The sequence below is a fragment of the Triticum aestivum genome, chromosome 3D (genome assembly GCF_018294505.1).
Source record: "Triticum aestivum cultivar Chinese Spring chromosome 3D, IWGSC CS RefSeq v2.1, whole genome shotgun sequence".
Taxonomy (NCBI): Eukaryota; Viridiplantae; Streptophyta; class Magnoliopsida; order Poales; family Poaceae; genus Triticum; species Triticum aestivum.
The window spans coordinates 11,490,901-11,562,989 of record NC_057802.1 but is presented as its reverse complement, the minus strand read 5'-3'; the positions used below and the strand labels follow the sequence as shown (position 1 = coordinate 11,562,989).

At 44.4% G+C, this 72,089-nt stretch overlaps 2 protein-coding genes and 2 pseudogenes across 2 annotated transcripts; 1 reads left to right on the top strand and 3 right to left on the bottom strand.

The window, feature by feature from the left end:
- Positions 1–1,729: 1,729 nt before the first annotated feature.
- Positions 1,730–3,101, bottom strand: LOC123076040 (acyl-acyl carrier protein thioesterase TE3, chloroplastic-like; annotated as a pseudogene).
- A 7,028-nt stretch (positions 3,102–10,129) lies between these two features.
- Positions 10,130–11,984, bottom strand: LOC123076039 (acyl-acyl carrier protein thioesterase TE3, chloroplastic-like; annotated as a pseudogene).
- Positions 11,985–19,311: 7,327 nt separating this feature from the next.
- Positions 19,312–22,270, top strand: LOC123076866 (uncharacterized). Its single transcript, XM_044499012.1, has 2 exons — positions 19,312–19,564; positions 21,235–22,270. Exons 1-2 carry the CDS (start codon positions 19,417–19,419, stop codon positions 22,023–22,025), a joined length of 939 nt encoding a protein of 312 aa, XP_044354947.1. The 5' UTR covers positions 19,312–19,416; the 3' UTR covers positions 22,026–22,270.
- A 4,129-nt stretch (positions 22,271–26,399) lies between these two features.
- Positions 26,400–28,895, bottom strand: LOC123076865 (heavy metal-associated isoprenylated plant protein 32). The gene is made up of 3 exons (XM_044499011.1): positions 28,602–28,895; positions 28,371–28,446; positions 26,400–27,701 (listed from the first exon to the last, which is right to left on the bottom strand). The coding sequence occupies exons 1-3, from the start codon at positions 28,638–28,640 to the stop codon at positions 26,575–26,577; spliced, it is 1,242 nt and encodes a 413-aa protein (XP_044354946.1). The 5' UTR covers positions 28,641–28,895; the 3' UTR covers positions 26,400–26,574.
- Between the last annotated feature and the right edge of the window lie 43,194 nt (positions 28,896–72,089).

The window sequence follows — 72,089 nt, the reverse complement described above, 5'->3', positions numbered from 1 at the left end:
AACACGGTATAATTTGGATCACAATTTAACATTGTGGTCTTTCTGAAAAGTGAGAAATGATATGATATTCAACCGCACTTCATGGTCTGGCATGCATGATCTATGGAGGAAAACAGCTACTACTCTGTCTTCGTTGTTTTTATTTTTTGAAACGTAGGCAAAAGATTTGTCTCAAGTATTAAATAAGAAGAAGATAGAGTTTGTTACAATAACGCGCCAAAAAAGGCATGACAATTATTCCCGCAATAAGAAAGACACTAATTTCTTCGCCCCGGCCTTGACCCAAAGATTAGTCTCGTCAACGGTGGTGTTGAGAAAAATGTGAGGAGGCCCTATTCTGTCTTTCTGGGAGGTCCTATTCTCAGGCCTTGCAAGGGAACAACTCGAAGCAATCACGGTAAAGCTAGAGCACATGGCGAGAGGACCCCCTTAGCTGATGTGGCCAGACCCGGGCTAGAGCTCGGTCGTTGCTCCACAACGGTTTGAGACAAAACACATGATCAGAAGCTGCGAATGAAAAATGGAGCGCTGGATGAAATATGCTGATGTTTCATGTTTGGGGAGGATGTTGCCCCTCTTCTCTCTCTGTTGGCTCTCTTTGTACTGAGTAGCTTATGTTTTTTTTGTGTAAGTCTATTGCGGCAGCACTGGAATTCCCAGTTTTTACCTTTTCGCGTTTGCACTGTTTTTTTTCCTTTCGTATCCAGCGGGAGCAGGTGTGGTGCTTGTACCCCTGCTTCCGTGTGCCTGTAAGATGTTTGGCTACCTAAGACCTTTGGGTCTTGTTTGGTAATAGAAATGGGGCTGGGGTTTGGCCCTTTTTCTCGAGAAAAAAATTGTTCCACGCATATATGCGTGATTTTATTGATCGGCGGTACTGGTAGTTGTTGGCGTGCTATATTTCCCATCATGGCAAGCATTGATTTATCCGGGAAACTGCCCATGAAGCCATATTTTTCATGCATGGATCACTTAACTGTTGTATCTATTGTACTGTTTCCAGTTGTGAAAACTTAATGCTAGATTTGTACAGATCACTAACAACCGACTAAAACGATTGCAATGGTTGTCCATGTCAGAGTTGTACATGTATCGGTTTCTAAAATAGTTGTTTCAAGCTCTTTGTATAGGTTCATAATTTTGATGTAAATTTTTATCTTGGCAAAATCGACATAAAAACATGGCCATTTTTCAATAATGTCATTTTCAGTAACAAAGTTTACAATGAAAGTTTTGGTCTGGCTATCTTTGGTTCGACCAAGGGACGGATGAGGTGATGGTTTCAGTGATCTTGAAACGTGTTGCTCCATTGTTCAAGCATTATCAGACTTGTTGGTTGTGTGCACTTACTATGTAGAGGTCGGGTGTTCGCTCATTGGGATTGTATTGGCTCGATATGACATTTGGATGAAAATGCTCAAAAATAAGGGAGAATATCTTCTGTTTGGTTTGAAAGATATGGGAGATAGAGGGATACGTTGTGTTTGCTTTGGAGTGTAGGAGGGAGCCAACAAATATATGAACATTACCTCTAGATGCCGGCACAAAAAACCTATTACAAAAAATGGTGAACAAGGGCACCGAGGCACCCTATTTCAAATAAATACTTTGGTAAAAAAATTGTGGGGTAATACTTTGGTAAATTACAAGCTATAAAGTATAATTCACTTATTTTTAATCAACAAACATCCAGAGGGGCGAACATATTTTAATTACAATACAATGCACATTAAATTAACTGCAATAATTTATAGCGAGTATACTGATCTTCATGCTAACTATCCTTGGATGAGAAGAACTGATGCAGTTTAGATGACATCTCTGGGAAGACGCGGGTCGGACGGTAGCCCTTGCTGAGGCAGACGACGGTCGCTGTCGCTTCCAATACAAGCTGCCATTAGAGGAGACCAGCACGAGCGTGCGTGTGGGGTTGATCAATAGTGTGTGTTTGAGATCTATCAGTATAAAGGACACGGCGCGTTCATGTTGAGCAATACCAATTGCTTGTGCATGTACCTTATGATCCGGCAGCGTCTCGATGAAGTGATCAACAAGTATCCTCACGCCCTTTATCTGGACAATCCTAACCTTGACGACAAACTTGGCACCTCGCTGCACATTAATCAAATGTGCGTAGAGAGCGTGGTTATTAAATCTCTTCTATTTGAGAGTTCGGGAACTAAAAAACTTGAGATTTCCGGTCTCAGAGGTTTCGGATGCGACATACTTTATCCATTGCAAATTAATTGGAGTCCTAGCTTTGTCCTCAGTCAAACATGTTACAAACTTTGACCAAAGTCTATAGAACGATATATCAATATCTACGACATATTAGTTTCATCATAATATGTATTTGCATACTATACATATTTTATGTTCAATAAATGTTAGCACATTTTCTTATACACTTGGTAAAATATAGATAAGTTGACCTGGGATAAATCTTGAACTTTAATTAAATTACAATAGAGGGAGTATGTGTGTACATACTCGTAGAGGCTTGAAGTACTTGAGGTTCAGCTCCAGGAGCGCCATCGCGTTGCCGGTGCGTGCTACGGAGGCCATTCTGAAGCCAATGCTCGCAGCCAGCTCCTCTCGAGCTGCAGACGATTTAAAGTAAGAATCAAGATTGTGTACATAAAGGGTAAAGAACCCGAACTCTACTGCAAACAAACATCATTTTGGTGCCAACCGTTGTGGATGTAAGCAACATAAATGGCGTTGTTAACGACTCCATACTCGTCAAGTTCGTTGTCATGGCCGGCCATCTCCACTTCGAAGAACTTGTCCGTCCTAATTGAATTTTATGAAAGAAACCACAAATATATGAAGCTATTTGACGAGATTATTGTTCTACCAAATACCAATGGATGTGAAATAGTTTCATTTACAAGAACCTTAGTTTTGTATGTTGGCTGATGTTGTTGTTGGAGTTGCCTTGGGAGCTGGAAGCCGGAACGGCGAGAACCTTCATATGGTGGGATTGGCCGGAGAGCATGTCGAGGTGGCCGGAGCGAGACCAGTTAGCTCTAGCCCCAACATGGACCAAGCAAGGTGGTGGGTGGTGGGTGTTGGGAGCGATATTAGTAGGAGGGCGGTGCATGATGAACATGGAAGTGTATTGTTAGGTCTCATGGTGCCCATCTATATATAGTGTACATGTGTGTCGTTTCATTCTTGCCACATGGAACAGATGCCCGCTTAGGCCTTGTTCGGTTGAGGTGGATTTTGAAGGAGATTGGCAGGGATTGAGGGGGATTAAATCCTCTACAAGCCAAAATCCCCTCCAATCCTCTTCAATCCCCTTGAGAGGAGGATTAACCGAACAAGGCCTTAATGAAGTCTGTTTTTCTTCTTGGGAGGGGGGGGGGGTTAATGAAGTATGTTATCTTCTTTGGTTTCATCTTCCACTAATCAGGGCTAGTCACATTTAAAAAAATGCCAGTAGAAATATTTCATAATTGGGTATGTTATGTTCTAAATTAAAGGTTAAATTAAACTCCCTCCGTTTCATAATGTAGTGCATATAAATTTTTCGATGCAAACAACAAATAAGTACAGTCATTTGATGGGATTGACTAATTTCATTGAGTTCACCTCGAGTATATGTTGGCTCTGCCCCTATCGCTAATAATAAACTTCTGAAATGAATATATCATACAATTCTAATAGCTTTATTACAAATACACTCTGTTATGCTAATGTAAAATTTGTTTTATGGTAAGTTGTTTCATTTTAGTAATTTAGTTTGCATTATTTAAGATTTTTTTATGATGGGTCTCAGTTCAAATTTAAACAAATATAAACTATCATATTGTGCTAGAGATGAATTTATATCATAATTAATGGTTTATAAGTGTCCATGTATGTAGTAGTCTTACTATATCTACAAAACTTGTAGAGCGTTATGGGTGCATAAATCTAATTAACAAATAGTAGATGACTAGAGTACATAACTATCAAGCTTCGGTGTAAGGCAAATTTTAGCATGCTCCCTCTTACCTCCCATTTTGACATGATCTGAGCCATTGATTTGATTAACTAGTGGTCTGATTAACTCTTACCTTCTTACCTCTTAGGTGAAAAGATGGGATAAGAGGGAGCATGTTACAATTACTTTGGGTGTAATGATGCTGGCCCAGGAAGCACGTTGGGTTAAAGTATATAACATCTTGCATATGGACTTTTGCTATGTTTATCAAACCATAACGTAGAGTTTCTCAATATTGAGGCCAACTGGACGTCAAGCACCGAATAATATCCTTGTTTTTACTGAAAATGTTGATTTGCAAGCCAGTAAAATACACATGAACTCTGAGAAAAAGAACGAGTTGTGATTAACTATGCCGAAACACGAAACACAACTCGCACATGAGGCAAACGACGAAGAAGAGCGCGTGTACCACGACTCTATACTGGTCAAGTTTGTTGTCACGGACGAGTCATTTCCACTGGGAATAACTTGTCCGCCCTAATTGATTTACGACCCCGGAACCGGTATACACGGTACAGATGTGAGCTGAAAGCTTGTCAGAATGTTAGTGAGCTGACAGCCCCGTTGGATTGATTAACAATTTTTTAATAGACCCCGTGAGAAAATCATGATGGAAGTGCTAGCAATATCAATCTCATACTGCTTCAAATGAACAAGGATATCAATGAAAGTAATAACTACTGCAAAAGCATCGGCCAATAAAATGAGGATGAACAGGTTATTAATCGTGTCAAGAGGATGAGACCACGGTGGCAGCATTAGCATCAGAACCGGTGGCCTTCTTTGCGACACCATTGTAGTCGCAATATTGGAGGCTTGCTTTCCCTCACAATCGTGCATGCAATCGCCTGGATGGAGTAGCCGGAAGCAACAACAAAGAGAGGAATGATAGTGGTGTGTGTGCGACAGGCAGAGAGCAGATGCGATCTAATCAGGTGATGGCTATGATTGCCATTCTCGCTAATATAGACATCCGACCTGAGCCTGACTCAACTCGTCCATGAAACATAACGTGCGCGCGAGGCGGATGGCGGAGAAGAGCGTGTGTACAACCTCTCTTCTCATGCTCCAATGAATGTGGAAACGAGTTCCTTATGTTGGGGATCGTAGCAGAATTTTAAAATTTTCTACGCATCACCAAGATCCATCTATGGAGTATACTAGCAACGAGGGGAAAGGAGTGCATCTACATACCCTTATAGATCGCGAGCGGAAGCGTTCCAATGAACGGGGTTGATGGAGTCGTACTCGCCGTGATCCAAATCACCGATGACCGAGTGCCGAACGGACGGCACCTCCGCGTTCCACACACGTACGGAGCAGCGACGTCTCCTCCTTCTTGATCCAGCAAGGGGGAAGGAGAGGTTGATAGAGATCCAGCAGCACGACGGCGTGGTGGTGGAAGTAGCGGGTTCTCGGCAGGGCTTCGCCAAGTTTCTGCGAGAGGGAGAGGTGTTGCAGGGGAGGAGGGAGGCGCCAAAGGCTGTAGTATTGCTGCCCTCCCTCCCCCCCCCTTTATATAGGCCCCCTGGGAGGGGGGGCGCCGGCCAAGAACCCATCTATGGGGGGGGCGGCGGCCAGGGGGGGGGGACTTCCCCCCCAAGTCAAGTGGCCCCCCCCCCCACCCTGGGAGGCCCATGGGGGGCGCCCCAGCCCACTAAGGGCTGGTTCCCTTCCCACTTCAGCCCATGGGGCCCTCCGGGATAGGTGGCCCCACCCGGTGGACCCCCGGGACCCTTCCGGTGGTCCCGGTACAATACCGATAACCCCCGAAACTTTCTCGGTGGCCGAAACTGGACTTCCTATATATAATTCTTCACCTCCGGACCATTTCGGAACTCCTCGTGACGTCCGGGATCTCATCCGGGACTCCGAACAACTTTCGGGTTTCCGCATACTCATATCTCTACAACCCTAGCGTCACCGAACCTTAAGTGTGTAGACCCTACGGGTTCGGGAGACATGCAGACATGACCGAGACGCCTCTCCGGTCAATAACCAATAGCGGGATCTGGATACCCATGTTGGCTCCCACATGTTCCACGATGATCTCATCGGATGAACCACGATGTCGAGGATTCAATCAATCCCGTATACAATTTCCTTTGTCAATCGGTATGCTACTTGCCCGAGATTCGATCGTCGGTATCCCAATACCTTGTTCAATCTCGTTACCGGCAAGTCTCTTTACTTGTACCGCAATGCATGATCCCGTGACTAACTCCTTAGTCACATTGAGCTCATTATGATGATGCATTACCGAGTGGGCCCAGAGATACCTCTCCGTCATACGGAGTGACAAATCCCAGTCTCGATCCGTGCCAACTCAACAGACACTTTCGGAGATACCCGTAGTGTACCTTTATAGTCACACAGTTACGTTGTGACGTTTGGCACACCCAAAGTACTCTTACGGTATCCGGGAGTTGCACGATCTCATGGTCTAAGGAGAAGATACTTGACATTGAAAAAGCTCTAGCAAACGAACTACACGATCATTGAGCTATGCTTAGGATTGGGTCTTGTCCATCACATCATTCTCCTAATGATGTGATCCCGTTATCAATGACATCCAATGTCCATAGTCAGGAAACCATGACTATCTGTTGATCAACGAGCCAGTCAACTAGAGGCTTACTAGGGACACGTTGTAGTCTATGTATTCACACATGTATTACGATTTCCGGATAACACAATTATAGCATGAACAATAGACAATTATCATGAACAAAGAAATATAATAATAACCATTTATTATTGCCTCTAGGGCATATTTCCAACACCTTATATGTTAGTCCAACCCTCCCGCATTTTCTCTATGAGGCTAAATTTCCACCATATCATGACACCACTAAGGGGCATTTGGGATTTTTCAGGAATTGAATTTTTAATGCCCAAAGGCGCGTATTGTTTTAACATGTTTTTGGTCATTTACCTTGACTTGCTTCTTCTAACCTACTCCCTCGTCAACATACATAACTAGCTAATTGCCCGTGCGTTGCACCGGGGGCATAAGCATTTTGATGGTTTAACATCAATTTTGACTAACATATACCTTTAGAATACTCATGTACATTAGGCATAGTTGTTGATTCAATTTATCATTAAATAATTCCTCCTTCTCCACGAACCCTTCGCTCTTGTCTAACAAACAAATTTTGGTTAACTTTGAAGTAAACCCGGTGTATAGAGGGAGTAGAGGGGAGGACAGACATGCGTGTGGGTTGTAGCGGGCCACTTTTCCCCTGGTTTTATTGACGTGCTAAGCATGGAATGGAGGCAGACGAAGGTTGGACAACATTGGAACGTTATATCTTTTTAGGTAGTGTATATAGATGTAGAAAGATAGTTTGATTTGCCGTGTATTCTAGTGAATCCGTTGGGGCTGCTGGAGCCATTTTTCGATTGATGATTGATTTGTTTTTGTGGCAGTGATATGATGGGGGCACACGTGAGTGCATCCTAAGAAAGGAAGGAGCTGTGATTAAATTTTCACTTACCAAATTGGGAGGGGTTCCATTCGGTATAGAGAATCATGGGAAGATCCTTCAAATGATGGGGCCCTGGGGAGGGACGAACGACATACAAACTCTCATTTAATAGTAGACTGATAATTGTCCTTGCGTTGCAACGGGAGTATAACATTCTAGTAGATTAGTATGTGACTGCACATCTATTATTACATTGATGTGGTAAAAGTTTTTATATGCAATCGCCATAATTTACCTGCCATCTTATTGTTAATCACTTATTTGGTAAGAATTGATTAACTTACCCAAGAAATTTTTATTTTTATTTTGGTAAGTTAATAAAACATTGGACAATTGCTTTCATTTTAGGGAAAATCGATGGGAGAAAAATCAGAAATGGGAGGGAAAGATCAAAGAGAAGAAGGAAAGAGCAGGATGTATATAAGGAAGGTTGGACAAAAGAGAGGTGAAATGGAAATCTTACGTTCTTTTTAAGTAGAGATAAGTAGTAGAGATTAAGTACTAGAGAAGATGTCAGACGGAAGTTTTCTGGTTATGGTTATGAGTGGTTTTTCTAAGCCCAAGTGCAGTGTACCCTTTATGTTTACCCTTAAATATTACTTTGAGATCTATGCTAGCAAACTACCTTACTACATGAAAGTATCTCTTTTTTGTTTCTCTAAAATAAAAAAAACAATGTACGGACTTCAAACTTTGCAGGTAATTATCTACCAAATCAGGTACCTACACACAAACACGTTATTTTGCAAGTATACAACCATGTACAAATTGAGTTTTTTAGTAAAAGAACATATGATCACAACCATGTAGTCTAGGAACAATGGGAGGCACTGCAAACTATGTGAATTGGCGATGATAATACTCAAAAATATGTCCTGCAGCTTTCACGGTATAAGATTGAACAAAACAACTCTTTTTTCAATAAAGAGAGCAATTACAGTTTAGAACATGGCCCTACAAGATTTTGTCTGTTCAGGTGCTTTGTGTGTAATTGCTTGGTTAAACTTAGATTCAGCAATGTAGCTAGCACTTATCCTTGCTACTAACACGCACATGGCACACAACCTAGGTTTTCCACTGCCTCCTGTTGTGCAACCGCCAGGCTGCCTCGTCTCCCGTGGCTTTAGGGCCATGGAGGCACGGTGGATCCCGACCCTTGCCGGAGGGAGGGCTTCATTTTTAGTTGTTTTATTAAAATTTGGTAGGGTGTGTGTCCTGCTCAGAAAAACGAGGCGATGGCGGCTCCCTAAAGATGGAATAAGGCTCTCCCCGCCTAGCCCCGTACCGATGATGCTTCTAGCATCGTCGGAGGGCGTGTGGAGGTTTATCTCCTCTGGATCTCGTGGGATTTGGTTGGTTTTTGTCTTTGGTGGATCCGCTTGAATCCAATCTTCATCCATCTATGTTCGTGTGTCTACAGGTAGGATCCTTCCGAGCCACGCCTCTCTTCATTGGCGGTGGTTGCTGTTCTGGTGTGCTTGTCCCTGGGGCCTTAGCACAACGACTTCCAGACATCTACTACAACAAGGTTGGCCCGGCTTCGGTGATAGGGGCGATGAGAGCGACACGCCTTTTGCTTGCTCCAGTGTTTGTAGTCGTCGCTAGGTAGTCTACCGACTTGGATGTAATTTTTACTTTTGGTGTTTGTTGTACTTCTGTGACAGTTGATGAATAGATCGAACGTTTTTCTCGCAAAGAAAAAAAACTTAGATTCAACTTTGTTAGTTCAAGTTGCTAATTACAGTCAAGATATTAGTTTATGAATCATTAGTTGCATTTGTCTTCTTCCATCCAGCACATGTTTTTTCAAGATCGGTTCTTATGTGCGATGCTGGTTAGGATTAACCGACATAGGGTCGTGTCTTGTGTGAAATAGGGTCACTGACATGTGGACCATCAGGTTTGTGACCCCACATGTCAGTGACCCTAAGTCATCTGACGTTACGTTAGCCAATCTAAGCCCGTGCGACTCATATTGTTGTTGTCGGACCATATTACCCATCATTGTCATGCATTGATTTGTCCAAGAAACAAGCCATGCAGCCATATTTTTCAGGCATCGCGACATGTGCTCACTTAAGTTGCTCGCTGTTGTATATTTTCAGAAAAAAAAGGTTGTTCATTGTTGTATCAACTGTATCGATTCCGGTTTGCATAAAGTTAGTGCATGATTTGTGCATATTGCTAACAGCTGACCAACGATGGTGATGGTTGCCCATGGCAAACTTGTGCATATATCGGGCGTTCAAGGAGTTGTTTCAAGCTCGTTGTCTAGTTTCATAACTTGGATATAATATTCCGCCTCCACAAAATGCACATAAATGCATCATCGTTTCTCAATAAGTTGTTTTTGAATATATTTTTTGCAGATGATTTTGAATAATGACTTCGACGGTGAAACTTTTTGTCTGGCTTTTTTTCTTTGGACCTAACGACAACTGAGGTGATGTTTCAGTGATCTTCAGCTTCTACGTAGCTCCATGCATGAGCACGGGTTTAATGAAACTTTGGCCTAGAACCAACAAAGAATTTTCTTTTGGAGAGCCTCTCACACGCCACGTAATGTAAATGCTCTTTTATTCATTTGAGACCCATATAAGCACGCACAAGATAACTTGTTTTATCTTTTAAACTGATCCTCGTGCTAGTCATCCTAGGACGAGAAGAACTGTTGAAGCTTGGACGACATCTCCGGGAAGACGCGGGTCGGACGGTAGTCCTTGTTGAGGCAGACGACGGTCGCCGCCGCTTCCAAAACAAGCTGCAATTAGAGGAGATCAACAAACACGCACGTGTGGCACTGATCAGTATAAGGGACTGATCACTACAAGGGAAACGGCCCTTTCAACATCCATCGTTTCTGCACATACCTCATGATCCGGTAGTGTCTCGATGAAGTGTTCAACAAGTATCCTCGCACCCTTTATCTGGACAACCCTCACCTTGACAACAAATTTGGCGCCTCGCTGGATATTAATCAATGCACGTGGGTGGTCATTAAAACATGAGATTTGGAGGTTTGGAAATAAGAACCTTGAGATTTCCAATCTTATGGGCTGCTTGGAATGACTGTAAAATTAGCATGGTCACCGGTATTTAGTTCAAAATTGAGCTACATACTGATGGCCACACTAATTTTACAACCACTGCGAGCATAGCCTTAGAGATTCCGATGTGACCCTGGCAAAAAGAAGAGATTTTGGATGTGCCATGCACATACCAGTAGAGGCTTGAAGTACTTGAGGTTCAGTTCCAAGAGTGCCATCGCGTTGCCTGTGCGTGCTACGGAGGCCATGCTCGCAGCCAGCTCCTCTCGAGCTGCAGGCGATTTTAAGCAAGAATCAACACCGTGTACAAGAGTAGAACCCAAGCTCTACTCTGCTTAGATATCACTTGGGTGCTAACCATTGTGGATGTAAGCAACATAAATGGCGTTGTTAACGACTCCATACTGGTCAAGATCGACGGTCATCTCCACGTCGAAGAATTTGTCCGCCCTAATTGAACCGCATAACAAAAACACAAATATATGAAGCTATTGGACTATGCAGAGGACGGTTATGAACTCGTTTTGCCTTGATGCGAAATTGTGAGTCAATAAAAACGTCCTTTGCTAGAAAAAACCTATTGGGCTAAATGTTCTTTTAGGGGTGCAAATGGTACCCCGTGGCCTTTTTAGTTCAACTATTTCACTATTGAAATTCAAATTCATTTGGTTGAACTATAATTAAGGGGGGCAGAGGGTACCTCGAATATCACATATTTACATCCTAAGTTCTACCAATTCTCTACTCGTATAAAAGACTCAGTTGATGATGATGGTGTGTCTGTCATCTGTCGTTTCTGACCATTACATCTGCATCTAACGGATGTGAGGTAAGTTGTGGCATTTTTACAACAATAGCCCACTTCTCTGCTCCAATTTGCAGAAAACCCCTTATTATCTTAAAAGCAACTACATCCCTACCTCACCTCATCAAAACAGTCTGAGAAATATATTTTGAGTAAAACGTAATATTTTTTTAATGGTATATACTCCCTCCGTTCCTAAATATAGGTCTTTTTAGACATTTCAAATGGACTACAACATACGGATGTATGTAGACATATATTAGAGTATAGATTCACTTATATTGCTCCGTATGTAGTCATTAGTTAGAATCTCTAAAAAGACTTGCATTTGAGAACGGAGGGAGTATAATATATGTATATCAAAACAAGAATGTTTTCTTTCATATTTGTGAACAAGTACTATTCTAATTTGGACACAGACACATTGCTAGTAATGCAAAGCTAGCTAGTTTAATTAGGAAGAACCTTAGTTTTGTTTCTTGGCCGATGCTGTCGCTGCAGACGTCCCGGTTGCCAGAGGCAGGGACGGCTAGGGCCTTCACACGGCGGGACCGACGTGATTGGCCGGAGATCATGGCAAGGTGGCCGGAGCGGGACGAGTTAGCTCTAGCCCCAGCACAGACCATATTATTAGGAGACTGCTGCATGGTGAAACAGGAAATTGTATTGTTTGATCTCATGGGGCGTGTGCCAGCCCATCTATAATGCGCGTGCGTGCACGCTGTGGCGTTTCATTCTTGACGCGTGGAACATATGCCCGCCTAATGAAGTACTCTCTCCGTCCCCATAATATAAGAGCGTTTTTAATGTTAGAAAAATATTTTTTTAATATAATACAGACGCAAACGCTCATACATACGCGCATACACTCATTCCTATGAACACACACGTACACCTTATCCTTATGAGCACCTCCGAGAGACTGAGCCGGCATATCATAGAGATTTACGAAGTCACCGTATGCGTCTCGTCGTCGACGGGAACGTCTTCTCCCACTGAAAGCGCATCGCCGGAAGAAACGGTGGGAGTAATATAAAAACGTTTTTTTGCACCAGTATAGTGTCAAAAACGCTCTTAAATTATGCGATGGAGGGAGTAATAGTATGTATCTTTTTTATTTATGGAGAGAAATATCATAATCGTACATTCTTTTCCATCTACAGTAGTAGTACTCCAGAAATTAATGGCAGTTTAGGCTTAATATAAAGTGTACTTTTACTCTTTTTTTCAAACACAAAGCGTACTCTTACTGATGGTGCCACGGATGGCTCTAGAATGGCCAATTAACGATGGTGTCGCGTGAAACTATTTTAATGCACGTGGAGATTTCACAGCAATTCAGTGTTTTCTCTCGCCATTGCCCCGGTCCCTGTGGATTCCCTACGTCTCTGATAGTTGTTTGTTGGGTACACCCTGCTTTTAGTCCGTCACGTGTCGGGAAGCTGGATGTTCCCTTTGAATTTTTATTTTATTTTTCTGTACGTGTTTCATGGTTTAGATGAGGTTTTTTTTAATTTGTTTGGCTTTTTGGTTTCATCAGGTTTTTCCTAGATTTTGGAGAGAAAAAAAGTTAAAAATATTTTTGCGCGAAAAGGACGTGTTTTTTTTCTTTCACGAGAGGCATAGATTTGCTTTTGGTGGAGGCACAGATTTGCTTCCGCGAACTGTGACTCTTGGAAAAGGCAAAACAACACGTTTTTTTTCTGGTTCCATGAGATGCACAAATTTGCTTCCACAAGTTGTGCCTCTCGAAAAGGAAAAACCTTTTTTCCGAACCACACAATCCAGATCCAAACGATGGCGGTTATTGACGAAAATTGTACTAAAACAAAGAATTACCATGTTTTCTTTAAACTGCCACCACCCCTACCACTAAAAAGGCCATCTCGCCAGTTCGCAAATGCCATGTTCGACGGTGAACGTTTGCTGGGGATTAGCGTCCTATTACATATGCTTCTTCCGTCTAAACAGATTATTCCTTACTACACTCATCTTTGGTATCTACTTGATGCAAACATGCATCCCCATGTTGATGGAAATCTTAGTTAATTTCTATTTTTCAGTTTTCTATGCTTCAAATTAAGACGAGTTATCCTAAGATAACACATTTTCATGCTTCGCGCTGACCAGGCTTCCAAATTATACTTCATATGCTCCTTTAATTACATAGAATGCTTCTATACTGGCTGCTTCATCTTTATTAAAAATATTATTTTTGTCACTATTATCACCATTGTACTATGCCAAGCCAATATTATAGTAACTATGGTTCTTTGGTATACTTAGTTTTCTTCCATAGTCTATGTCTTAGAAAAAATGTGTATTTCTAATGTTCTATTTTTTTCAATCTCATTTTAATTAAAACACGACCCCAAGTATGTTGCGATAGATCAACTCCTTGCGTCCATTATGTAGTAGCTGGCTTGAAGAAGCCCCCTCTGAAATTTTCCCTGTACTGGTCGATGATGTAACTGTAGTTACTATCTAATAAAGAGGGGTTGTTTTTATCAAAAAAAGCTCCTTGCTTCGTGTAAGCCATGCTTCCTACTTTGTTTCACATATGTTCTCTATAGCAGTGATTTTTCTATGCTTTCACTGCCTATCATGTATGTTTTGATCAATCAAATCACTCCTTCGTGTAAGCCATGCTTCCTACTTTGACGTTTCACATATGCTTCCTGTACTAGTGAACTTTCTATGCTTCCACTGCCTATCATGTATGTTTTGATCTAACGAATCACTCCTTCGTGTAAGTCATGCTTCCTACTTTTATGTTTCACATATATTTCTATAGCAATGAAATTTTCTTCATCTCAATTTTCTTGTAGGCCATGCTTATCTCATTTTTTTACTCTATTTGCCTATCATTTATGTTGTGGCAGATCAAACCATCTCTTATTTCCTCATGCATGTGTGCTTCTTCTGTTCAGATGTTTTGCGCTAGATGATTCCAACCATGCATCATTGGTTTCTCAAATGCCTCACACTAACCTCTCCTAATTAAAGAAGCAATCCAAATACAGCCCACGCGCAGAGATATTAGCAGATCCAATGGCCAACATGCTTCCAATCCCATGGCCATGGACTAGTGTGATGGAAAGCAATGATCAGTAGTGGATCAGTAGTATGTTCCCTAGCAGCTCCCCGAGATTATGGCGAGGTAATGGCTTCATCTCCTTTCCTTTTCAATTAGTAGGAGTGGACTTGCATTCAATTCGCCTTTGATTCTTTTGTTTGGTTCCTCAATATATGATAGTAAATAACACCCCGCGCGTTGCTGCGGAATTTTTTAGCAATGAACTTATCAAAAATAAAACTAAATTATATGAGAAAAGTACTGCACCACATTCAACCTATAGGTAAATGGAGGATGGATGCACGTCTTGTGACAACCAAGCTTCATTACTTATCGTTGAAAAATAAAATAATGTGGAGAACTTTCATGTTATTTGATGATGTGGAGAGATTGCATGTGCACTTGATGTGGAGGGGGTGCATGTGGTGAAAAGTGCAAATTTGATTGATTGCATGTGCTTGATGATGTGGCTGATGGGAGGTGGCATGTGTGAGACGTATATGATGAGGTGGAGCCATTTTCAAGTCTTGATTTAACAACTTCTCCCCATTTGATATCCACATGCACTCCATGACAACATTGAAGATTACAGTTGCAAAATAATCTTTGAGATGTACTATAGAAGGTCTCTTAGTTATTTTTTTTTGTTTCAATGGGATTATACTTCGTGCAAACTTGTTGTTTTTCACAAAAGTTGCACGAAGTTGAGAAGATGGCCATGAATTCAAAAAATGTTGACAAATTGGAAAGATTACGGATCTGGAAAATGTTTTGTTAATCTGTAAAAATGCTCTCAAATCCAAAAAAAATGAGTTTAACAAAATTGTTCATGGATTTAAAAAATGTTCATGCGTTTGAAAAAAATCCCGGATCTAAAACTGTTCTTTAATTTATTTATTTATTACAAATTCAAAAAGTGTTCGAGAATTTGAAAAATGTTGATGAGTTCAACTTTTTTTTGAATTTCAAAAACATTTATAGATTCAAAAACTGTTCATTGGTTTGAAGATATTTGCAAATTCTGAAAATATGCTTGTTCAAAAAATATTCATGAACTCATTTTTTGTGATTTTGAAAAATAACATGAATTTAAAAAATTTGCAAATTTTAAATAAGAAATGCTTGTGATTTTGTGAATACGTTCATAAAATCAAAAGATGTTATTGAATTTAAAAGAAAAATAAAAGAAAGAAAGAAATAAGAAGAAAACTAAAACGAAGGAGAACACGAAAAGAAAAGCAGAAAATGTGGTGGAAGAAAAACCAAATGGAAGCTTCCTGAAACTACCGTGAAACCTTTCGAAAAAAGTTCCGGTGGCTAACAAAGCATAGTCTTTCAAAAGTGATAAGAAGTTGATGAAGCGAGTGAGCGCTTCCTAATGGGCTGGCCACTTTCATATGCCAGTGGGCGATTGAAGGTGTGATACATATCATTTGTGCATTTAGCCTAGTGTAATTGGGCCATACCCAAGAAGACTCAGCTGTCAGCCTAGTATTACCAGACCCAACCCGAGAGGGGCTAGTATGTTGCCCGGTTCAACCGGGTTCGGCCTGATTTATTCCAAAAAATTATATAATCCATGGGGAATTTTTCGGCATTGAGACACCTGAAATAAAAAAATGTTCAACGTGAGAGGATTTTTGTCTCCTCGAAAGGAAGAACTTTGTGTTCGGAATTATTTTCATCCAAGGTCGTCTGCAACCTATAAAGTCATGATAAGACAGATGCATCTCGGAAACATACTTTATTAGAGCGCAACAAAAATCTGCTTCAAGACGGCTTCAAACGAGAAAAACTGTACAATATGAAAGTCCTTCGTCTCATCTGGATGAACAAATTTTATTTTTCGATCATCTCAATCCAAGGTTGTATGCAACATCTACAAAAGACAAGTTTACTTCCTTGTGACCTGCTTGAAATTCTGGACACAATTGTCCGGGTTGTGTTAGATTTAGATATTAAGACAAAAATTCGATTCATTTTCTTGTACGGGAAATCTAGCCGTCTCACATACAGATGAGAGATGATGGCCTTTTGAGCAATACATAACCGTCAACCAAATCTACTACTTTTACCTTTATGTCTTTATCTCCCTCACATTTTCTCTTTCTATTGTTTTTCGTTGTTATTCGTGTTGCAGGACAAAAAACCTTGAGGCCCTGAGGGCGATCAGGTCAATCTACGGTATCTCATAGCCACCACACACTCTCATGGGTCCCTCCCGGGCGTGTGGGGTTTCGGGTTCTCAAAAGATCTCGCCGGCGTGTCTTGTGTATCCCGTTCTCGGCAAAACTCCTTCGGGGTCGTTGTCTAGCGTATCGCGCTCAACGCTAGGGGTACGCGGTGACGTGTTTGTGCACGTACAATTTCTAGATTTGTCAGGGAACTAAGGTGATCAAATAATTGAGCCCGTTCTTAAAAATTTATACTGGACTTTTTTAAATTTGCATTAGTAGTCTTTTCACTGATGTATCGATGGATCATATGTTATGTTATACTAAATTTTTGCTTTGAGTATACTAGTAGAATTAACAATGTAATACTCCCATTATTAAGAAGCATGTTTTCCGTCCATATTTAATGTTTATTATTAACAGAATATTCTATTCCGTGTTAGCATGGAATTGTATTTTGTCACAAAAAGTTTTATTTGGTTAGTTTAGTTGAAGTTGTGCTATAAATATTGTATTGAAACACATTTCTCACTGAACAAACAAAAAATGTGTGGCAAAAAAATTATACATATTAATATTGCTTAGTAAATTTATAGCAATGTTTATTACAAGTCTTTGAAATATCCACAAAACTTGGTAGGGTGTTTATAGAGTGTGTAAAAATCCAAGCAAAAAACTGATAGAAGTTTGTAGAGTACAATACTACCAAGATTGGACAAAGTTAATTGAAGAATTTGTATGGGTATTCGATAAGTAGTTTTTTCTAGAATCTTCTGGTAGAGGATGCTTATTTATTGGTAAACCCGCTTCTTATTTGTGTGTGGCCGGGTGGGGGTCAGTACTCACCAATGGCACTTGCATGCTCTATGATTGGTATCAAACAACATTTGTCACGTGCATGAATTCAAATGTATATTGTGATGTTGTTCATTTGATTATTATTGTACTGATTATTTCTTACAAACAACCGTATAAGCAGCCTAAGCTATGCAAATGATACTAAGATATCAACAACTTAGGCCGGCTCTATTTTGAAAATCATGTTTCACTCCAGAAGTTGTGAAAGTACAAACATTTTTTTTACAGTGTGAAGGAACAAGCCCATTACTTTTTTTTAATTATTATTGCAGTCCTGATGTTTCTGTCTCTTTTGATGTTTTGGTACGTATGGACTAAGGGTTGTGACCTTACCACATAATGAACTTAGTGTGCTATATGTCAAGGATATGATGCATTATCATTTATATTCTCTACCTGATTTTTCTAGAATGACCTGTAACTTTATTCAAATTTAACAAACATTATAGGTACAATGCTTCACATCATTGTTCCAAGAAATTAAAAATTAACTCTTATCAGTAAGAACTACAAGGAAATTTCTCAAAAACATCTTCAATCTCCGCAATAGGAAATACTGCCAAGATTTCAAGGAAGAGAGTGCAATCAGATCGGAGCAACAATGTCGCCACTCTTCATATGTTTCATACATCCATTTAAGTTGCTCATCTAATCTAAAAAGATAAGGGACATGTATCCCTAAAATGTATGGAATTCTCTTTTGCATCAGTCACTTTTACTACCAACCGTCGGACCATGGATGAACATCCAGGTCTCCTTCTTCCTCCTCCATCTGTCACCATTCACCTTCTCCCCTGATCCTGCAGCCCCCATCCAACCCAGCCCTAACCGCCTGCCTCCGTCGCACACGTCCGGCGGCTATCGCCGCCCGCCCTCCCCTCAACCTGCCCCTATTGCCATTGTTGGCCGCCGCACCGACCATCCCTCTAAGCCCCGCTGCATCAGTGAAGAATTCTGGCGACCCCCTGTTCCCCCATCCCTAAAGATAGATAATGGGGCAATGGCTCCCCTTAATAAGATAGACAGTGCGGCAATGGCTTCATCCTAAGATAGATAGTGGGGTTGGCTCTTCTTCGGCGAGTTCGGGATGAACCAAGAAAAATGACTGACACGAGGGAAATGTTCAGGCGACTAAGATATAGCAAAACCGAAAAAGACAAAAAAAACGTAACCGTTGAACTCACTCCCTCCATCTCTTTTTAGTTTGCATATAAAATTTGGTCAAAGTCAAACTTGGTAAAGTTTGACTAACTTTATAGGAAAAAATATCAATATTCACGAGATGAAATCAATATTATAGATGTATCATGAAATTAACTCTCATCTTCAATGCGTCTTCAATGCTGCAACTCCATCGACTAGCATCTTGGTAGCAAGGATCAAGGAAGAAGACGCGCTTTGGGCTACCGCGGGTGCTCGAGGCCTGCGTGTCATCCTTCCACAGACCTGGGACGTCCACTGATGTTTTTGTGTTTTTGCCTGTACCGGAGCCTCCTAGGAGGATGTAACAAACTATCTCTCTTTTCAATATAATGAAACGCAAAAGCCTTTTGTGTTTTCTCGAAAAATTAACTCTCATACCATATAACTTTAGCATTGTAGATGCTGATAATTTTTTGATATAAATTTGGTCAAACTTTGTTTATTTTTTACCTTGACCAAATTTTATATGCGAAGTAAAAAAGAAACGGAGGGATTACCTGTTTTTTTTTAGCGGCACACTTACCTGGTCGTAATGGGACATTTCCATGCCGTCAAAAAAATGGGACATTCCATTAAAAAAAAGGACATTTCCATTTTTTAGGGAGGGGCATTTTCATGAGTTGGGTCGCATTTGAGCAATGCCAGGCCTTGATCCATCACGAAGCAGGCCCATTTCCACCTCCATGCCCACTCTGCTACCGCCTTCTTCTCCCCTTCCGACCTCCATGGGCGCCTCACGGTAGCGCCACCCCACCTCGCGCCCCGCCCATGGCCCGCCGCCTCCTCGCCCGCAACCTCCTCCCGCACCTCCGCCTCGCCGCGCGCTGCCCGGCGCCCCATCCCTCGCTGGCCCTCGTCGCCACGCGCCGCCTGACCCCCGGCCCGGCCCCGCCTCCCCGGCTGTGGGCTCCCCAAGGTGCGTCGACCCCACCTCCCCTCCTCCCTCTGGTTTTAGGATGAATCCGGCGGGCTAGTTGTGGCAGTGGAGCCACCACCTGCAACTGCGAATGCTTTCTGAATTCCCTCTGCCGCGTAGTGACAGACACATATGTGTTGATATGTTCCAGTGTTGTGTAAGCTATCCAGTTAAATCTGTACTGGCTGTTTTAACGAGTTAAACCTATTGATCTGAGCTCTAGGATGTAGGAACTGCGCGACTTACGCCACAAGCGTGCTAAATTTGCCATGTGTGCTTGCTTCTTCTGTATGTTGGGAAGAGATACTGTCAGTGTAGTGTATCTGTATAGGTTTGAAGATAACTCAACACTGTGCTTATTTCCCAAGAAAGGCAGATGAGATAAATATGATTACCAAGTTGCAGATGCGAATTAAGATAGCGCATAACCTGAGAACCTAGTGCTGGAATGGGCATCACATAGATGATCGTTCAGCAATCAAATGTTCTCATAAAATATTTGGCTTCACATCATTTTTAATTTCTGTGTCTGTGAGTTACCTGAGGCACTTCATTTATATCATATTTTCTAATCTATATGCTGAATAGGAGAGTTTTTTTTTATATCGGAAGTAATATGCATCTTGAGGGTGCTATCTTGCCATCCTTCTAATCAATGCTTATGATGTTAATCTGTACAAGTCCAGTGATTTTATATCTTTTTCAGTTGTTGTATGGGAGATATGCCTGCTAATGGTGCTACAGTACCAAGTGGTAGATGATCTAATAGAACGTCTACTCTCCTCCGTCTGGTTATAAGATGAACTCCATGGGCTTATTGTGGCAGTGGAGCCAGCACCTGCAACTGCTAAGCTTTATGAATTCCTGTACCGCTTAGTGACAGTCTGACAGATATGCGTTGATATGTTCTAGTGTCGTGTAAGCTATTTCACTTCATTCACCTGTACTGGTTGGTTCATCTATCTAGTTAAACCTATTGGTCTGAGCTCTAGGCAGTAGAAACTGCATGCCCTACGGCATAGTCGTGCTAAATTTGCTGTGTTGTTGGTTCTGCTGTATAAATAGAGGTTGAAAAGAGATACTGAAAGCTGACACCCTTGCTGTCAGTGTCTCTGTATAAATCTGAAGATAACTCAGTACTGTGCTTATTTCTGAGAAATTTTGATGAGAAAAATATGATGAACAAGTTGCAGATACGAATTGGATAACGCATAACCTGAGAACCTACTGCTGAAATGGACATCACACAGTTGATCTTTCAGCAATCAAGTGTTCTTGACGTATTCTTAAATTTCTGTGTCCAGGATTTACCTGATGCACTTAGTGCATATTATTGCTTCTAAATTATATTCTGACTTGCATCATTTTTATGTGGGAAGTAACATGCATCTTCATCATATAAAGTCATGAGAGTACAATGTTGTCATCCTTTTTAGTCGATGCTTATGATATTACTCTCTACTATTCCAGATTTTATATCTTTTTCACTTGTTGTATGGAAAATATGCCTGTTATGGTGCTACTGTCCATACCAAGTGGTAGATGATTTAATAGAAGGTTCACTCGGTGACATTCATCATATCGATGAATAATTTTTATACCAAATCCTTTCTGAGTACAATTGTTTGCCTGCAAGAGATTTTTTTACTGAAGGCCTTATCTCTGTCCAGGATCACGGTTCTTTGCTGATGATCGATCACACTACGATCTGTTTGGTAAAAGAAGGCCAGGTGATGAAGAGTTCAGGAAAGCATGGCAGGAGAATGTTGACGAGGAGGATTGCCTATGGACTGCCAGTGAGGATGAGGATGAGGAGAAAGAGAATGATACAAAAATGGAACGGGAAATCAAGAAAGTGAAGAAGCAAGCCAAGGAAAATGCTAACCTTATTGATGGTGATGACAGTGATGAGTTAAGAAGCATATGTCCTGAGAGCGATGAAGACGATATGAATCTCTGGAGTGGCAGTGAAGAGGACGATGACAATGATATCCCTACCGAGCCACATCCCAATGAACGCAGTGATTCATATATAGACAAGGTGTTTGAATTTGATGAGACGCCTAAATACCGCACAATCTCTGAGCTGTTGAAAGCTGAGAAGGAACCACCAGAGCTCTCACCAGGAAAGCAAGCAAGAAAACTTGCTGTAGAAAATGCTCTCAAGAAGTTAAAAAAAGGGCCTGATGGACGCTACATTAACGTATTTGATGTTGTCACTGATATAGATATCCTGATTGGAGCATTTGAGAACATTGTTTCAGGACCAGAGTATGCAGAGCTGCGGGAGGGCGGACCAAAGAAGCTCAATATCCAGTTCTTCAAGGATATACAAGCACGCATGAGAGATCCAAATTTCAATTTTTCTCCAGAGTTAAAGTTGAAGCCTAAGAGTAAGTTAGTGCCTAAGAAGAAATGGCAGAAAGCACAATCGAGGAAGAGGAAAAATGACAAACGTTGAGCTGAGAACAGTCGACAGTAATGTATTTCTCTTCCAGGATGCTCTTCAAATGGTGGTCAAGTTATCTGTAGTGTTGTGATCCATGATGAATATCTTCTGTAACATGACAGAATTAGTAAGAAAAGTACCTCTGTCCATATCATTTCAATGTATGTTATGTTTGCCGAACAAATGGGGTCTGTTTTCAGTAGTCTATTTTAATTCAGCAAGCTGGGACGTGATTCTCTCCGTTTACACTGTAAATAGCTTGTAGCTAGATGGAAATGATGTACTCCATCCGATCCATATTACTTGTCGCTGCTTTAGTACAATTTCTACTAAAGCAGCGACAAGTAATATGGATCGGAGGGAGTACTCAAATTGTTGCTCTAGCATACTTCTCATTTAAGGAAACTAACCAACTTTCTTTGAAACACTTGCTCGATGTGCGAGTTGATCAGTAATAATATTAGGGTGCTAATTACTGTTGACAACCTGGTGTTACTGCTAAGGATTACTGAGGTCAGGCTTTGCAACTCAGACTTGTATTCCTACAGCATCAGAAGCTTGAAACACTTGTCTCCCTTCTTATTGCATGACAAGCTAGCAGTTTCCTTTACACAATGGTTCCTATGTATGACATATCTGCTCATTCCGCTGTTTAGGTTGGAGTTCTGCATGATGCATTATTATTATTTTGGCTGCCTTTTCTTCCTTTTTATTTTGTATTATTGAGTAGTGGACATGCTTAGGATGAGGAAATATAGATTTACACTTGCTATTTTCTTATGTGGTACATGTATGCACTTGCTTATTATCTAGGATGTGTTCAAACCCCAAATAATCTGTTTTAGGCGATTAAAGTATGATCGAATGTTACCTCTTTGATTGGAGTACTGCTGGCGCACATTCTAGCGTGCTAATGCTAACCTTGTGAAGACTGTTGTCATTCCACTACACCATGTTGGATAGGCTGGACACTGGAGAGATTCATTTTGCATGTTAAAAAACTTTTGAATTTGTCTCAGAACAGTCCAAAGCTGCTCAACATGGCTTGCTTTTATTTGCTAGCTGGATCTGATTGTCACACTAACAGTGCTCATAAACGCGCTGTCGACTGGTTATAGATGTGCTTAATATTCTGTCGGCAACTGAACTTTCGAGCTTTCAGTATGGCACCCCTTACTCTGTACTGTCTACCCTAATACATAAATATGGTATGAGAAGACAAGAAGTTACCTTCTAAAAAAATGGATTGTTTTGATCTGGAAGATTATTGGGGTTGTCGAAGAGTAACATGCTGAGAGTTTACCTGGATTTGTTTAGTTCCGCCTTTCAGGAAGTGGAATTGAGCAAAAGGAAAGGAAGCTTCGTGTGGAATCATGCAGGTAAGTGCTCGTGCATCCCTCATAGTTAATCTTATTTTATCCATCCATCTGGCCTCAATTATAGCCCTTTCCATATTTAATTGGTTGTACCCAAACAGTATTATAAGCTTCAGCGTGCTAAGCTTCTTATCTGGAAGCACGAGCGAAGAATCAGTTTTTAAATTCTTCAGCCTGCTGTAACTGTTCAAATGCTATTAGTAGGGCCTGAAAAGCATATTGCTCTGAAGCTTCCTGGATGGGTATTATGCTCAGCTGGCTCCACGCCTATTGCTCCTTTGTCTAAAGCTTTCAGGCTTGTTTTGGGTAGAAACCTGGTTTTATCTTTCACTTTTACAAGAGAAAGAAAAGGCAAAACATGCACTGAAGATTCATCTATGAGGTTTAGGTGAGAAAAGACACATTACTTTTAACCAAGGAGGTTTGTTTAATTGGTTTAGTACTAGGATTGCTTTCGGTATGATGGTTGTCCTTAATCAATTGAATAAGTTAAGTACTTCTGCAATCATGACTCAGGATTTTCTTATGGATTCTTATGAAAAGATTTCTATCGTTATAAGCCTTCTGTTTTGGTCCTTAGTTTTTAGAGGTGGTTTCACTGAGCTCCCTTGAAAATTTGAGTTTGTTAGCGAGTTCATTTAGGTCAGATTAATTGAAGCAGAATCTCTTCACCACAGAAAACCGTGCAAAATTCCAGAAATGCAACCACCTCACTACAATGTTGGTGCACAGTAAAATTCCTCAACTTAGTTTTTTCGGGAGAAATATATGAATGCACAGCTACCACCCAATTATCAAAAGCTCTGAAGCAAAGCTCCAGCACGCATGCCTATTCATGAGGTGAGTGCTGCATAGCAGGAAAGAAACGCCATCACTTACCCCAATGGCTCTTTGCCTCCTTTGTCCATGTTGCAGGGGCCAAGTTTTCTTGGTAGCTGCAAGCACCAGTTCACTGTGCTGGGGGCAACCTCGGGTCAAAAAAGACATGCCCCTCTGCAGTCCCGGCTGCCCCAAAGCCTCAGCATTGGTTACTCCTTTTCATGCCGCTGTCATCATAATCCCTTGTACTAAAAGCAAGTGAATAACCTATGCTGCTACTCTAATGACACCACCAAAGCTGCCTGCTAAAGGCTAAAGATGGTCTTTTGCGTTCAAGTTCATTCATTCACTGTGCTGTGCTGGGCTTTCTCCATGCCCTCGCTCAGCCGAGCTCCAGCTTTTGCCCACCGCCCTTTTCTCTTCTGGTCCCTCTTCTCGCTGCTGCCTGGTTGATGAGAGGCCTGCTGTGCCTGGGTCTCACTCTCACATGTGTGTGTGTGCGTGAGCGTGAGGGAATATGTTGACTGAAATGACGAGAAAGCTTTATATCAGCCTCAGCAGCAGCGTGCATGGTGGGTGGTGGCGCCTATCTTTCACGGATCTTTTCTCCGTTCGGGCAAAAAACTTCTTTCCCACAAAGCTAGTGTGTTGGGCACCAATATGGGAAGTGGCTCGTGCCTCTCGCTAGCTCTGTAATGGAAAGGAAAATGGGGCTGTGGGTGATCTGGATTTTGGCTTTGTTTGGTGCCTGCATATGGCTTTGTCCTCTGCCATTTTGATTTTAGGACCATCGGTTTGGTGAGATGGGGGTTCGCCAAACAAAAAAAAAATGGTGAGATGGGAATCCGGGCCTGGGAATTTATTAACTTGTTCGTGGGGATCAGTGGCCTTGTTAATGTACATATTTTTCAGATAAATTATACTCCCTCCGATCCAAAATAAGTGTCATGGTTTTAGTTCAAATTTCTTTACCCCCTGCTGCTTCATCAGCAACTGCAGTTCATGAAATTTCTCCTCCTCTAGTTCTTTTGCCTTACAGTTACCACTATGCTAGGCTTTATCCTTGCACCAACTGTGATTCACGGAATTTCTTCCCCTGCAGGTAGCTCTGCACTTGACAATTTGTACATATGCTGCCCATCTGGATCTTGCGTTGAGTTGACCATCTTTGCTGTTAGGGGTGTTCGCTGCACGCCCGTGTAAGTGCTTGCACTATTATAATCACCATCACTTCCAGTTTAACCCAGAGATCGAGGAATAAACAAATCTGTCCACAGAGCAATTTCCTTTCCCGAGAACCCTAATACATTCTTACAAAGGCCACTCAACTGCGTACTGTGCACCACTTCAAAAGGACACAGTTGGCCAACTGCTTGAAAAACAGATAACACTGTATACCACCTCATATTTGCTTTTCTGAACACTGATCTTTATTTCGCGTATTGGTGGGAGATGGCCATTATGAACCCTGTACTGTGTAGTCTGGCAAAATCTTTGAGGAGATCAGAATTCATTTTTGGTCAGGGACCAATGTGGTCATGAAGGGGGCTACGTATTACAATCATGTCCGCATTCATTTTCAACCACCTTTTCCAGTATAAACTTTCATCATGAAATTCAATCATAATTGGCCGCCTTTGGTTTTTAGCAGGCCACAGCCTTTTCTGAAGCCCCCAATGGAGTCCCTCCTCCCTTACAAATCGTTGCTGAACTGGATGAGCTCTTCAGTGTTGCAGGTGTGCAACTTCCTCTTGGTTCTTGGAATTAACTGCTCTCCTATTCTCTCGACAGTATTTCGCCACCCAGAACACTGCCCCGAGAAATTGTTTATGGTACTATAAGATACGGCGTCGTGGCTTAAAATTGCCCAGTCCAGCCCTCTGTAGCCTGTACTTAATTTACCAGTACATGCTAATGTTTATTCTCTGCTCACATGGCATGCTCACAGCTCACCGGCTTCACTCATGTGCCATGATGATCATCATCCTTAGGACGGTGTTGGTGTGTGGGACAATTTCTATCAGCGATACAGCTCCCCGGTACTGACAACTACTCAGCACAGCAAAGGTAATTACACTAAATAAACAGCTTGGACATGGCCTCAGAGGGCAGGGCCAAAGCACAAGGCAGTCAAAGGTAATACTACTAATTACACACAGTGGCACCACTGCTTTCAGTTTCAAACAGCACATCATCCCAAGTCAACACCCATGATCCATTCATTCTTGATACAGGAGAAAAAACATAAAGGCAGCAAAATACTAGTGAAAAAAACCATAGTACGACTGCATCACCATTCACCACTACCCATTCCTCATCGCCCAAGCTCTACATTGTGACTCTTGACACCGCTAACTACAATCCTACTACATGATGGCACAGCCCTTGGTGTTCTCGTCGCTGAACATGGTCTCGACGTCGCCGGTGCCGCCGCCGGGGTGGTAGGCGGAGGAGCCGCCGCCGGCGCCGGGCTGCTGGTAGTAGTAGCTGTATGGGTTGTAGTAGGCGGTGTAGGGGCTGATCTGGGGAGACCGGTGGTACATCATCTGCGGCTGCGCCTGCGGCTGGTGCATCATCATGTTGCCCCTCAGGTTGTTCATCATCGCCGCGGCCGGCGCCGGGTTGTTGTGGTACCCCTGCATGCTCGCCATCAGGTTGCCGTTCTGCTGCTGCTGCTGCTGGAGCCCTCCGTAGCCGGCGGCGCCGTAGGAGGACGGGTGGCTGAAGCCGCCGCCGCCTGTGTAGCCCTGTATGCCAGGAGCAGCACCGCCGGCCCCCAGGCCATGGTTCAGGCCCATGAGGCCACCGATGCCGCCAGCGTTCTTCTGAGCGCCGTTCCCCATCTTGGCATTCCCCGCCGCCGCGCCCATGTTCATCTTCTGGTTCTGGTTGTTCTGATGGTGGTGGTTCCCTGCCGGGGCGCCTTTCTTGCCGCCGACATTGGCGGCATTGCCGCCGTTCTTGTTCTTGGCGTTGATCGCCGCCGCAGCCTCGGCGCGCTGCCTGAGGATGCCAAGCTGGCTCATCTTGTCCCCGAGGAAGCGGAGGTCGTCCTCATACTCATCGTCAAACTCATCATCGTCCTCATCATCCTCATCATCATACATATCATCATCGTCGTCGTCCGAGCTCAGCTCAGGGAGCTGGTGCTTGCTGTGCTGGCTCTTGAAGGCCTTGAGGCCCTGCATGAGGCTCCCGACTCCGCCGCCAAGCTTTCCCTGCTCCTTCTGCCCGCCGCCGCCCTTGCCGCCGCCATCCTTGCTCACATTGGCAGCCTGCTTCTGCTGCTGCTGGTGTTGCTGCTGCTGCTTCTGCTGGTTGCCGCCGCCGCCGCCGCCCTTGTGGCCCTGGTTGTTGTGGCCGCCCTTCTGGTGCGACCACAGCTCTGCGTGCTTGCCCCCTCTGGTGAGCTTCCTGATGAGCGTCTCCGAGTCGACGCTGCCGGTCACCGTGACCTTGTGGTTGTCCACATCGATGGCCACCGAGTAGACGCCTGCAACGACACACAAGAAGCAGAGGGAGAGAGTTCACAGGTTGCTCGTGAGCCATGGTAAAGATTACTGTACAAATTACTAGTGCTCATAACTAATGAACCATCACAAGATGTGTAGGTTTGTGCAGTGAGTCCGGGTGGGGTTCGTTCATCCATCCATCCAGTGTGTGTCATTTCCTTATCAGCCGTTTGTGAGATTCGGCACAGCGGTCGCCTCAGCTACTACATACATCGGGTGAGTTTGGACCTATTCACCAACTATCAATTAGCTCAGATTTACTCACAACATCCATAACTACTTTACTTATACCACATCAATTTGGTGTGAACATTTAATTGGCATGGCCTGACCACATGAAAAGCAGGGATTTCTTGTCGTGTAAGCGCATTTGGCAAGACTCGTGGGGGTGCTTTCAGCCCAGATGCAAGTGGGCAGGCAAGGAGCAAAGCTTCAGGCCTTTATTAACAGAGCAGAAGAGATACTTACAGTTACAGCAAAGCGTGTGTCAAGAGAAAAAAAGTGGGGGCTATAACAACAACAAGAGCAAGTAGCACCACCTGCAGCTTAGACCGCTAGAATGGCGCATGTGCAAGAAGAAACCAACAGAAAAGACATGGAGGATTGGATTGGATTGGAAGGCGATGGACAGTAGCTGGGCGTGTGTGTACCTTCGATCCTCTGGAGCAGCTTCTTGACCTTGTGCTTGCAGCCGTCGCAGTGTATGTTCACCCTCAGGACATGGGTCTGCAGGAAGAGGCGAAGCAAGCAAGCATAGCCCCAAGAAACAAGAACAGTTTATCAGCTCTCTCAAGAACAGTCGAGCTCCCCACAAATCCACACACCACATTACAGAGAAAGATGGAAAGAAACAGAAGCAGAGGGCGCCAAGAGAGGGATACCTGGATCTTGACCAGCTTGAAGTCCTCATCTTTGGTCATCTCTGCTGAGCCACCACCGTTGCCAAGCTGTTGCTCAAGCTCTCTTTGGGAGGAGGGAGGATGGATGGGGGAAGAGAGCGTGTCTGTGTGGGAGGGAGGGGCAGTGGCTAGTGGAGGAGTGGGGAAGTGATGGCGCTGCTGGCGCTGGCGCTGGCTCTTGTACCGTTGCAGGAGGAGGAGGAGGAGGAGAAGAAGCCACCCCTCCTTCCCTGCATTTAAGAATGTGTCGTTCGGTTCTAACTTCTACTACTCCTTCCCTTCTTCCTCCCCACTCTTCTTATAATCTCACTGACCCTCCCACATGGGCGAGGGCCATCCTCCTCCTTCACCCTGTCTGCCCTGCTGCCCCCACCGCTCCGGTAAAATTTTATAAACTGCAAGGTTTGTACCGCACGGTACATGCACGGTTACACACGGCCTCCCTCATTGTCTCACACCCTCTCGTTAGGACAGTGTGGTGAAAAAATATCTCTCTCTCACACATGCACGCTCTTGTTAGGATGGTGTGGTGAAAAAAATATCGCTTCTTTTGTAGTCCCTCCAGGAGGCTGTCTGGAGAGGCTGGCCGAGTGGGGGATGGGCTTTGGAGTTTGGAACTGGCAGTGGGGAAAAACTAGGGTTGTACCATGATAAAATTGTGAAGGGCGCCACGGTCCAGCGCACTAATAACCCGTACGTGGGTGTGTGGGTTGTACACATGTGTAGAGTACAATAGTGGTAGCTGACTCACCTGTGGCCGGTGAAGAACATGTTGCAGGCCCGGCATGTTACCAGCTTGATGGTCTGCTGCTAGCTGGGCGGCTGGCTGGCTGGCCGGCCGTGTACCAATTGGTTGAGTAGGGTACGGTGTTAAGTGGACTTGCTATGCTTAGAGTGGCACTTTACAGTGCTTGAGGCAGGGTTGGTGGGATAAACCAAATTGGTCCGGGACAGTTTAATTAGCCAGTAATAATGTGCAGTTATCATCGTCTCTTCTCTTTTGTTGTGGATGGAGAAGAGAGATTCATGGTACCATAAAGTTGTCACTTTTTTATTCATATAGAAGACTTTAAGTATCTTTTTTTTAGAGAAAAGTCTTCAAGTATCTAGTTAAGTTGGTGAGCAACTACACTTTCAGAGCCCAAAGGCCCACAACACACCACACCACACAGCCTTGATGCCTTCTAGTACTGCTAGGGTGCTGAGTCCAACATACTAAAAATGCAAAAATCACAAGGAAAGTAGAAGTTACTATTATGTTTATCTGTAAACCTAAAAAAACACCATTATCCTTTCTCAAACTAACCCACTAGAGATTAATAGGAAAAACAGTCTTAACACAGAATGTGCCGTCTTTTATGTCATTGGAGTCAAGCAATAGAAAATGGACTAGCTACAAATCGAATGTCGGATTCTTTTTTTACCATGGCAGATAGAGTGTTTTTCATGGCAATTATAGGTGTCACAGGGATGGCAGGTTTCTTTACCAAGCATGGCAAATCCTTGGCCTGTACTGTCATCATGTTGACAACTATAATTAACATGAAAAACGTTCGATTTGTCATGGTTAAAAAAGCTGACATCCTGACATCATATTTCTAACATTACCGCAGAAAATCACCACATTTGTACCAGGTCGACGGATCACTAACGTGGGCCCACATGTCGGCCTCGCAACAGTGGCAACAAATTTATTTTGAGCAAATCGTAACAGTAGCAAGTGGCAACACGGGCACAGCTTGCTTGCTCGCTCGCTGCCCTTCACTCCTCACTGTGGTGTGTGTGGGGCGCAGCGAGTGAGCTGCTATAGCTTTGCATGCATGAACACACAAGCAGGCAGGGAGGAACAGAGGAGGGCAGCAGGGCAGGCGCAAGTGAGGCCAACTCCACCGCGCGACTCCAAACGAACGTCCATTTTGTCCGGATTCTGTCCGTTTGGGTAAGATTTGGGGTCATGTCCGGGCGTGTCCTGGGATGCGGTGGCCGTGCGCTCAGCGCGCGGCCGCATCCATTTGCCCCATCCCGTCCGCGTCTATTTAAAAAACTAAAAGTAACGTTTCAAATGCCAAGCCCTAGTCCAGCGGCGTCCATCAGTTGTCCTCGCCGGCAACACAGCCGGCCTCCAAAATGAATGTTTTTCTCGCCGACACACTGCCAGCGGCCCAGCGGGCGGGCGGCACCCATGCCAGCCTCCAAAAAAGAACGGCCGACGCCGATCGGACGACCTAGTTCAGGCCTTCGGCGTCGAGCATCTCCTTCTGCCTGGCCTCGAACCAGGCCCTCGTCTTCTCGCTCATCTTCGACAAGTCCACGCTCATGATCGCAAGGGCCACCTCCTTCGCTTTGGTGGCGGCATTGGTGGCCTCGATGTCGAGCTGCCTCTGTCTGGCCTTGACGATGTCGGCCTCGATGTCGAGCTGCCTTTGCCGGGCCGCCTCCTCCATGTCGAGCTGCCTTTGCCAGGCCGTCTTCTCCATGTCGATCTTCCTCCGCTTGGCCGCCTCCTCCATCTCAAGCTTCTGTCTTTGAAGGTCTAGGTATTGCTTCATTTGCTCGTCCTTGCTTTGCCGCTTCTTCTCGTCCCTCACATCCTTTTGGGACATCATGCCATGCAAAGTCTCATGCAAGGCCATGGATGAGGCATCACGTATGTCGTCAACCTTGGAGTTGGTCTTGCCCCTCGGCCTCTTCAACGCCTCGCCATCTCCACCTCCGGCGAACTTGGCCGTCTTCTTGCCTCTCTTCCTTTGTAGTTCACGGTATTGGTCCTTGAACTTAGGGCAATTGTTGATGATCGTCCAACAATGTGTAAGAGTGAATGGCTTGTCATTGTGCCGGGCCTTGAATGCCTCCAAAGATTGAAATGCCTACACCACATGCATGATCAACAACAAGTGAACATGCAAACATATACACGGCCGAAGTCTCATGGCCGTAGCAAGAAAAGGGCTAGGAAGAGGAGAGCATACCATGTCCCCAACGCCGAGACCACTCACGGGCCGTGCTTCAACGCTCTCAAATGCGGCGCAATACTTGTTGCACTCTTGTTGGATGAACAACCATCTCTTTTGAATCGAGCCGATGCCACGGTTGCTTGTAATTTGGTAGGGCTCAAACATCTTCCTTTCATGGAATGTTTTATGGACTCTCGTCCAAAAAACAATGCCCTTTTGTTGCGCGCCGGTCCTCGGATCTTGGCTAATCTCCATCCAAGCTTGGCAAATCAACTTGTCCTCATCTTGTGTATATGAACCCGTGCGAATGCTCTTCCTCTTCTTTTGTGCTTCCGCTCTTTGGGTGAGCTCGTCGATGAACAATGGCGCGCCACTAATATCAACGTCATTGCCTTCTTCTTCTTCTTCTTCTTCTTCTTCTTCTTCTTCATCACCATCACCTTCGACATAGATGTCATCGTCTTCATGCCACGAGTCACCATGGTTGTAGTCAGCACGGTCGTCGGCCTCTTCATCGGGGACGTACTGGGCGCGGCCATCCTGACTTTGGGTCTCCTCGGGGTCGTAGGCACGGCCATGCCCACCCTCGAAGATCACGTCCTCCATGTACTGGTTGTAGAAGGGGTCGTCGACCGTTGGCGTTGGGGTTGGCATTCTGTCAAACAAGACGCGGGGGGCCGGCATGGTGCCCGTGAACGGTGCCCGTGCCTGCTTTCTTTGCATCTCGACGGACGGCCGGGCGCCGCTGCTGGACCCAGGCGTGACGTTGAGGTCGATGACGGCCGCGGGGCGCGGTGTGGACGGCGCAAACAAGCCCACGTCCGGCGACCCCGAGAAACGGGTCTGGCCGTCGTGCCTTGGCGGAGGAAAGCCGGGCAACATGGGCGCGGTGCGCGACGTCGGCGACTGGCAGTGCGTAGGCCGGGCGACCGACGAGCCTGTGCTCGCCGGGCCGACGGCCGCTGCAGGGAACCCGGCCGGACGGCCCATGCCAAGCATGAGGATGGCGTGCGCTTTGTTGACGAGGTCCTCCTTCTCGTTGGCAGCGGCCTTGCGCCGCGCGGCCTCCAGCTCATCGCGCTGGGCGGCGAACTTGGCCGCGGCGGCATTGACCTTGACGACCGCTCTCCGTTCCCTCCTCTTTGCCGATTCCGCGTCCAACTTGCCGATCTCCTCCGGCGTGCACTCCGACCGCGGCTTCCTTGGCGCCTTCTTCTTCATCTTTGCGGGCGGGTCGACGGCCAGGCCGCCGGAACTCGGCGGGGCGTCGGCCATGGACGGGGGAGAGAGGGGGCGGCGGGAGGGACGTGGGAGGGTTTGGGGGAAATGGCACCAAATGGGCGTGGGGGGTTTGGTTTCTCCCACCGACAGGCGGGCCAGGGGAGGACAAGCGCGCGTGTCCCGCCCGTCCGCGTGCTGTCCGTTTCATCCCAAAACCGGCGCAAACTTGGGCCAGGGATGGGTCGAAAGCGGACAAAAGCCTGTTTACGCCCGCGCGCTGGGCCGTCTCGTTTGTCCCTTTTACCCCAAACAGACGGGGGCGGACAGGATGGGGTCGCGCGGTGGAGTTGGCCTGATGTGGACTTTTTAATAGTGCCGGATGGCAAAGAGAGTAGAAAAGCAAACAGCGACGTGCCGACGGACGGACGACTCCTTCATCACCTCACCTATCCATCGCTCGCTGCAGTGCTGCCTTGCTCCCAAGTTTGCACTCTCCAGCCCAGTAGCGTCTGCTGCTGCTGCTGCTCAAAGATCTTGCTCCACGCTAGCGTGCTGCGCTATGGAAGATACTAGTACTGTGGTGTGCAGCTGGCTAGCTAGCATCCGGAATTCATGGCTGCTGCTGCTGCTACCACTGGTCATCTGCTGCTGTTGTTCTTCAAGTCCGGCTAGCAAGCACGTACGTACAGTACGTGTGTAATTCTGGTTGGGGCTTGTGCTACCTCTATGGAAACCTCACCTTGACCTACGTTACTATTCTACTTCACCATCACCCGCTTGAGCTGTTTTTTGACAAATGCGGTTTATTTTGCAGGGACTGAGGCCTTCTTTAGAGCCCTTTGGTTTGTAGGAATGAAATCCTGTTCCTATGGAGGAATTCTTCCTATCCTTCACATTTCATAGGAAAATAAACATTAGCCTAGACTTAATGGAAAAAATCATACGATGTGAATCAAAGTGCATCTCCTTTCTTATTCCTACTCATAGGATTTGAGATACATGTCATCTCATTTTTTGTGACTTCCCTATTCCTATGATTTTCCTACTCTATAAATCAAAGAAGGCCTGAACATGTACGATGGTTTTGGTTTGTGTCGTTCAGGAAGCGCAGAGGTGACCGATTTACTGTCGAGATTTTTGGAAGACCCATTTGAACAGAAGCGCAAGCATGACCTCTCAGTCTCGGAAGACACCTCCGGGGAAGCATCTCTCCGGTAAGCATTGGCAGGTGTGTTGTTTTTTCGCTGAACATTTTCAACATCTTACCAATGAATGCCAAACGTTAGAGCAAATGCATGGGTGCATGTGCATCACGAGGCAGTGGCCGGAGCCGTGGAGCAAGCATGGCACTCCACTGCTGCTGCTGCTGCATTGCACCGCACTGTTCCACCACTGGCGCCACAGTGGGCGACCCAAACTCGTTTGATGATCCTGGTAATTAAATTTCGGATCCCCCATCCAGGCCTCTGCCCCCTCCAACGGGTAAAAAAGGACCGGGCCAGGCGTGGGGCAGCGCCGTGCCGTGCCCCCGGTGACAGTTTGGCTGCACTGCACTGCACTGCATGCACACAGTGCCATGATGGCGTTGATGTTTACTTATTGTTACCGCCACCTGCACCCGCCTCTGTGTGTGTGTGGTGGGGTGGTGAAAAAAGTGAGGAGGAAAAGGCTGGGGAGAATGCTTGTAGGTAGGCCCCTTGACAGCACCCAACAGTGGCCGGCTTCTTTCGCTGGATTTCGGGGCTGCGCTTTTGGCATCTCTCTGTTGGCCGAGCCGAGATATCCTCTTGCTTGCTTGCGAGCTACTAGTAGCTCACGAACGAATGGATGAGGTGAACGTGTGCGTGTGCGTGTGCGTGCGTGTGTTTCATCCCATGTGCCCCGCTGCACATCACCAAAGCAGTCTGGGTCCTGCCAGTGCCTATGTTTTTCACTTGTTCTGTGTTTGTTTCTTTTGCTGTCGAACCGGATGAGGAATGGACGGCCTGGATGAAGACACGACGCGTATAATCTCTCGGATCAGACGGCCAAGGAGGCATGAGCAGCACGTGCCTTTACTCAGAGTGATAAGGAAGTTGGTTAACAAACTGAACTGATGAAGATGAGGCTTCTTCTCTCGGCCGGTGAACTCGAGACTCTAGTTATTGACAAGCACATGCCTTTCCTAAAGGATTTTGGAAGTTGGTAGGAGTAGTATTTACCCAAGGATAAGAGCAACTCCAACGGGCTGATCCAACGGACGGCAATTTCGTCTGTTTTTTGTCCGTTTGGATCGACCGCCCGCCCGGCGTCCGCCCTCTTTTAAATTTGGGCGGCAGCGCGCCCAACGCGCCGACCCATATGTGCCGGCGTGGCCGGCTGGCCGCACAATATTACGTTGATTTGCATTTCAAACATATTGTCAAATAACATAGTTTACCGAATAAAATATTATAGTTTTACAAGCCGGATACAAATAAAAATGTTTCACATAGTTTTACAAATGAATAAAAGAAGATACACCTATTGGTTGCGAATCTGAGCCCACATATGCTCAACCAAATCATTTTGCAGCTGCACGTGAGTTTCCCAATCACGCATGTCTTCATGAAATTGGGTGAACTGTTCAAATGTTGCCGCTACTCCATGCTCAGGCACAACATTCTCACCCTGAAACTGAAACCCTTGATCGTACAGACGTCCCGGGCGCTCGTCTAATACGATCATATTGTGCATGATCACACAAGCAGTCATCACCTCCCACAGTTTTTGCGTGCTCCAGGTATTAGCAGGATACCGAACGATGCCCCATCGAGATTGCAAAACACCAAAGGCACGCTCGACATCCTTCCTAGCACTCTTTTGCTCTTGGGCAAATCTTTTCCTCTTCTCTCTGACAGGGTTAGGTATTGTCTTGACAATAATGGTCCACTGAGGATAGATACCGTCGCCCAGGTAGTATCCTTTGTCGTAGTTGTGTCCGTTGACAGTAAAGTTCACCATGCCATTGCCAAGCAGAAGGACAGTTCTTCCACTCCCAGTGCATGCATTCTATGCTGCCAAGCACCCCTGGGAAGCCCCTTCTAGCACTCATCGCCAACAAACGGGCTGTATCTTCAGCTGTCAGCTCTCTCAAGTACTCAGGGCCAAAGACAGCAATAACAGCCTTGCAGAAGTTATACAGGGACTTTAGGCATGTAGACTCACTCATACGGACGTACTCGTCAATGAGATGAACGGGCACTCCGTATGCAAGCATTCGGATGGCTGAAGTGCATTTCTGATAAGAGGAGAAACCGATCTTACCGACGGCATCCTCTTTGGACTCGAAATAGTCATCATAGCCGACGACCCCCTCTCTAATACGGTTGAAAAGATGCCTACTCATACGGAAACGGCGGCGGAATTTTTGATGTTTGAACAACGGGTTTGTTGTATCAAAGTAGTCCTTCCAAAGAAGGAAATTCCTGCTCTCTCGGTTGCGATTCAATGCCGGAAGGTGGCCCGGAATGGAGCCACGGAACAACGGCCGCTGGCTGTTGAGGTGGTGATGGACCAACACGGCAGCCAATATCTCCTCCTCGTCGTCGGACGACGAATCGTCGGAGTCGCAAAGAAAATTGTGGAAAAAGAACTCGTCGGCGGAGTCCATTTTCGTACCTTGGCAAACTGTTGAACAGCTTGCAGGCGTCGAAGAAGAAGACGGCCGGCAAGGGGAGTCGCGGCGCGCACGGAACAGCTAGCTGCCCTGCCGCCGTCCGACGAGTGGCCCGGCGTCCGACGGGCGTGCCGGTGAGGATCTGGCCGGGGCGGCGAGGCGGGCTCTTGGTCGGAGCGGCGGTGGGAAGCAGTTTGCTCCCCGGGGGCAAGATGGCGGTGGCGGGCAACGACGGAGGGAGTGAGCGGCGTTGCTGGGCGGATGTGGAGGCGGCGGCAGCTGGCAGAGTCGCCGGCAAAAAAGGGCGGCGGCGTCAGCGACGAAGGAGGCAGGCGAGGGTTGCTGTTTGGCTGGTGGGTGAGGAGGGAGGCCAATGAGCCACCGACCAGCAGGCCCGGGGAGAGGAGAAGACGAGCGTGCGCGCGTCCGTCGCGTGTCCGCGCCGACGCAAATCCGGCTCAAAAATGCGCCGAGAATGGATCACCCGCGGACGAAAAGCGGACACGCGTCCGTTTGGGTCGATGCGTTGGGCCGACCTTTCTGTCCGCGTCGATCCAAACAGACGGCGGCGGACGAAATTGGTCGCCCTATTGGAGTTGCTATAAGATGGTTGGTAGTGGTAACAAACTGATGAAGCTTCATCCCCTGGTGTTCGTTCTGAGATAAAACATCTCTTCCAGGCAGTAGTTATTGCGTGGTTGATTCCGGTTGGATTGCAGATTCTGCTGCTCCTGGGCACTCTGCCGTCCGCGTTTTAATAATAGTATCTCATTGGATTTCTTGCTCGCCCAGCAATTTCACATGGGATGGAAGGAGGTTCTGATCTGAGTGTGTGCAGGGCTGGAGTGACCAAGCAGATCTATCAGAGGGAGGGAAGGAAGCAAGCCAAGCGAGTGGTGCACGGGTCCCTGCTGAAACTTGAAAAGACCAAACAGTGGAGCCTGTCGGAGGCGAGCCACGTAGGTAAGTAGCAGTAGAATTTATTCCTGCAGTCGTGTCCATGGTGTTCAAGTCGACGTGATGGATTTACAAAAGGGTTTCTAGGGTACGTGCTTGGATTTTGGATATCCATCTATCCATCTCCCGGTTTGACGTGATGGGATGTGTTTCTCGTTCTGATGGCATGGTTCTCACTTGGGCCATCATGGTGTCTCCTCTCCTCTCCTATCCTTCTTGCTTGCACCTCAAGCTCCAGGCGATGATGATCTTTCCTCAGATTTGCATCAAACGCCATTGCTTATGCTTGTCTTTTTTCCCGATATTTTTGTTTCTCGTTTAAAAAAAATCGTTTCCGAGTCCATGCTGCTATTGGTATGTAGAGTAGTATGTCGTATGTATGCATGCTGCATGCATGTATGATCCTGCTGTCTTTTGCTAACAGATTGGCATGCATGCATGGGGGCCAGGATTAAGTGGAGGCTAGTACCCTTCTGAACAATGTCTCTCATCGAGTGGTCATTTCTGGAGCAGCACACTGCCGTATGAATGCCATCTCTGCCGGGGCGTACAGGCGTATATATGGATTTTTATACACTGTCACGGAGCGAGCCTCCCGTCGTGGCGGCAGCAAGGTGAGGCGACAATGCTCTGCACTGTGCATGGACCGACTCATCAAGGAAGAAATCTTTTTCGAAAAGAACAAGAGAAAAATATCAGTCGCCATGGAATGGAAGGGTGCAGTGGCAGGTTTTCCTCACCGCCGTAGGGCAATGGCGCCAGCCAATCTACCTATACCTATCTACAGTAGTACATCTAGTGGTGCTCCTATGTGGCTGGCTAGCTAGGTAGTACCGTGCCACTGTTTCTCGTTTCTTTCGGTGTCATCCACTGCTTGGTGCTTTGCTTTGCGTTGCATGAGATTGTCCCGGCCATGATGCAGTCAAATCATCATCAGGAGCCATGTAGCAAAGCCACCACGGCCATGTACGTAGTAGCCTTTTTCCAATGGCGACTATGCACCTGCACCATTGCATTGCACCAACCACAACAAATGCATGTTTTTTTGGCGCCATGCATGGAAAGTGGCCAACATCGAGGCCCAGGACAGGGTACTCTCTAGTCTCTACCACATGCATTGGGCGAGCCTGAATGAGGGTTGCTGCATGCATGAATGCATGGCTGCTGGCCAGTGCTACACAGTGGTCTCATGGCTGCTTGTATCTCATGGCCAGGAGAAGCTGTTCCCGCACAGGGGAGGAACTTGTCGCCGGTCGATCATGTGAACGTGCGCGTCGCCTACCCCGACCGGACCCTAGCTGCTATTATAAGAGCATCACCCCGTATAATGCCCCAACCCGCAAAATAACTGTCAAAATGCGGGTCCGCATGAAAAATGTTGCCCGATCAGATACCGTAAACACATCGGATCCATAAAAAAAATTTAAGAGGCACGGTAAAAAAACTCCTCCCGATCTGCAAAAATACAGTTTTCGCTTCCACCTCTGCGGTGCCCCGTATCGAGAGAAAGCAGTTGGCGGGAGCCAACTGCCACGGAAACATCCGCGTTAGCCGTCTGCCGTCCGCCGTCCGCGAAGCAGACACCGCTCCGCCCGTCCCCAGCTGCCGGCCGGCCGTCCCGGCCCCCCGACAGCCGCCGCCGGCCACCCGTCCCGGCCCTCCAACCGCCGGCCACCCGCGTGCCCGCCCGAGCCGTTGCGCGACCCATCCCCGTACTAGCTCGAATCAATTGACTAGCTAGCTAGCTCCGTCCGTTCAGAATCCATTGAGCATAGCTGGCTAGCATCCGCTCAAAATCGATTGAGCTAGCTAGCTTCAGCTAGCTATGGCGACGACGGCTTCCTATTTGCCTGTTTGGTTTGATCTACAGAGACGGTGAACGGAGGAGTCCGGCTGTCCCGCGCTGCCCTGTCGCCCTGGCCTCCGCCCCCCGTCTTCCTCGCCCTCCTGTCCGCCGGCGGCCGCCCTGACCTACGGTTTATTTCAATTTGATGTGAGGTAGAAGACGGCGAAGAAAAAAAATGGGCTAGATGTGGCCCTGTTTGAATATTTTTTTTACGGGTTGATTACAGGGTTCTGTTCGGCCGCAGCTAAAATCGACCCGCAAAACCGTTTTTCCGCGAACTGCAAACGAGTTCTGCGGGTTGACAATATGCGGGATCTGCTAGAGATGCTCTAACTGATTGAAGAGCTCAAGAGTTTCCACGTAACTACTGTTTCATCTGCGGGCACTGATGAACTGCTAACTGTTGTCATATATCCTGATGGTGCCTCTACCGACGCCAAAATCGATGACGGTGTTGTCGTCAGTAGAAGCTTAAGGTTAGAGCTCTCACATCCCAAATTCTCACGTTCACTACTATCCCCTGGGTTTTCTAGAGCTTTTTTCTGACACTATTTTCTAGAACCAGCAAGTACTATTGCTTGGAAAACCCTATATGACGCATTCTACGTCAAAGGGTCATCGTTTCGCACAGGATAGCTAGCGACCGACAAATTGGCAGGCCCATCTTAGGAGTTACGCTGTCGGTTTTAGGAACCTTCGTCAAGTTTTTGTCTGGATTTTTTCTTGTTTTGGAAACCTTATAGAAGGTCCTTGAGCTGGTTATTTATTTTCCTGTTTCTGTTTATTTTTAATTTTTTGGCTTAGATAGATTCAAGAATATAAAAAATGTTCAGAATTTCAAAATTGCAAAAAAATGTTGGGAATTTCAATTTTGTGTTCACGTTTTTAAAAAATGTTCAAGTTTCATGAAAATGTTCGGAATTTTGTGCACAAGTTTTCAATACATGTTTGGAATTTTAAATTTTGTTCCCACTTTCAAAATTTGTTCGTGTTTTCAAAATTTTGTTTGTGTTTCTTAAAAAAGGTTTGGAATTTCAAAGTGTTCCATTTTTTTCTAGAATTTTTTAAAAAAATTCCATTTGTAAGAACTTGTTCAGAATTAAAAAATATTCATAATTTTCATGATTTATTTTAAAAAATGCAGTTTCTTTCCACTGTTTGTCTTTGCACTGGACATGCATAGTTACAGTGGTTTGTGTGTCATTTAGGAGCATAGAGGTGACCCCAGAAGAGAGAACAGACCCACCTTCAGCGGAACATTTCATGTCTTTTGGTAAGCATCGATAGGTCAGGCAGATCACTTCAGCTCTCCCTCCCTCCGCCGTCGCCGGGGGACGCCGCCGGCCTAAGCCCGGGGGCTGACGGCAGTGGCGGAAGGCATCGGCTCTCTCGCGCGTCTATGGGGTTGTGTGGGGCCCCGATTCGTGTGGAGGCGCACCCGACACGATCAACACAACGACGATGGCGGCCTCGCGGCGTCGGAGGCGGCGCGGGCTGCGGGCGCGACGGCTAGCCATGTTCGGGCGGCGGCAGTGCACCATCTACCTTTTTTGATGGCGGCGACGTGGAGGGCCTGGTGGTCGCGTCGGTGGCAACTCCGGTTAGATCTGGTCTGACCGGTGCAGCCGGCAGTGGTGGTCGGCCTGCGGGTGGGTGCTCGGATCTCGTGATTCATCATCTAGTCCCTGCTACTAGTCGGGGATACATAGTTGTCGGTGAAAACCGAGCCGTTGGTGGGCGATGGCGGTGTTTTTCGCTGCTGCCTTGATGAAGGCATCGTCGTGTAACTGTTGTTGACCCACTCGTGCTGCTTCGGGGGAAAACCTAGGATCTGATCTTCCAGATCGGATGATGGCGGTACTACGGTGTCGTTTCTCTCTTGGGAGCATAGTTTGTGGAGCAGCGCTGGAAGACAGAGGCAGGAGGTGGAGCGGCTTCGTCTTGCACGGAGCTTCAATGGAGCTGACAAGTCATGCATGGCCGACGGGCGCTACGCTGAGTCATGCCTGGTTGGCAGGTGCTACGCACGACAGATCTTCTAGAGTCTTCCCGTCTGGACGGGCGAGCGCAGGGTGGTGGAGCCATTGGGCCCCATGGTTGCGTCGAAGGATGTCCGGACTGTCAAGGATGATGTGGATCTCTCTCCTGAAGATGGGTTAGTGGTCCGATGATGATGGCCGCTTCTAAAACGTGTGCAGGTGGTGTGCGCTTTAGGTAGGCTGCACTGGCTGTTGGTCCCGATACATTATATGGATGGATCGGTGATGGCACCAGTTTTAGATACGGAGAGTGAGAGCACTCCACATTATCGAGTTTGTAGGTGTGAGTGGTGGCTTTGGATGGACTGATGTATGCTCTTTTTTAAAATAAAATGTTAACTTTATTAATTAGAAATAATAGTTATATGGTCAATAAGAAAAGTTACAATTTCGTCCAAGGTCTCCTCAAAACTGTCCCTAGTCGCAGAAAATTTCGCTAACCTAGCAAGTTCATGAGTGAAGGAAATATGCCCTAGAGGCAATAATAAAGTTGTTATTTATATTTCCTTATATCATGATAAATGTTTATTATTCATGCTATAATTGTATTAACCGGAAACTTAGTACATGTGAATACATAGACAAACAAAGTGTCCCTAGTATGCCTCTACTAGACTAGCTCGTTAATCAAAGATGGTTAAGTTTCCTAGCCACAGACATGTGTTGTCATTTGATGAACGGGATCACATCATTAGAGAATGATGTGATGGACAAGACCCATCCGTTAGCTTAGCACTATGATCGTTTAGTTTATTGCTATTGTTTTCTTCATGACTTATACATGTTCCTATGACTATGAGATTATGCAACTCCCGAATACCGGAGGAACACTTAGTGTGCTACCAAATGTCACAACGTAACTGGGTGATTATAAAGATGCTCTACAGGTGTCTCTGATGGTGTTTGTTGAGTTGGCATAGATCAAGATTAGGATTTGCCATTCTGATTGTCGGAGAGGTATCTCTGGGCCCTCTCGGTAATGCACATCAATATAAGCCTTGCAAGCAATGTGACTAATGAGTTAGTTGCGGGATGATGCATTACGGAACAAGTAAAGAGACTTGCCGGTAGTGAGATTGAACTAGGTATGGTGATACCGATGATCGAATCTCGGGCAAGTAACATACCGATGACAAAGGGAACAACGTATGTTGTTATGCGGTTTGACCGATAAAGATCTTCGTAGAATATGTAAGAGCCAATATGAGCATCCAGGTTCCGCTATTGGTTATTGACCGGAGATGTGTCTCGGTCATTTCTACATAGTTCTCGAACCCGTAGGGTCCGCACGCTTAACGTCCGATGACGATTGGTATTATGGGTTTATGTGATTTGATGTACCGAAGGTTGTTCGGAGTCCCGGATGAGATCACGGACATGACGAGGAGTCTCGAAATGGTCAAGACATAAAGATTGATATATTGGACCATGTTGTTCGGACACCGGAAGTGTTCCGGAGAGTTTCGGATAAAACCGGAGTGCCGGAGGGTTACCGGAACCCCCCGGGAAGTTATGGGCCTTAGTGGGCCTTAGGGGAGAGAGAGGGCAGCAGCCAGGAGGTGGCGCCCCCCCAAGGGGAGTCCGATTAGGACTAGGGGAGGGGGGCGCGGCCCCTCTTTCCCTCTCCTTCTCCCTCTCCTTCCTTCTCCTCCTAGTTGGACTAGGAAAGGGGGAAACCTACTCCTACTAGGAGTAGGATTCCTCCCCCCTTGGCGCGCCCCTTGTGGCCGGCCGGCCTCCTCCTCCCCTCCTTTATATACGGGGGATGGGGGCACTCCATAGACACACAAGTTGATCTTTAGCCGTGTGCGGTGCCCCACTCCACAGTTTTGCACCTCGCTCATATTGTCGTAGTGCTTAGGCGAAGCCCTGCGTCGGTAACTTCATCATCACCTCACCACGCCGTCGTGCCGACGAAACTCTCCCTCGGCCTCAGCTGGATCTAGAGTTCGAGGGACGTCACCGAGCTGAACGTGTGCAGATCGCGGAGGTGTCGTGCGTTCGGTACTTGATCGGTTGGATCGCGAAGACGTTCGACTACATCAACCGTGTTACTAAACGCTGCCGCTTTTGGTCTACGAGGGTACGTGGACACACTCTCCCCTTTCGTTGCTATGCTTCTCCTAGATAGATGTTGCGTGATCATAGTCAAAAAATTTAAATACTACGTTTCCAAACAGTGGCATCCGAGCCAGGTCTATGCGTAGATGTATATGCACATGTAGAACACAACGAGTTGTGAGCGATAATAGTCATACTGCTTACCAGCATGTCATACTTTGATTCGGCGGTATTGTTGGATGAAGCGGCCCAGACCGACATTACATGACCGCGTTCATGAGACTGGTTCTACCGCCGTGCTTCGCACACAGGTGACTAGTGGGTGTCTGTTTCTCCAACTTTAGTTGAATCGAGTGTGACTACGCCCGGTCCTTGTTGAAGGTTAAAACATCACACTTGACGAAAAATCGTTGTGGTTTTGATGCGTAGGTAAGAATGGTTCTTGCTAGAAGCCCGTAGCAGCCACGTAAAACTTGCAACAACAAAGTAGAGGATGTCTAACTTGTTTTTGCAGGGCTTGCTGTGATGTGATATGGTCAAGACATGATGATATATAAATTGTTGTATGAGATGATCATGTTTTGTAACAATTATCGGCAACTGGCAGGAGCCATATGGTTGTCACTTTATTGTATGAAATGCAATCGCCACGTAATTGCTTTACTTTATCACTAAGCGGTAGCAATAGTCGTAGTAGCAATAGTTGGCGAGACGACAACGATGCTTCGATGGAGATCAAGGTGTCAAGCCGGTGATGATGGTGATCATGACGGTGCTTTGGAGATGGATATCAAAGGCACAAGATGATGATGGCCATATCATATCACTTATTTGATTGCATGTGATGTTTATCTTTTATGCATCTTATTTTGCTTAGTACGGCGGTAGCATTATAAGATGATCTCTCACTAAATTGCAAGGTATAAGTGTTCTCCCTGAGTATGCACCGTTGCAACAGTTCTTCGTGCTGAGACACCACGTGATGATCGGGTGTGATAAGCTCTAGCTCTGCGTTCACATACAACGGGTGCAAGCCAGTTTTGCACACGCAGAATACTCGAGTTAAACTTGATGAGCCTAGCATATGCAGATATGGCCTCAGAACACTGAGACCGAAAGGTCGAGCGTGAATCATATAGTATATATGATCAACATAGTGATGGTCACCATTGAAAACTACTCCATCTCACGTGATGATCGGACATGGTTTAGTTGATACGGATCACGTGATCATTTAGATGACTCGAGGGATGTCTATCTAAGTGGGAGTTCTTAAGTAATATGATTAATTGAACTTTAATTTATCATGAACTTAGTCCTGAAAGTATTTGCATATCTATGTTGTAGATCAATAGTTTGCGATGTAGTTTCCAGTTTATTTATAATATGTTCCTAGAGAAAAATAAGTTGAAAGATGACAGTAGCAATGATGCGGACCTGGTCCGTGATCTGAGGATTATCCTCATTGCTGCACAGAAGAATTATGTCCTTGATGCACCGCTAGGTGACAGACCTATTGCAGGAGCAGATGCAGACGTTATGAACGTTTGACAAAGCTCGGTATGATAACTACTTGATAGTTTAGTGCGCCATGCTTTACGGCTTAGAACCGGGACTTCAGAAACCGTTTTGAACGCCATAGAGCATATAAGATGTTCCAAGAGCTGAAATTGGTATTTCAGACTCATGCCCGAGTCGAGAGGTATGAGACCTATAACAAGTACTTTGCCAACAAGATGGAGGAGAATAGCTCAACCAGTGAGCATGTGCTCAGATTGTTTGAGTACTACAATCGCTTGAATCAAGTGGGAGTTAATCTTCCAGATAAAATAGTGATTGACAGAGTTCTCTAGTCACTATCACCAAGTTACCGGAACTTCGTGATGAACTATAATATGCAAGGGATGACAAAAACGATTCCCGAGCTCTTCGTGATGCTGAAATCGACGAAGGTAGAAATCAAGAAAGCATCAAATGTTGATGGTTGACAAGACCACTAGTTTCAAGTAAAAGGGCAAGGGAAAGAAAGGAAACTTCAAGAAGAATGACAAGCAAGTTGCCACTCCCATGAAGAAGCCCAAAGCTAGACCCAAGCCTGAAACTGAGTGCTTCTACTGGGAAGGAAATGGTCACGGGAAGCGGAACTGCCCCAAATACTTGGCGGATAAGAAGGATGGCAAAGTGAACAAGAGTATATCTGATATACATGCTATTGATGTGTACTTTCCTAGTGTTCATAGTAGCCCCTGGGTATTTGATACTGGTTCAGTTGCTATGATTAGTAACTCAAAACAGGAGTTACAAAATGAACAAAGACTAGTTGAGGGCAAGGTGACGATGTGTGTTGGAAGTGATTCCAAGGTTGATAAGATCACCATCGCACACTCCCTTTACCTTCGAGATTAGTGTTGAACCTAAAATAAATGTTATTTGGTGTTTGCGTTGAGCATAATATGATTGGTTCATATTTATTGCAGTACGGTTATTCATTTAAGTCAAAGAATAATTGTTATTCTGTTTACATGAATAAAACCTTCTGTGGTCATACAACCAAGGAGAATGGTTTGTTGAATCTCGATCATAGTGATACACATATTCATAATATTGATGCCAAAAGATGCAAAGTTGATAATGATAGTGCAACATACTTGTGGCACTACCGTTTAGGTCATATTGGTGTAAAGCGCATGAAGAAACTCCATGCTGATGGGCTTTTGGAATCACTTGATTATGAATAACTTGATGCTTGCGAACCATGCCTCATGGGCAAGATGACTAAGACTCCGTTCTTCGAAACAATGGAGCGAGCAACTGACTTATTGGAAATAATACATACTGATGTATGCGATCCGATGAGTGTCGAGGCTCACGGCAGGTATCGTTATTTTCTGACCTTCACAGATGTTTTGAGAAGATATGGGTATATCTGCTTGATGAAACATAAGTCTGAAACATTTTAAAAGTTCAAAGAATTTCAGAGTGAAGTGGAAAATCATAGTAACAAGAAAATAAGGTTTCTACGATCTGATCATGGAAGTGAATATTTGAGTTACAAGTTTGGTCTTCATTTGAAACAATGTGGAATAGTTTCGCACCTCACGCACCTGGAACACCACATCGTAATGGTGTGTCCGAACGTCATAACCGTACTTTATTAGATATGGTGCGATCTATGATGTCTCTTACCAATTTATCAATACCGTTTTGGGGTTATGCTTTAGATATGGCTACATTCACGTTAAATAGGGCACCATCTAAATCCGTTGAGATGACACCATATGAACTGTGGTTTGGCAAGAAACACAAGTTGTTGTTTCTTAAAGTTTGGGACTGTGATGCTTATGTGAAAAAACTTCAACGTGATAAGCTTGAACCCAAATCGGAGAAATGTGTCTTCATAGAATACCCCAAAGGAGACTGTTCATTACACCTTCTATCACAGATCCGAAGGCAAGATATTCGTTCCTAAGAATGGATCCTTTCTAGAGAAGGAGTTTCTCTCGAAAGAAGTGAGTGGGAGGAAAAGTAGAACTTGATGTGGTAATTGTACCTTCTCCCGAATTGGAAAGTAGGTCATCACAGAAATCAGTTCCAGTGATTCCTACACCAATTAGTGAGGAAGTTAATGATGATGATCATGAAACTTTGGATCAACTTACTACAGAACTTCGTAGGTCAACCAGAGCACGATCCGCACCAGAGTGGTACGGTAATCCTGTACTGGAAGTCATGTTACTAGACCATGATGAACTTACGAACTATGAGCAAGCGATGATGAGCCCAGATTCTGTGAAATGGATTGAGGCCATGAAATCTGAGATGGGATCCATGTATGAAAACAAAGTGTGGACTTTGATGAATTTGTCCGATGATCGGCAAACCATAGAAAATAAATGGATCTTCAAGAGGAAGACGGACGCTGATAGTAGTGTTACTATCTACAAAGCTCTAATTGTCGCAAAAGGTTTTCGACAAGTTCAAAGTGTTGACTACGATGAGATTTTCTCACTCATAGCGATGCTTAAGTCTGTCCGAATCATGTTAGCAATTGCCACATTTTATGAAATCTGGCAAATGGATGTCAAAACTGCATTCCTTAATGAATTTCTTAGTTGTATATGATACAACAAGAAGGTTTTGTCAATCCTAAAGGTGCTAACAAAGTGTGCAAGCTCCAGCGATCCAGCTATGGACTGGTGCAAGCATCTTGGAGTTGGAATATACGCTTTGATGAGATGATCAAAGCATATAGTTTTATACAGACTTGGGGTGAAGCCTGTATTTACAAGAAAGTGAGTGGGAGCACTAAAGCCTTTCTGATAAGTATATGTGAATGACATATTGTTGATCGGAAATGATGTAGAATTTTCTGGAAAGTGTAAAGGAGTGTTTGAAAGGAGTTTTTCAAAGAAAGACCTCGGTGAAGGTGCTTACATATTGAGCATCAAGATCTATAGATGAAGACGCTTGATAAGATTTTTCAATGAGTATATACCTTGACAAGATTTTGAAGTAGTTCAAAATGGAACAGTCAAAGAAGGAGTTCTTGCCTGTATTGCAAGGTGTAAAGTTGAGTAAAGACTCAAATGCCGACCACGGAAGAAAATAGAAAGAGAATGAAAGTCATTCTATGCCTCAGCCATCGGTTCTATAAAGTATGCTATGCTGTGTACTAGACATATTATGTACCTTGCCATGAGTTTGGCAAGGGGGTACAATAGTGATCCAGGAGTAGATCACTGGACAACGGTCAAAATTATCCTTAGAAAACTAAGGAAATATTTCTCAGTTATGGAGGTGACAAAGAGTTCGTCGTAAGGAGTTACGTCGATGCAAGCTTTTACACCGATCCAGATGACTCTGCGTCTCAATCTGGATACATATTGAAAGTGGGAGCAATTAGCTAGAGTAGCTCTTTGCAGAGCATTGTAGACATAGAAATTTGCAAAATAGTTACGGATCTGAATGTGGCAGACCCGTAGAACAAAACTTCTCTCACAAGAAAACTTGATCACACCTTATTGCTCTTGGGTGTTAATCAGATAAGCGATGTGAACTAGATTATTGACTCTAGCAAACCCTTTGAGTGTTGGTCACATGGCGATGTGCTATGGGTATTAATCACATAAAGATGTGAACTATTGGTGTTAAATCACATGGCGATGTGAACTAGATTATTGACTCTAGCGCAAGTGGGAGACTGAAGGAAATATGCCCTAGAGGCAATAATAAAGTTGTTATTTATATTTCCTTATATCATGATAAATGTTTATTATTCATGCTAGAATTGTATTAACCGGAAACTTAGTACATGTGTGAATACATAGACAAACAAAGTGTCCCTAGTATGCCTCTACTAGACTATCTCGGTAATCAAAGATGGTTAAGTTTCCTAGCCATAGACATGTGTTGTCATTTGATGAACGGGATCACATCATTAGAGAATGATGTGATGGACAAGACCCATCCGTTAGCTTAGCACTATGATCGTTTAGTTTATTGCTATTGCTTTCTTCATGACTTATACATGTTCCTATGACTATGAGATTATGCAACTCCCGAATACCGGAGGAACACTTAGTGTGCTATCAAACGTCACAACATAACTGGGTGATTATAAAGATGCTCTACAGGTGTCTCCGATGGTGTTTGTTGAGTTGGCATAGATCAAGATTAGGATTTGTCACTCCGATTGTCGGAGAGGTATCTCTGGGCCCTCTCGGTAATGCACATCACTATAAGCCTTGCAAGCAATGTGACTAATGAGTTAGTTGCGGGATGATGCATTACAGAACGAGTAAAGAGACTTGCCGGAACTTAAAAAAAAAGAGGCTTGCCGGTAACGAGATTGAACTAGGTATGGTGATACCGACGATCGAATCTCGGGTAAGTAACATACCGATGACAAAGGGAACAACATATGTTGTCATCCGGTTTGACCGATAAAGATCTTCGTAGAATATGTAGGAGCTAATATGAGCATCCAGGTTCCGCTATTGGTTATTGACCGGAGATGTGTCTCGGTCATATCTACATAGTTCTCGAACCCGTAGGGTCCGCACACTTTACGTTCAATGACGATTGGTATTATGAGTTTATGTGATTTGATGTACCGAAGGTTGTTAGGAGTCTCGGATGAGATCGCGAACATGACGAGGAGTCTCGAAATGGTCGAGACATAAAGATTGATATATTGGACCATGTTGTTCGGACACCGGAAGTGTTCCGGAGAGTTTCCGATAAAACCGGAGTGCCGGAGGGTTACCGGAACCCTCCCGGGAAGTTATGGGCCTTAGTGGGCCTTAGGCGAGAGAGAGGGCAGCAGCCAGGAGGTGGCGCGCCCCCCAAGGGGAGTCCGAATAGGACTAGGGGAGTGGGGCGCGGCCCCTCTTTCCCTCTCCCTCTCCCTCTCCTTCCTTCTCCTCCTAGTTGGACTAGGAAAGGGGGAAACCTACTCCTACTAGGAGTAGGATGCCTCCCCCCTTGGCGTGCCCCTTGTGGCCGGCCGGCCTCCTCCTCCCCTCCTTTATATACGGGGGAGGGGGGCACCCCATAGACATACAAGTTGATCTTTAGCCGTGTGCGGTGCCCCCCTCCACAGTTTTCCACCTCGGTCATATTGTCGTAGTGCTTAGGCGAGGCCCTGCGTCGGTAACTTCATCATCACCGTCATCACGCCGTCGTGCTGACGAAACTCTCCCTCGGCCTCAGCTGGATCTAGAGTTTGAGGGACGTTACCGAGCTGAACGTGTGCAGATCGCGGAGGTGTCGTGTGTTTGTTACTTGATCGGTTGGATCACGAAGACGTTCGACTACATCAACCACGTTACTAAACGCTTCCGCTTTCGGTCTACGAGGGTACGTGGACACACTCTCCCTGCTCATTGCTATGCTTCTCCTAGATAGATCTTGCGTGATCGTAGGCAAAAAATTTAAATACTACATTCCCCAACATTGAGCCACCTTATTTGCTTCCCTATTACAATGTTCAAACTTAGTAAGAGGAAAATCACAAGCCAAAAAATAGCAATCATCAAAGGTTGCCGCCGCCGCTCCTGCCAATTATCCTCCATTCTTCATTGTGTTGATTACTTCCATATTATCAGAGTTAATAACAAGATGATTGCATCCCACCCTTTGTGCAAGGAGTAATCCAAACCTTAGGGCCAACACTTCTGATGTCGAAACATCCGTACACCGATCAATTTTCCAGTTTCCGCCAACAATGAATCTTCCTGAGAACAGCTCCAGCCGTGCCTTTAAGCAGATCATGATCAAAGGAAGCATCGACATTCAATTTAACAAATCCCATAGGAGGTCTGCTCCATCCACCTGTTTTACTAGATGCCTTATGGGAGTGGGCATTAACATATTTTGTTGTTATGGCGCGAATCCCCATGGAAATTTGGCACGCATTTTGAAACTTTCCTTCATGAACTAGCTTACGTCTATCCCACCATAGATACCAAGCTGTTATAGCGATCAATTCACGTACATTCTGGTTGCCAAAAATAGATAGTTCTTGATCTGGCATAAGAAGTAAAAATTCGAGTATTGCCTCTCCCGCACAATCAAGAGCATATGCCTTTTTAATCACCCCATACATCCCCAATTTACACCAAACCTCTTTTGCATTTTGACAAAGGAACAATACATGTTCCATATCTTCTGGTCCATTTGAGCATGAGGGGCAGATGGGCGAGACCTTCCTGTGTCTATTAGCAAGCGTAACACGGCATGGGAGGGTTCCATGCATGAAAAGTACACCAAATGAAGTTTTTTACCTTTGCTGGGCAGGACAGTTTCCAAATCTTACATCAAATAGGATTGACATTGATTCTACCCATACCATTTGTATATTACACTTTCCGTCCATATTGCTTATTCTATTCCTCCAAGTAAGCAGATTGAACAGTGAACAAACCATTTTTTGTGTAGCTCCACGCAATGAAATTTGACATATTATGCATTGGGAGGGGGACCGCGAGAACTCTTTGAGCATCATTTGGCCACAAAGTTTGTCGCACCAAATATCCGTCCCTACAATTCGCGACTGGATCAATAAGATCAGATACCTTTGACAGAAGGCACCCTCTACTAGGAGCGATAATCTTCCTATTTGCGCCATGTGGAATCCATGAATCTCTCCAAATATCGATATTTTGCCCATTTCCAACTTGCCAGATATAGCCATTTCTCAGAGAATTTACATCCGCCATAATGCTTTGCCAAGTAAAAGATGAACCCTTTTTTAAACTTGCACTTATCAAATCACCATCGGGAAAATACTTAGCTCTCAAAATAGTGGCACATAACGAGTCAGGTTTATCAATAAGATGCCATGCTTGTTTATCTAACAAAGCCAGATTGAAACAGTGTATATCTCGAAGTCCCATACCTCCCTGGTTTTTTGGACACACATCTTTCACCGCGCCATCCAATGCAAAATCTTCTGACTGTCCTTGTCACCCACCAAATTTGCGACATCGCTTCAATAATTCCTTTGCAATTTTTTTAGGAATTTTATAGACGGACAAGGCATAGGTTGGAATAGCTTGTAAACAGACTTGAGCAATATTTCCTTTCCTCCAGCAGATAAGAATTTTTGTTTCTGTCCACTAATTCTCATAATAATTCTATCAATCAGGAATTGAAAACAATCACCTTTGTCCATACCCACATTTGCAGGCAAACTCAAATACTTATCATTGAGAGCTTCACTCATAATATTCAACATTGTACAAATTCGCGCCTTGTCTTCAACTTTTGTATTGGGACTAAAATATATCACTGGTGCGCGTCGGTCCTAAACAAACGGTTTTTAACCCCTTTCCGCGATGGCATTTGGAACCGTCACCAAGTGAGTGTGGGCGATAGGGGGGTCCTTCCCACACGACCCAGAAACTGTCGGGGATAGGGAGCCTTGATGCATACAGTTGTCCCTATATAACCGTTTCCGATATCTCGAATATCCCAAACGCTTCATCCTTGCTACTCGTTTGTGCTCGCATTGCCATCGCAGTCGGAGTTTTGTGGTTCTGCCTAAAACCAGGTAGATTCTAGGCATGGGAGCTTTCCAGGCAGATTCTAGGCAGATTCCAGGCACGGGAGATTTACGATGCCTGGCACATCACAAACAGTTCATGATTATAAGCTGTGTACGATAGGTAGACAATCACACACATTTAGTTTTCCCGCACCGTATGTGATAGTGTCTGACATCACACACGCTTTGCGGATGGCAACTGTGTGCATGCTTGCACACGTTTCCTCTCTGTGAACCGTCTCGGATTATGGTGTATATCGCAAACGTTTGTGTTTTACCAACCGTGTGTGCCGTAATGACATGCACAACGTAATTTCGCCCTAATTTAATTGCTTCTATTTAAATTTGTACCTAATTTAAACTTGAAAGTAGGCTATAGCTTTATTCATATCCATCAGGTTCAAACAACCAATGCATTATTCGATTCACAGGTACATATGTTTAAGAATTACAGAAGCACCAAATAAAGAATGATGTACTAGGGTTCTATACTTGTACTATTACAGATGGTAAAGAAAGAGGCGACATACATTCCATTTGCTGAACAAGGTGAAGCGGAATGGCCCTATTGTGCTCTCCTGGATGCAGAAGGCATGCAGGACTCTAGTCCAACCCCTTGTGATGGCCGGCCGCCAATCATGTAGTTTGAGAGGTAATCTTGAGTAAACTGCTTCAGGATCCACTGCAAAAGAAAAAAGATTCAAATATTGTCATCTAGCACAACTCATTACGGGTAGTAAAAAGAAGGCTACAGGGTTCTTACTTACCATCCTGCAGTTCACTGTTGTCTTGCATAAAGTGTAAACAAATAGTTCGATTGCCATCTTTTAACCCACTTTAGTAACAATCTTTATCAGTTTCCTCACTTGATGCTGGTTCATGAATATCTCATTGCCCCATACGCAGAAAGGGTCGAAGTGTGGATCTTTGGCAATGATATATGTACCTAAAAGCACCAAGTTAATATTAGAAGCTAAACAACAATTGAAAAATGATGTAGTACAACACTCCATCCATCCCATTATATAAGATTTTATTACATGTATATCTAGACATCATCAGAACATTAAGGTAACACTCTTCCTTGTTGCTATGTAGCCTGGGATTGCATATTTAGTCATTCAGTACAATGCATGTTGCTAAACAACAATTGAAAAACAAAAAAGCATGTTAACTGCAATATCCTTAACAACAACCAAATATCGTAATTCATAGTGGTATTGTTGAAACTGTTATTGATGAAATTGAACTGCACAGCAAATAGTTGCACATATAGAGCATCACATTGTGAAGAACTGAAATAAACAAGTCATAAGGACATCTCTAGGCGATCCTTAAAAAGTTAAAGGACTAAAACCCTTAGTGGATATATATATACTCCAACAATTTTTGGCCTTTTCTAGTCGATCCCCTAAACTTAAGGTTGTAAACTTCAATTTGATCAAGTTCAAAGCAGGTTCAACCGAAAGTATTATGCATTCAAACATAAACATAGATAGTTTTGCATAACTGAACATAAAACATAAATTTAAACTAAGCTAAACTACTTTCGGTCGAAGTAGAGGTCGAGCCAATCCTTCCTCGTCAAGTACGGTGTGCCGCGAGCCGCGTCCGGGCCAGTACCGTCGTCAGGGTCGTTGGGGAAGGCACTCCTGCACTCGTCGACGTCGATCTCCTCGTCCTCGGGGCCCACCTCGACGCCCTCCGCCCGCTGTCGCCGCCACCTTCGACCTCGTCATCAGAGGACAGCGCGATAACCTCGCCGCCCTCCGCGCCGCCGTCCTCGCTGCCTTCGACCTCATCATCGGAGGAGAGCACGATAACCTCGCTGCCCTCGGCGCCGGCAAAGATCGCCCGCTCCGCCTCCACGAGCTCCGGGTGCTGCCGGTGGAGCTCTTGCATGTAGGCCTCGTCAGCGGCCTCAGCCTCAAGACGCTCCCACGCCTCGCGGTTCTCCCGCGCCATAGACGAGCTCACCACCCCTGGCTCCGGTGGAACGAGGTGGACCGGTCGTGTGCCGAAGGGGAAATTGAGCCTAGCCGCCGCGCCGTGGTAGCGGACCTGCCAGCGGTCGTACTCCATGGCCGCGAGCTCGGCCGTGTGAAAGCTACCGAGCCACCGGCGGGTGGGGGTCTCTCGATCTGTAATCTTGGTGACCCACGTCCCCCACCGCTGCTACCAGACCCCGAGGTAGGACTTCGTCGGCTGCCGGGTCTGGGGGAGGACGGGGAAGTCCTTGAACCGGCGTAGGGGCGCGGCGGCGGGCAGATCGGTGGGACCGGCGACGGCGGTTCGGGCCCGCGGAGGACGACGGGGACACCTCGGCGGCCACCTCACCGGCGTCGGGCGAAAAGGCCGCGATAGACCTCCTTTTGGCCATTGGCTACTCGAGCTCCCCGACACATAGGCAGAGGTTGAGGATGGAGGCGCCGGCGATGGCGGCGACCTACCAATGGTTTTGAGGGTTGTGTGTATCTGTGTGAGCGGAGGTCGTGTTTGAGGAAATACTGCGGCAACTGAAAATTTTGCTAGGCGGGGCTACTGAAAATTTGGATTAAGGGCGAGTAGATATTTTTGATATTGCGAGGGATGCAGAGGCGTGAGTAAAATGCCGGGGCTACTGAAAATTTGAATCAAGGGACTGAAGCATAGCGGGAGTAACAGACATCGCACACGGTTCGCACATACTAATCGTGTGCTATCAAACATTAAAACCTTCCAGGCGGTAGATATTTTCGAGATTGCGAGGGATGCAGAGGCGGGAGTTTTGGGGGAGCGAGCTAGTGTGCATGACACGCCGGCTGTAGACTGTAGCCGACGCACCTTCTCGCGTAAGCCATAGGTGTACTATACACCAACGGTGCTCCAAGATATTTTGTACTACATCTCACACGGTTGGTGAGAATAAACTGTGTGGGATCTACTTGATTTGAATTATAAAATGGGGTCACAGCGGCAATGGACGGTGTTTGAATTGCTAGACCTTTTATCTGCAGTGAACATGCAACTGTACGTGTGTCGTAAAAGAATTGGAATTATTCAGGGTTCGTTTGGACATTGTATACATTAAACTGGTTTTCTAGCCATTTCAGGTGCACAATTCAAAATTAAACTACATGCACATGCTCCGGTGCATACAAATTGGTTGAAAAATCAAATCTGTGTCCTTCAGTGCATGCTTAGGTCCCATGGAAGAAATGGGAATGAATTTTTCGGGGTTCGTTTGGCCTTTTTATACATTAACTGGGTTTTCTAGGCATTTTATGTGCATAATTCAAATTTGAACGACAAGCACATGCTCCAATGCACTAAAGTTGGTTGAAAAATCACATGTGTGTCCTTGGGTGAATTTATAGGTCCCATGCAAGAGATGGGAATGAATTTCAAACACCGGGACACTGTTGATTGTCGGCAAAACTTTGAGATACCTGGTTTTTAAATGCTAGTAAATCCAAAACTCGTCTGAAATTCATGAAACTTGGCATGCTATCATGGAGAGCATCTACATGCCCTGGTGAAAATTTTGTCCCATTTGGGGCAGGTTTGGTATAAGCTTCTCACAAACCAGAGCTTCTCACAACAAGCATGATGGTTTTGATAGGGAACGTACCACCTTTGGGGACAAGAAGATATCCGTTGCCTCTTATTGCTTTCAAAAAATTTCTAGTGTCAACATAGAACAACAAGAGTGTTGTGTTCAATCTTGGAATTTTTCGGGGTTCGTTTGGCCTTTTTAATACATCAACTGGGTTTTCTAAGCATTTTATGTGCATAATTCAAATTTGAACTGCAAGCACATGCTCCAGTGCACCAAAGTTGGTTGAAAAATCACATGTGTGTCCTTGGGTGAACTTCTAGGTCCCATGCAAGAGATGGGAATGAAATTCAAACACCATGTCACTGTTGATTGCCGGCAAATCGTTGAGATGCCTGGTTTTTAAATTCTAGTAAATCCAAAACTCGTCTGAAATTCATGAAACTTGGCATGCTATCATGGAGCGGCATCAACATGCCATGGTGAAAATTTTGTCCCATTTGGGGCAGGTTCGGGTATAAGCTTCTCACAAACCAGAGCTTCTCACAACAAGCATGATGGTTTCGACAGGGAACATACCACCTTTGGTGACGGGACGATATCCATTGCCTCTTATTGCTTTCAAAAAATTTCTAGTGTCAAATAGAACAACATGAGTGTTGTTTTCAATCTTGGAATTGTTCGGGGTTCGTTTGGCCTTTTTTATACATTAACTCGGTTTTCTAGGCATTTTATGTGCATAATTCAAATTTGAACTACAAGCACATGCTCCAATGCACCAAAGTTGGTTGAAAAATCACATGTGTGTCCTTGGGTGAATTTCTAGGTCCCATGCAAGAGATGGGAATGAAATTCAAACACCATGGCACTGTTGATTGCTGGCAAAACATTGAGATGCCTGGTTTTTAAATTCTACTAAATCCAAAACTCATATGAAATTCATGAAACTTGGCATGTTATCATGGAGCGGCATCAACATGCCATGGTAAAAAATTTGTCCCATTTGGGGCAGGTTCGGGTATAAGCTTCTCACAAACCGGAGCTTCTCACAACAAGCATGATGGTTTCGATAGGGAATGTCCCACCTTTGGGGACGAAACGATATCCATTGCCTCTTATTGCTTTCAAAAGTTTTCCAGTGTCAACATAGAACAACAGGAGTGTTGTGTCAATTTTGTGATTTTTTGGGGTTCGTTTGGACATATTTATGCATTAACTGGGTTTTCTAGGCCTTTTATGTGCATAATTCAAATTTGAACTACAAGCACATGCTCCAATGCACTAAGGTTGGTTGAAAAATCTAATATGTGTCCTTGGGTGAATTTCTAGGTCCCATGCAAGAGATGGGAATGAAATTCAAACACCAGGGCACTGTTGATTGCCGGCAAAACATTGAGATGCCTGGTTTTTAAATTCTAGTAAATCCAAAACTCGTCTGAAATTGATGAAACTTGGCATGCTATCATGGAGCGGCATCAACATGCCATGTTAAAAAATTTGTCCCATTTGGGGCAGGTTCGGGTATATGCTTCCCACAAACCAGAGCTTCTCACAACAAGCATGATGGTTTCGGTAGGGAACGTCCCACCTTTGGGGACGAAACGATATCCATTATCTCTTATTGCTTTCAAAAAATTTCTCGTATCAACATAGAACAACAGGAGTGTTGTGTCAACTTTTGGGATTTTTCGGGGTTCGTTTGGACATTTTTATGCATTGACTGAGTTTTCAATGCATTTATGTGCATAATTCAAATTTGAACTACATGCACATGCTCTAGTGCATATAAATTGGTTGAAAAATCAAATTTGTGTCCTTGGGTGCATGCTTAGGTCCCATGCAAGAAATGGGAATGAATTTCAAACACCAAGGCACCGTTGATTGCCGACAAAACATTGAGATGCCTCGTTTTTAAATTCTAGTAAATCCAAAAATCGTCTGAAATTCATGAAACTTGGCATGCTTTCATGGAGCGGCATCAACATGCCGTGGTAAATTTTTTGTCCCGTTTGGGGCAGGTTCGGGTATATGCTTCTCACAAACCAGAGCTTCTCACAACAAGCATCATGGTTTCGGTAGGGAACGTCCCACCTTTGGGGACGAAACAATATCCACTGCCTCTTACTGCTTCCAAAAAATTTCTCGTGTCAACATAGAACAACAGGAGTGTTGTGTCAATTTTTGTGATTTTTCGGGGTTCTGTAGACATTTTTATGCATTAATTGAGTTTTCAAGGCATTTATGTGCATAATTCAAATTTGAACTACATGCACATGCTGCAGTGCATATAAACTGGTTGAAAAATCAAATTTGTGTCCTTGGGTGCATGCTTAGGTCCCATGCAAGAAATGGGAATGAATTTCAAACACCAGGGCACCGTTGATTGCCGACAAAACATTGAGATGCCTGGTTTTTAAATTCTAGTAAATCCAAAACTCGCCTGAAATTCATGAAACTTGGCATGCTATCATGGAATGGCACCCAACATGATGTGGTATTTTTCGTGTCCATTTTGAGAGAAGGCGCACTTGAATAATGACAGCCAACAAAGGCATTTTGAAAAAATAGCTGCCACTTTAATATCTCAAACGTTTGTATAATTCAAAACGTGTGCGTTCTGTCAACCATTCACATGACACCACGTGTCTTGGTTTTAATGGCTATAGGAGGTGCCGTGCGGACAGCTGCTTGACCTTGACTGAACGGGAGGCGTGTAAGCATAGTCCGGTGCGCAGGGTGACCGAGAGGCGTGCAAGCTGTCCTCCAATGCGTAGGCTCATCGGGAAGCGTGCGAGCTGTATGTTGCGCAGGCTCACTAGGAAGCGAGCCCTTTGACTTCCATGGCTGCTACCTCTTGAGCACTGCGTTGGTTTTCCCTTGAAGAGGAAAGGGTGATGCAGTAAAGTAGCGTAAGTATTTCCCTCAGTTTTTGAGAACCAAGGTATCAATCCAGTAGGAGACCACGCTCGAGTCCCACACACCTACACAAACAAATAAGAACCTCACAACCAACGCGATAAAGGGGTTGTCAATCCCTTCACGGTCACTTACGAGAGTGAGATCTGATAGAGATGATAAGATAATATTTTTGGTATTTTTATGATAAAGACTAAAAGTAAAGAAAGCAAAATAAACAGCGCCAGAAATAGCTTGTTGACGGGAGATTAATATGATGGAAAATAGAACCGGGGGCCATAGGTTTCACTAGTGGCTTCTCTCAAGATAGCATAAGTATTACGATGGGTGAACAAATTACTGTCGAGCAATTGATAGAATTGAGCATAGTTATGAGAATATCTAGGTATGATCATGTATATAGGCATCACGTCCGTGACAAGTAGACCGAAACGATTCTGCATCTACTACTATTACTCCACACATCGACCGCTATCCAGCATGCATCTATAGTATTAAGTTCATAAGAACAGAGTAATGCTTTAAGTAAGATGACATGATGTAGAGGGATAAACTCATGCAATATGATATAAACCCCATCTTTTTATCCTCGATGGCAACAATACAATACGTGCCTTGCTGCCCCTGCTGTCACTGGGAAAGGACACCGCAAGATTGAACCCAAAGCCAAGCACTTCTCCTATTGCAAGAAAGATCAATCTAGTAGGCCAAACCAAACTGATAATTCGAAGAGACTTGCAAAGATAACCAATCATACATAAAAGAATTCAGAGGAGATTCAAATATTGTTCATAGATAATCTTGATCATAAACCCACAATTCATCGGATCTCGACAAACACACCGCAAAAGAATATTACATCGAATAGATCTCCAAGAAGATCAAGGAGAACTTTGTATTGAGATCCAAAGAGAGAGAAGAAGCCGTCTAGCTAATAACTATGGACTCGAAGGTCTGAGGTAAACTACTCACACATCATTGGAGAGGCTATGGTGTTGATGTAGAAGCCCTCCGTGATCAATGCCCCCTCCGGCGGAGCGCCGGAAAAGGCCCCAAGATGGGATCTCACGGGTACAGAAGGTTGCGGCGGTGGAAATAGGGTCTTGGCTCCGTATCTGATGGTTTGGGGGTACGTGGGTATATATAGGAGGAAGAAGTACGTCGGTGGAGCAGCGTGTAGGAGATATGCCCTAGAGGCAATATTAAATGATATTATTTATCTCCGAGTTCAAATTATGTTTATGTTCCATGCTATAACTGCAATGATTCTCGAGTCTGCAATATCCACGAGGCTCGGAGGAAGACTCATATGCATGTGTGGAATAATAAACGGTAAGAAGTATTCCTAGTTTGGCCTCTAAGACTAGCTCAAGTGTTGCATGATGGTTCTGTTTTCCTGATCATGGGCATGTCTATGCCAGCAACTTAGAGGGCAAAATGTTAAGAGAACATTTGTGTTGAATCGACCCGGATTGATGTTATGCTATGAGATTCATTCATCACAAGTTAATGGTACATAACACAGAGATGGTTAACGTTTGCATGATTCCTTAGACCATGAGAGTATCGAGTTTCTTCATGCTTGCTTCATGAACTTTGGGGTTTGTTAAACGTCATCCGTAAATGGGTGGCTATTACGGCGGCTTACGGGTTCATGGAAAAGTGTGTCAAGTAACTTGATAGCTCAAGATTGGGATTTGCTCCTCCGACGATGGAGAGATATCTCTGGGCCCTCTCGGTGTTACGGTATCCATCATCGTCTGGCCAGACACTTTGTGATTTGATCACGGGGATGCCGGAACACGATAACGAGAAAAGAGAACAATACCGGTAACGAGGTAACTAGCATAGTGGACAAGTTGTTGATCCACGGGAATGCCAACATGTCTCACCTCGGGTATTTGTAACATATCGCGAAGCAACAGGAATAGCACACGGCAACTGGAGGTTCACTCGAATATTTATTCGTGTGGGTATAGGGGTCAATATGGGTGTCCACGGCTCCGATGTTGATCATTGATCGGATAGGGTTCCAGTCATGTCTATACTTAACCGAACCTATAGGGTCACACGCTTAAGGGTCATCTATCTGCTGAATACTAGACAAGGAGTCTGAGAGAAAATCACCGAAAAAGTTTCAGACACCGGAAAAGTTTAGGATAGCGGAAAAGGTTCCGCAGAAAGAGGTCATCGGATGAGTTTCGATGAAATTGAAAAGTTGTTTCAGGGGATACCACAAAGTAAAATTTGTTTCGGCACATGCCTGATTATTCTTGGAGGGTGCCAGAATCATTCTGGAAGCTTTTTGGAATTTTCCGGGATAATAACCGGATATGCTCCGGAGCTGCCGGAACCACTTTAGATGCTTTTCGCAGATGAAAATCACTAAACCAGAATTGTTTCGGAACGCGTTGAAAATAATTTTGGTCGGTACTGGAAATATTCTAAGCCCACACAAATATTTTCAGTTCGAACGGATGCTGAAAAATGTCGTCATGAATAGTGAAAGTGCTTTTTGGGATATTTTATGGAAAGCCACCTTTTGGGGCTTTACTCAAAAGATCTAGGGATGACATGGATGGATTGGGAGGCCCTCATGGGGGCCCCCCAAGGGGTGTGACCGGCCACACTTGGGGCTCCACCTTGGAGCCCCTCTTGTTCCTTGGTTTCACTCTTATGCCCTTGAGGAAGGACTTATTCATGTGCATTTTGGGTTTTTGTGTTAAACTACCCTACCCCTTGGGATTTCCTATAAATAGAGGTGGAGGGGCAACCCTCCACACTCATCCCTACTCACATACAAGTGCCATGCATGATCTGGCTTCTCTCTCCCTCCCAGCGAAATAGTTTCGTAGAGCCGAAAGGCTGTCTGGGTTCCGGTGGGAACTAGTTCTGGACGGCGAAGCCCTGCCGGATAGATGACACCGTATGTGTGCAACTCTGTAGAGAGATAGTAGTTTTGGTCTTAGTTCGTGAGTGCCTCCCGAAGGGCTGTCCGTGTGACCGTCCGAGTTTCGAAGGTCCTCCCGAAGGGCTGTCCGAGTGACCGTTCGAGTTTCGAAGGTCCTCCCGAAGGGCTGTCCGCGACACCGTCCGGGGGGTTGTTCGACTGCCTCCCGGAGGGCTGTCTGAGGAGCACATGAGGGTATACATCCTCGCGGTTGGGAGGTTGTAAATCCTAGCTGCGGTACCCTACAGTGGCATCATGAGCCGTGCTATGCGTAGATGCAGGTTGCGATCTAGAATACATAGAGATGTATGGGTATTGCATAATATAATTAGGTAGTAGATGAGATCTATTGCTGAAAATTATTTATGCGGGTGACAGATGAAATCTGGTCCCCGATGTTCTTGTTGCTTCCCTAGAATTTGTGTTTGCTCGATCTCGAGACAGCATGGTGGAATTTGACAAAGTTCAGGCAATCCGTGATCCTGATTGATCATGGAAGTGCTATCAGTTCTTTGGGTTCTGTCGTAGTCAAAAGAAAGATGAAATTCGCAGACGATAGGGCAATGAAGATATGATCTGCACGGGGGTCATGCGTATGACGAAGTTTAGTATGGGGTTCGAGATTTTATTGTCTCGTGCTTCATACATCCTGCAAAGTTAATCTAGCGACATGAACTATCATACTTGATGATGAACGTTGGTCGTTGCGGTTTAAGTCAAAACCTTAGAAGCCATATAAAATAAATTTTGCATAAACCGATTAGAGGCGTCTAACTTGGTTTTGCAGGATGTGCATGTGATGTGGTATAGCAGTGCTCATACTATGATGTAATTTGATTAACATGACCTGCGTGTCATGATTCGGCATGATGGCTGGAGCCATATGATTGCACTTTAATGACCTGCGTGTCAACCTTAAGTAATGCATTAATTTTATGCGCTATGGAGATAGCAATATTATCTGGTGCATCGACAAGGTGGTGGCAATCTTCGCGAAGGTGAACACCAACACGAATGCCGAAGACGAAGAAATGAAATACTTCTCCGTCAGAAAGGGCTATACCATATCATGCTATTATGAATTGCCTGAGATGTTTATCCCTTATGATGCACCCTTCTTGATTGCGCAGTAGTCGCTTTTTATTAGGGTGATCTCTCACAAAAATACCAAGTAGTTAGTGTTCTCCCAAGTGTAACACCGCCACGGCACCTATCTTTTCGGGGTGCGCCGTGTCACACGGGTACGAACGATTAGAGAAGTGTGAGGCGGGTGAGTTGAGACCTCGCAGCGAGATCACTTGGTTGTCTTGACGTTCAGGCATGACCGTCATGAGCTCGGAACACACGCATCGAAAGATGAACAAGAGTCACATAGAGATGTGATTGGCAAGTTGGCCTACCGTTTGAGATTTTTCGTCATCAGTGGTGTTACACCAATGGCGAACAATTGAAATGTGGGTCTTGTATCACTCACAATCAATTTTGAGAGATATTGATTTGAGTGGGAGCGCACTGTTGAATTAACATGTTTAATTCTTAGTGCAATTAATTATGAACATTGTCTAAGTGTTATATGCAAAATAGTTGTAGAATAATGGCTCGCGTTTCCACCTTCCCTATTAAAATTGAATAGCTGTTAAATATCTGGTTAAAACTTTACGATTGGTAACGTAATATGAGGATTGTACTCAAAAGTGCCGAGAAGGACTTTGTCCTATCGCATGCTTTCCGTATCCTCCCGCTAATGCTATGGATAATGTGACTCTCGTCCTTCGATCCAAAAACTAGAATTCTGTTACGGTCAAGTGAAATATGTTTGCTTCCATGAAACTCGAACTTCGAAAGTTTGGGATAGTTATGTGATATTCATGGAACTGGAAATTAATTTTCAGATGCAAACAAAGGCTGAAAGATATGAAATATCCAAAGCAATGTTTGATTGCAAATTATTAGTAAAGTGTTTACTATGCATTAGACTGATAAGAGAGGGATCCAGAAGAACGCCTGTCATATAATGAAAGGTGAATAAAACAACAACTTAAAGAGAAAGGAAGTGTCCAAAGGGTGTTAGTATGACTTACACGCCTAGGAAGTCCGGGGCTAACGCCACTCTTAAGTTGGGTGCTTCTTTTGCGAGTAGGAGAAATACTAAAAGTTAAACTGTTAGAAGTATAAAGGCAGAAAGAAAGATGACTGGAATATCCAGCTCATGTATGAATGTCATACAAGTTTTTGATGTATAGTAGGCTGGTCAAAGATATAGTTCTTGGGAATTATGGTTAAACATGTTAATCACTAATTCTTGGGTATTGTGAGTTAATCACAAAGATACCCACTCGATTGCATTCTGTTACGAATCAATGTAAGAGCTACTATGGCCTAAAAGGCTAGCCAGAAATGAGGTTAAGGTATACACAGGGAACATAGTAAATGTTACTATACCTTCCATCGGTGTATTGCCGTCTGTATTTATTTTCATAATTCATTTAGAGTTTTACAAACTCTATCCCATTGCATAAGGTATCTTGCAAGAAGGTTGTTCATAAGAGAACTTTTTATGTTCGATGTTATGAATAACACAAGGGCCATACTTTCATTATGAATGAGATGTATGTTATGAATATTGATAATAATACAATACCTCTGGGTTTACTTTCATAATTCATTTTAGAGTTTCATACACTCTAGCCCATTGCACAATGTTTGTTGCAAAAGAGTTGTTCATAAAAACAACAATTGTTGTTAAGTATTATGAATAACATGAAGGGCCATGCTTCCATCCAAGATGGATGTATGTTATGAATATTGATGGTAATATAATACATCCATAACACTGACGCTAAATGTCGCAAGACTATGAGAATACCACACATGTGTGGCACTGTATTTGGTCACATTGGAGAAACCCGCATGGAAAAATTCCATTGTGATGGATTTTGAAGTCGTTTGATTTTGAATCATCTGACACTTGCAACTTTTCTCCGAAAAGTGAAGTGACTGAAATACCGTTCACAGGCCATAAGGAACGAGCAACAAACTTATTGGTGATCATACATTTTGATGTGTGTAGTTCAATAAATGTTGTTGCAAGTAGTGGATTTATATATCTTCAGAAATGACTCAAGTAGATATATGGATATTTGCTTGATGAGACGTAAGTCTGGATCTTTTGAAATCATTCGAAAGGTTTTCAAAAATGAAGTAGAAGTTATTGTAACAAGAAAATTATGTTTCTGCAATTTGATTGCACAAAGGAATATTTGAGTTACATGTTTAGCGAATGTCTGATGAGTTGTGAAAGGGGTTTCATAACTTGCACCTCCCGGAACACCACTGCAAGTGAAAAGTCCGTGGAGATGTAATCTAACCATTTATGACATGGTAAGGTCAAAGATGACATAAATAAATTTGCCATTATCCTTTTTAAAGTGATGCTTTAGAGACTGCGGCTTTTACACTGAAAAGAGCTACATCGGGTCTGTTGAAATGAAGCCATGGTATGGTACGCCCAACCATGTTATATCTTTTCTTAACATTTGGAATATGGGGCTTGTGTAAAAGGTTACAAACCTATTCCAAATCAGACAAGTGCTACTTTGTAGGTTATACCAAAATGTTGGGTATTCCTCCCTCACTATACCGAGGCAAATAGTTTTGCCGCGAAACGGTGTGCTTTTAAAGAGAATGGTTCTTTCAAAAAGGTGAGTGGGAGAATAGTGCAACTCGACGAGATAAACAGTATCTTCGTCATCAGATCAAAGGAAAGAGACCTTGGAAGTAATTCCAGAGTTTCCTACTGCGACTGATACGGAAGTCTCTACAATAAAATGTATGAACTTCGGTCGAACTTGTAGCTGAACCACGTAGGCAAGGCTCGTGCAAACCTCTCAGGTGCGCAAACGAGATATTGTTGTTAGACAACATTATACCTACGATACACAAGGAAGCATTGATGGGCCCTGACTCCGGAATTGGCTAAATGCCAATACAACCCGAGTTAGTTTCCATATAAGTGATTCAAGATTAAAACCTTGATACACCTTTCGGAAGACTTAGAGTCTAACGAATATTTATGGAACTTAAAACTGATACGGATAAAAATGTTTTATCCATAAATCTCGACTTGTTGAAATAACAAGTTCAAGAGTTGACTACGATGAGGTTGTTTTCATCGTAGCGATGCTTAAAGTCGGTTCGGGTTGAACTAGCAATTAATACATATTTCAATCATGAGATATGAAACATGGATGACAATAGGATTTCCATCTGATGGAAATGAAACCAAGGACTTGCATGTGTTACAGTCCAAGGCATTTTGTCTATCCAGAGGATGCTAGTAAGGGTGCAAACTTCAGAGTTCCAGCGATGGACAGAAGAGAGCAAAATGGAGTTGGAATCTTCGTGCTTTGATGAAATGGTCAAAGGGGTTTGACTTCATCAATGGGTAACGAAGATGCTTGTAATTCAAGAAAGTAAGTGGGAGCGTAATAATATTTCTAAAAACCTTGTGTGCTTGACACATTGTTAATTGGAAATAAATTTCTTGACACGAATTAGGACTTCATTTGAAAATAGTTTTTTGATGAAGTGCTTAGGCTAAATAGCCTCAATATTAGGCATAATGATCTATGGAGATAGATTTACCTAATAGGGCTAAGCAATGAATACATATTGACAAGGTGCTAAAACCTTTTAGCATTTAAAACCGCCAGGGAGTGATTCTTGCCGGAGTCACATGGAAGAGTTTTTGCAAGACTCGGTGTCCCAAAACACCGATGAGCAAAATACATGATGCAGATTCCACACACTTTTGTGTTTGGATTAATCATGTATTCCATGGTATGTAAAACAACCAGATACGTCCGATACTCCCAAGGTGTTGCGAGTATGGATACTAATGTGATCAAAGTACTGATCATGGGACAACAGTGAAAGATGTCATTGAGTACTAGAGTAAGTACTGATGATATGTTTTCTCGCAAGCGGAGATCATGAAGAGTTCGTTGTAAAATGTTACATCGATACAGTCTTCATCTTTTCTCCATGCGATTTTCGATTTAAGTTAAGGGTTTTGTGTAATACACAATATGGTGGCACGTTAGTTGGAAATTGTTCCAAACAAGTTACTGTGGTGAATTCTATAACAGAGGCGAAGTATGTTGCCGCTTTAGAAGCGACAAAGACAAAGACAAAGATGTTGAATCATATAGTTCATTCATGAACTTAGTATGGTTCCAAGAAGGCTTTGGTCAATGGGACACTATTGCAGATAGTTGCTCCATAACTCAGTCTGAGGAATCAGGTTTCGACCAATGATTCACATATATACAAAGCCAAGTCCACACAAAATATGAATTTTGTGAAAGCATGAAAATGTGAGGATATGCAGAGATACACATGGAGCTGAAGTTGTCAGATCCGATGGACATCAGGCTATACCACATGCGAAGCATTTTTTACACCAGTATGCCATAGGTGTAAAGTGCATTAGCGTTAACTAGATTATTGACTCTAGTGCAAGTGGGAGTCTGTAGGAGATATGCCCTAGAGGCAATAATAAATGATATTATTTATCTCTGAGTTCATATTATGTTTATGTTCCATGCTATAACTGCAATGATTCTCGAGTCTGCAATATTCACGAGGCTCGGAGGAAGACTCATATGCACGTGTGGAATAATAAATGGTAAGAAGTATTCCTAGTCTGGCCTCTAAGACTAACTCAAGTGTTGCATGATGGTTCTGTTTTCCTGATCATGGGCATGTCCATGCCAGCAACTTTGAGGGAAAAATGTTAAGAGAACATTTGTGTTGAATCGACCCGGATTGATGTTATGCTATAAGATTCATTCATCACAAGTTAATGGTACATAACACAGAGATGGTTAACGTTTGCATGATTCCTTAGACCATGAGAGTATCGAGTTTCTTCATGCTTGCTTCATGAACTTTGGGGTTTGTTAAACGTCATCCGTAAATGGGTGGCTATTACGGCGGCTTACGGGTTCATGGAAAAGTGTGTCAACTAACTTGATAGCTCAAGATTGGGATTTGCTCCTCCGGCGATGGAGAGATATCTCTGGGCCCTCTCGGTGTTACGGTATCCATCATCGTCTGGCCAGACACTTTGTGATTTGATCACGGGGATGCTGGAACACGATTACGAGAAAAGAGAACAATACCGGTAACGAGGTAACTAGCATAGTGGAAAAGTTGTTAATCCACGGGAATGCCAACATGTCTCACCTCGGGTATTTGTAACATATCGCGAAGCAACAAGAATAGCACACGGCAACTGGAGGTTCACTCGAATATTTATTCGTGTGGGTATAGGGGTCAATATGGGTGTCCACGGCTCTGATGTTGATCATTGATCGGAAAGGGTTCCAGTCATGTCTATACTTCATCGAACCTATAGGGTCACATGCTTAAGGGTCATCTATCTGCTGAATACTAGACAAGGAGTCTGAGAGAAAATCACCAAAAAAGTTTCGGACAACGGAAAAGGTTCCGCAGAAAGAGGTCATCGGATGAGTTTCGATGAAACTGAAAAGTTGTTTCAGGGGATACCATAAAGTCAAATTGGTTTCGGCACATGCCTGATAATTCTTGGAGGGTGCCAGAATCATTCTGGAAGCTTTCTGGAATTTTCCGGGATAATAACCGGATATGCTCCGGAGCTACCGGAACCACTTCAGATGCTTTTCGCAGATGAAAATCACTAAACCGGAATTGTTTCAGAACGCGTTGAAAATAATTTTGGTGGGTACTGGAAATGTTCTAAGCCCACACAAATATTTTCAGTTTGAACGGATGCTGAAAAATGTCGTCATGAATAGTGAAAGTGCTTTTTGGGATATTTTATGGAAAGCCAGCTTTTGGGGCTTTACTCAAAAGATCTAGGGATGACATGGATGGATTGGGAGGCCCTCATGGGGGCCCCCCAAGGGGTGTGGCCGGCCACACTTGGGGCTCCACGTTGGAGCCCCTCTTGTTCCTTGGTTTCACTCTTATGCCCTCGAGGAAGGAGTTCATTCATGTGCATTTTGGGTTTTTGTGTTAAACTACCCTACCCCTTGGGATTTCCTATAAATAGAGGTGGAGGGGCAGCCCTCCACACTCATCCCTTCTCACATACAAGTGCCATGCATGATCTGGCTTCTCTCTCCCTCCCAGCGAAATAGTTTCGTAGAGCCGAAAGGCTGTCTGGGTTCCGGTGGGAACTAGTTCTGGACGGCGAAGCCCTGCCGGATAGATGACACCGTATGTGTGCAACTCTATAGAGAGATCGTAGTTTCGGTCTTAGTTCATGAGTGCCTCCCGAAGGGCTGTCCGTGTGACCGTCCGAGTTTCGAAGGTCCTCCCGAAGGGCTGTCCGAGTGACCGTTCGAGTTTCGAAGGTCCTCCCGAAGGGCTGTCCGCGACACCGTCCGGGGGGCTGTTCGACCGCCTCCCGGAGGGCTGTCTGAGGAGCAGATGAGGGTATACATCCTCGCGGTTGGGAGGTTGTAAATCCTTGCTGCGGGGATCTGCACCGTCGATCGTCATCGATTCTACTTCCCGCTGCGCTACGAGTCGGTAACGAAAAAGATCAAACCTTGTATGCAGTCTCCATAGTGGTCCTGGGCTGGTGCGTAGGTCGGAATTTTTTTGTTTTCTGCTGCATTACCCTACACAACAAGGGGCCCACGAGGGTGGAGGGCGCGCGTGGGGGATGTGGGCGTGCCCCCCTACCTCGTGCCTTCCTCGTTGATTGCTTTACGTAGACTCCAAGTCCTCTGGATCACGTTTGTTCCGAAAATCACGTTCCCGAAGGTTTCATTCCGTTTGGACTCCGTTTGATATTCTTTTCCTTCGAAACACTGAAATAGGGAAAAAACAGCAATTTGGGCTGGGCCTCTAGTTAATAGGTTAGTCCCAAAAATAATATTAAAGTGTATAATAAAGCCCATTAAACATCCAAAACAAAATATAATATAGCATGGTACAATAAAAAATTATAGATACGTTGGAGACGTATCAAGCATCCCCAACCTTAATTCCTGCTCGTCCTCGAGTAGGTAAATGATAAAAAACAGAATTTTTGATGTGGAATGCTACTTAGCATAATTTTCAAGGTAATTCTCTTATTTGTGGTATGAATATTCAGATCCGAAAGATTCAAGACAAAAGTTTAATATTGACATAAAAATAATAATACTTCAAGCATACTAACTAAGCAATTATGTCTTCTCAAAATAACATGGCCAAAGAAAGTTATCCCTACAAAATCATATAGTCTGGCTATGCTCTATCTTCACCACAAAAAATATTTAAATCATGCACAACCCCGATGACAAGCCAAGCAATTGTTTCATACTTTTGGTGTTCTCAAACTTTTTTCAATCTTCACGCAATACATGAGCGTGAGCCATGGACATAGCACTATATGTGGAATAGAATGGTGGTTGTGGAGAAGACAAAAAAGGAGAAGATAGTCACATCAACTAGGCGTATCAACGGGCTATGGAGATGCCCATTAATAGATATCAATGTGAGTGAGTAGGGATTGCCATGCAACAGATGCACTAGAGCTATAAGTATATGAAAGCTCAACAAAAGAAACTAAGTGGGTGTGCATCCAACTCTCTTGCTCACGAAGACCTAGGGCATTTTGAGGAAGCCCATCATTGGAATATACAAGCCAAGTCCTATAATGAAAAATTCCCACTAGTATATGAAAGTGATATCATAGGAGACTCTCTATCATGAAGATCATGGTGCTACTTTGAAGCACAAGTGTGGAAAAAGGATAGTAGCATTGCCCCTTCTCTCTTTTTCTCTCTTTTTTTTGTTGGGACTTTTTTCTATTATTTTGTTTGTGGCCTTTTTTTTCTCCCCTTTTTTTCGTCCGGAGTCTCATCCCGACTTGTGGGGGAATCATAGTCTCCATCATCCTTTCCTCACTTGGGACAATGCTCTAATAATGACGATCATCACACTTTTATTTACTTACAACTCAATACTTAGAACAACAATATGACACTATGTGAATGCCTCCGGTGGTGTACCGGGATATGCAATGAATCAAGAGTGACATGTATGAAAGAATCATGAACGGTGACTTTGCCACAAATACGATGTCAACTACATGATCACACAAAGCAATTATGACAATGATGAAGCGTGTCATAGTAAACGAAACGGTGGTATGTTGCATGGCAATATATCTCGGAATGGCTATGGAAATGCCATGATAGGTAGGTATGGTGGCTTTTTTGAGGAAGGTATATGCTGGGTGTATGATACCGGCGAAAAGTGCGCGGTATTAGAGAGGCTAGCAATGGTGGAAGGATGAGAGTGCGTATAATCCATGGACTCAACATTAGTCATAAAGAACTCATATACTTGTTGCAAAAATCTACAAGTTATCAAAGCAAAGTATTACGCGCATGCTCCTAGGGGGATAGACTGGTAGGAAAAGACCATCGCTCGTCCCCGACCGCCACTCATAAGGAAGACAATCAATAAATAAATCATGCTCCGACTTCATCACATAACAGTTCACCATACGTGCATGCTACGGGAATCACAAACTTTAACACAAGTATTTCTCAAATTCACAACTACTCAACTAGCATGACTCTAATATCACCATCTTCATATCTCAAAACAATTATCAAGCATCAAACTTCTCATAGTATTCAACACACTCATAAGATTTTTTTTTACTAATCATGGATGCCTATTATATTAAGACTAATTTTTATGATTAAAGAAAATTACCATGCTGTTTTGTAGGACTCTCAAAATAATATAAGTGAAGCATGAGAGAACAATAGTTTCTATAAAACAAATCCACCACCGTGCTCTAAAAGATATAAGTGAAGCACTAGAGCAAAAGCTATATAGCTCAAAAGATATAAGTGAAGCACATAGAGTATTCTAATAAATTCCGAATCATGTGTGTATCTCTCAAAAGGTGTGTACAGCAAGGATGATTGTGGTAAACTAAAAATCAAAGACTCAAATCATACAAGACGCTCCAAGCAAAACACATATCATGTGGTGAATAAAAATATAGCTCCATGTAAAGTTACCGATGGACGAAGACGAAAGAGGGGATGCCTTCCGGGGCATCCCCATGCTTTGGATTTTTGGTGTCCTTAGATTACCTTGGGGTGACATGGGCATCCCCAAGCTTAGGCTCTTGCCACTCCTTGTTCCATAATCCATTAAACCTTTACGCAAAACTTGAAAACTTCACAACACAAAACTCAACAGAAAATCTTGTGAGCTCCGTTAGCGGAAGAAAACAAAACACCACTT

What these genes read in the sequence shown, in the direction of transcription:
- LOC123076865 (XM_044499011.1), bottom strand. Translation starts at nt 28,640, where the DNA reads ATGACCAAAGATGAGGACTTCAAGCTGGTCAAGATCCAG. An exon ending in TCAAGCTGGTCAAGATCCAG is followed by an intron (nt 28,447 to 28,601) that starts GTATCCCTCTCT and finishes CTCTTCCTGCAG; the next exon opens with ACCCATGTCCTGAGGGTGAA. An exon ending in GCTGCTCCAGAGGATCGAAG is followed by an intron (nt 27,702 to 28,370) that starts GTACACACACGC and finishes GTGTCGTTGCAG; the next exon opens with GCGTCTACTCGGTGGCCATC.
- LOC123076866 (XM_044499012.1), top strand. Translation starts at nt 19,417, where the DNA reads ATGGCCCGCCGCCTCCTCGCCCGCAACCTCCTCCCGCACCTCCGCCTC. An exon ending in CCGGCTGTGGGCTCCCCAAG is followed by an intron (nt 19,565 to 21,234) that starts GTGCGTCGACCC and finishes ATCTCTGTCCAG; the next exon opens with GATCACGGTTCTTTGCTGAT.